The 72,089-nt window shown below is 41.7% G+C and overlaps 1 long non-coding RNA gene across 1 annotated transcript; it reads left to right on the top strand.

Annotated features, from left to right (window-relative positions):
• The first annotated feature begins 50,144 nt into the window (after positions 1–50,144).
• On the top strand, positions 50,145–61,568 carry LOC116042187. Its single transcript, XR_004103140.2, has 3 exons — positions 50,145–50,335; positions 50,850–50,851; positions 61,557–61,568. It is a non-coding gene; the product is annotated as an uncharacterized LOC116042187 (long non-coding RNA).
• The last annotated feature ends 10,521 nt before the right edge of the window (positions 61,569–72,089 follow it).

The raw sequence follows: 72,089 nt of genomic DNA, 5'->3' as shown, positions 1-72,089 counted from the left end.
TCTGGATTTACCCTGCAGAGATCTGAGGAGCAGTTAACCATAGTCCTCATAAATCAACCGGAGTTTAGAACGCCAACACAAAGAAAGTGAACGGTAACGGACATCCGGCCGAAAATGAGGGATATCCAGCGGAGTTCTGGCAGCACTTGAGCAATCCTGGAAATGAAACGTCATCGATATAGACTATTAACATACTAACATGAAAGAGAAAATAAAGGCGGATGGTAAAATGATTACCCAAACTGTTGTTGTAAACCTCCATCACAGTTTACAGACCCACTTTCAGCTTCAACTTTGATCAATTGTAGGCCAACCAGCTATAGGCTACATACAGGTTTCCAAATAATCTGGATAAACCTTTGCTTTGTTTCCAACATGTCTGATTGTCTGACCGCTATTATTTTTTGGCCTGTTGGACCTATTTATTCTAGTCCAGTAAATAAGTAAAGTTTATTTCTAGAGCACTTATAAACATAACATAAGCTGACCAAAGTGTTGTACAAAAAGCAGTAAGGTGCTGTATAAAAGAACATTAAAATGTTAAATAAAAATCAGAAAGAAAACAAAGTGAACATACCAATGACAACAATAAACAGCAATTCTCAAATACAGAATTATAGACAAGATATTGAGGGATTAGTGGGCTAAAAAAGCCAGTGAATCAGAATGTCTTTAGCCTAGATTTAAAATCAGAGATGGAAGGAGCACATCTGATATCTATCGGCAGCTGGTTCCACAGTTGTAGAGCAGCAACTGCAAAGGCTCTGTTACTTTTCAGTTTTAGACTTATGGGTGGGACACACAGGGGAGATTTGTTATCAGATCTAAGAGACCTCGGGGCTATACGATCTGTGTTATAAGACAAGGTCTGACCATTAACAGCCTTGAAAGTGATCAGCAGGGTCTTAAATTGGATTCTAAAGTGAATGAAGAGCCAATAAAGAGAGATGCTAGTACTGGGGTGATGTGCTCACACTTTTTTAATCCAAATCAACATGGATGTGCATAGTGAAGGATGCTGGGCGGATCATTGGTGTCTCACTCCCCTCACTCCTGGATATTTACGAAACCCACCTCTCACCCGCAAAGCAACCAGCATTGTGGGTGATCCCACATTTTCAATATTTTTAGTTTTCTATACTGTTTGGTTTTGCCTTACATTTTCACGATTTAGAATGTATCACTGTATTACATATATAACTTATATTTTTATCTTTATTTGTATATATATTATCTTTTATATTATACTTGTACGTATCTTTATTGCATCGTGGGTTGGAGAGAAATGTATTTTGGATTGCTCTGTATGTCTGGCACATATTGCAGAATATAGACTTTACAGACAATAAAGGTGACTTGATTTAATGTAATGAAGGCATGAATTACTCTTTCCATATCCTTTTTCCATATTCTATGGTCACGTCAGATGGCCGCGCAGCAAGACCCAGGTTCTGTCCGAGGTTTCTGCCTGTTAAAAGGACATTTTCATCGCTACTGTCGCACCAAATGCTTGCTCTTGTGGGAATTGTTGAGTCTCTGTTTGAGTTTGGAAATGGTTCTCAACTGACAGTGACTATTTTAACAACAGAACAGATTTGCATGTCAAGACAGAGCTCAGGTTTTTTTTGCATGTGATATGTTGGGAAGTGGCCAAGCTTACAGGGGAGATGACTTCTTCACTTCTGGCATCGCCAGACTAATTCACAAATGTAATTACAATATACAATATTAATCTGGAACCGTTCAGTTAATTTCCAATTTTCGTGAGGCATTATAAACTGCACAGACAACAAAATACCTCTGGACGGAGTAGACCTACAACCGATCAGAGCTAAGGCTGAACGATTAATTTCATTTGCAATAAATCACGATATGTTAAAATTTGATTTTCTATTCGCAAAGGCTGCGATTAAACTCTGGTCATGTGACACGCAAGAGTAAAGCAGTCTGCAGCGGAAGCATCAATTTGCCAAGTTGCTGCGCAACGTCAGCTATTGTGCAAAACCTGCCTTCCCAACGTTGCTACCTCACAGGGCAACATTACTAACTTGTAACAACTCAAAGCCATGTACCATAGTTGCATGGCTAAAAAGCCAAACACCAGTTTGTCAAGTAAGCAAAATACCACCCGACAGGGATCACTGACCACGTAAGCGAAAGTGTGAAACGTGGAAATTACTCAAGCAGAAACAGAGTTTTTTTGCAAAAGACATGCTGCACCTCAGTATGGTGACCAAGCCTGGGATGACTCCTTCGATAAATACACTGGATAACATGCCCTCCATGTATTTTAGCCAGGTCACCATACCAGAGCTACACAAAAAAATGTAAACAGACAAGTCACACTGGAGCTGAAAAAATTAGTTTTTCCGCTGCTACAACTGACATGGTCCACCCGTAGGATTACTATGACTGGCAGTGCCATACTCATTGAGAACATGTAGCTTACATATTTAAAGACTGTCTAGTAAAGTTCACAGATGGTGTTTAAAAAGTCAATTTCTGCAATCTGCACTTTATTTTGTGTGATTTGTTACTGAATTTCATATTAATGTCTACACCAGGCTTATTTGTCAGTGCTTTATGTTGTCATGGTAATTATTACATGTTTACAAGACTGGACGTTCAACAGATCAGTCACTGTGATTGAAGTAGTTTATAAATAAATATCATTCATTCATATACATTCAGGCATCACCTAATTTACTCAATATAATAACATACATGCCTGGACTACAGGTCAAAAACCTTTATGTTTAATCTATCTAATATTGTGTTGGTCATACTATACAATGATTTATTGTTTGTCTTTGTTGAATAATAAAGCTGATGAAGAGCCAAAAAAAAAAAATCACAATATTGGTTAAAAAGAAATCGCAATTATATTTACCAAAATCGTTCAGGTAGTCGTTCAGCCTTACAACTAAGCATTGAAACATGACCTACAACCAATCACAGCAACAAAACAACGTGGCTCTGGGTGACACATGGAAGTTGAGGATGTGTTTCTGAAAACATTTTAGTTGAGAAATAGGTTGTCTCGCTTTGCCAGACCCTTCTCCAAAGCGTGCTGGAGGAGAGTCTGGCTACTCCACATAGCAGTCAGGGATGGGAGGAAAACGTGCTCTGGTTTATTGGCATTTCTTTAAACCAGTCACAATCGTCTTGGGCGGTGCTAAGCACCGGAGAAAAGCTGCGGTGCTGCTACACCGCTATATACGCTAGGCTCGGAAGAAACTTGTCTTGTCTTGTGGTACGTTTAAAAGTTGATTTAGTCATGCAACAGAAAACTCAGATTGGACAGATAGTCTAGCTAGCTGTCTGGATTTACCCTGCAGAGATCTGAGGAGCAGTTAACCATAGTCCTCATAAATCCACCAGAGTTTAAAATTACAACACAAAGTAAGCCCAAGGCAACAGATATCTGGCCTTAATGAGTGAAATCCGGCAGATTTTCTGGAGCATCGGAGCAATCCCGGAAGTGAAACGTCAAGGATATAGACTAAGAAATAAGCAACTTAGTAACAGAATCCTGATTCATATTTGATTAGAACCCACTAATATGACAGTTTTCTGAGTTTCCTGAACCTGGTGCATTGTAGTGGATCAACACGTTCTCACACCCATCTCGTAAAATATGGACGCTTGGTCAGTTGCTTTTGTCGTTCTTATTGACGCTAAAAGTCTCCTTTAGCACTTTAAGTAAACGCGCTTGGTCCGGACTATTGCCGTCCCTTTTGACGCAGTTATGTTAAGGAAAAGGTCGTGGGTGGGCTTACGGTTCCGTGACATGCGGGAACTACAGGACGGTTGGGTTTAGGAAAGGGTGGTGGGTGGGTGTACGGTTCTGTGACACGCAGAAGGAAAGAAAAAAACGACTAAAGCAAGCATGACAAGCGGGACTTTCCTGGGTGAAAGTCCTGTGTTTGACCCATCCACCACCCCAACCAACCTGCTTACGCGGAAATTCGCCCTTACATACTACTCGCTAAATCCTACCTAACTGCTGGTCTCCCGGTGCGTTACACAAACATGCTGAAAGACGCCTTTTTCGTCGCATCAGACGCTGACGGCCACTGTCCAAACGTCCTTATTTTACGAGTTCGGAATGAGAACGAGTTGAGTGGATGCAGTATGCCAGTTACATTCTTTAACCACGTTTGGTAAGCAATGACACTCCTCTGTCAGTCATCATCTTAAACCTGCGAGATTAAGTGAGATAAACGGTTGTTATTGGCCAATCCAGGCTGTGGTTATCTGGAAATCTGTCTGAATGAGAGGGGGGCCAGATATATCTGCTAGATCAAATAAAACATGAGCTTGCAGATTTGTCTGGTTTCCAGGCTTCTAGCTGCGTTCCCAGATCTCAGCAATTCTTTTGGTGAGCACAAGAGAAAAATAAAACCTGTTTTGTCACAATTGTTTTCCTTCAATGCACAGACACAAAATGCTTCCCAACATGTTGAATTATGCCTTTATGTTAAAGCCAAAGCTAAAAAATGTAACAGGCCCAACTGAAAAGTTATAAAACTGGCTGTCACAAGACAAAAAATACAACAACACACCCGACCACACACACATACACACGTTCCACAGGATGGCAAGGATTACTCATTCGGGCTCCACAGCGCAGCGAGCCAGACGGCAAAATCAATTAAGTTCAGCTTATAGCTTCACCAGTTAAAGCATCTGCAAATATTTGATAAATGTCAGCTCTCACATCGCTCAATCTCTCTTCACACCGGCCAAAATCCTCCATCATCGCAGGAAACTCCACTCACAGAAACAAACTTGAGAATGTGACAGTTATTTTATGTAAAAGTCGCCTACTGATTATTAATAGACTCCTGCTACCCCAGTGTGTTAAAGTGCTGTAGATATGGAGCGGGTACAGTGTCACTTAGCAGTTGTGGTGGTGACATGTAGATAATTATCAGCTATCCTATTACATGCTGTCTAATGTGTTATTGTGTTTGAATGAGTGCAATCTCAGCTCTATGATTAGCTGCCTTTATCCGTGTGGAGAACACTGGGACGTAAGATGCCTGAATTAAAAAAGTAAACATCAGCAACTCAATTGTCAGTGTATTTCATAGCCCTATAGGATATATATTAATAGAAGCACAGGTGATACAATGTGCTTCCTTATGAGGCCCCAGTGTTTGGCATTTTAAAGTGAAATTGTATGTATGACACAAAATCGTAAATGTATGAACCTCAGACAAATTACGTCATGGGAAACTCAAAAACATGATTAAAGGTTTGATAAGACAAAAGCAAAGTCAATTTTAAATGCATGATTGCATACAAAGTTAATGAACTTGCAGGTTAGAGACCCCCAGTGAGTATACATATATACACACACATATATATATATATATATATATACCCCACGCCACTGACCACCTGTGTGGAAAAAATCTGCCATGCCATGTTGAAAAAGGGATTTTGATTGGCTGTCAGGGTTTCTATCGTTCATCAAATCACTCTGAAAGTTATCCCAATGATATTGTTTGCCGCTGTCATTTGTGGTGTGGACTCCATCACCCACTTGAGCTATACAGGTATATTTATAGTTCATATCATTATACAAGTTATCGTTCTTGGTGTGGACGACCCTTTAGTCTGAATAATTCATACACTTCCCTGATGTTGCTGTTTTAAAGGTCCCATGGCATGGAAATTTCACTTTATGGGGTTTTTGAACATTAATATGCATTTGCCCAGCCTGCCTATGGTTACCCAGTGGCTAGAAATGGCGATAGGTGTAAACCGAGCCCTGGGTATCCTGCTCTGCCTTTGAGAAAATGAAAGCTCAGATGGGCTGATCTGGAATCTTGCTAGAAAGGTCCCCTTTCTCTGCTTTGCCCACCCAGAGAATTTGGCCCACCCATGAGAGAGAGACATCATGGCTTTCAAACAACAAAAGTGGCAGTTGGTCAAGGCCACACCCCCACCCTCCACCTTGACTTCAGATACAGTATTAGGGGACCACTAAGGCCTATATAAAAGCATCCAAAGAGCACCATGTCTTGGGACCTTTAAGTTCTAAAGGTAACTATTTACTGTCGCAAATCCATAAAAAAGCATTTCACAGTGTAATCAAACTTTAATACATCTTTATGACAAGTCCAAATTGTTTCATTTAAATATCCATGACACGGGCACCTGGGTAGCTCACCTGGTAGAGGGCGCCCATATATAGAGGTTTACTCCTCGACACAGCGGCCACAGGTTTGACTCCGACCTGCGGCCCTTTGCTGCATGTCATTACCCCCTCTCTCTCCCCTTTCATGTCTTCAGCTGTCCTGTCAAATAAAGGCCTAAAATGCCCCCCCCCCAAAAAAATAAATAATAAAATCCAGCGTTTGGCTGGAAGAGTCTCAGTAGATATTTTATCACACTTTCTCAGAAGTCTCACTACTAAAGAAATGTATACACAATTAGTAACTATATTTGGGACAAAAAATACTTTTAATTGGGACAAATTCCTTTTTGGGCTCCTACATTCAACATTAACAAATATTAAAACAAAATACTTATTTGGAATGCTGAGCGTAGCTGATAGAAAAGCAATTACAAATAAATGGCTTAAACCAGACAACTAATCTATAGAGGACTGGTATGATATCATCTGTGAAATATTTGTAATGGAAAGAATCACCTTCTACATGAGGCTTCAGGAAATTAAATTTGAGGATATTTAGGAGAAGTTTAAAATGTATATTTCCTCGAAACACCCTTCCTTTGTTTAAATTGGTTTAACACATTATTAGTTATTATTATTATTATTAGGCCTATTATTATTATCTCAAATGTAAAACAGCCCATGTTCTGTTCTATTTTTGTGTTCTATAATTACTTTGTAAAAAGCTGAAAAGACAGATCGTAAAAAAAAAAAAAAAACACATGTTGAAATGATACATTTGGGTGTTTCGTTATCAGACACAATATGTATGTTAAAATGGCTCACACAACTATTGTCTCAAAACACAACATGTGGTGTCCCTGATCACACTCGCTAGATGTGTTAAAAATTGTGTGGCATTTTTGACACATCTTTTTTTTTTTGCAGTGTAGCTTTAGCAGTTAGTCCCAAAATAATCTGCATACATTAGCATTTTATAGTAACAGTAAATTAAATAATACGTACGACATCGATCTAACCTTGGAACCTTGAAACCTTATTTCGGGGCCACTTAAATGTCTCTCTGATGCTCCAAAACGGACGATAGAGGCAACAGAAAAATTGTTGCATGTGACGCTAATTAACTAGACAGCAGGTAACCATTAGCTAGTAGCTGGATTAAACATAGTTAAAATGCTGACTGCTAAACGGTGTAAAGTGTGACTGTATTTCACTGTAGAGGATTCCAACACCGGGGACGTCCAACAGTCTGCAGCTGCTGTTGTTGGAAAAACAACACAGACCGTGCGTTCACTTGAAACTGGTAAGCCTGGTGGTGCATTCAAAGTTATTGTAAAATACCCTTTTCCCATCTAGTGCTGTTTTTGTCGTCTGAACAGTAATTTACTGGTTAAATAAGTTATTGTTATAAGTTATTGTTATTACATTTTTAATAAAACATTTCATTTTGACCATATAGCCTTAGCAATAAACAAGCAGTTCTTAAATGTCGCCTACTCTCGGTTTGTGCTCTTGCTTTTCTTTAAATAATTTTTTTTAAGTATCAGTTTAGGTTCCGGCACCATATTAGAAGTATCATTGTAGTACCAGTATTGGAAAAAACCCAAACGATACCCAACCCTAGTTATCATGGTAACAATTGTTTTACGTTTTGATTAGAAACATACATTTTCGTAAAATCTGTTAATAATGTCCACCTGTTATGTAACTGCGGTTCTCCCCTGACCACATCTCATCACTGTCGTTATATCTTCTTATTTTTTGACCGGACAAATCATTACAGTGTGGTGTGGGAGGATTTTACTCAACCATCCGAAAAAAGCTGTAATGTCACCTGCCTCCCGCTGTGTTAAAGAGCTGCTCAATGTCCTGTGATGCTGCTTCAGAGGATTTCTCACAGTGCCAGGAAGACAGTTTTGGCATGAGAATATTCACATTTAATATTACTTGGCACAGTCTATCCGCCATCCATAACAACTGGCACTTTCTTCTGAACCATCCTACTCAACACAATGTATTTTACACCAAGTAAAGGCTCATGATCAGATTCATATCCCACTCAACTCCACCAATGCACTTGGATCCTTGCAAACACTCAACGCACGCTTTGGTTTGCATCGTGGTTTGCATATTTCAGTTAATTTTCCCCATGTGAGGCCCACTGGTGTACATGGTCTTTTTTTGTATTCATCAACTCTTTAATTTATAATCACTAAATGCATTTGGTAAATTTGTGTGGGTCTTGTGTCTAGTTGGTTAAAGAAATGAAAAGAAGGTACAAGTGATCGATGATGAACTAACCTAAATTATTTGCAACAATGTATTAACTGGAAAAGAGTATGGGAATAATCTTCTCTGTCTCTGCTTATAACCATCACATGATTAATTATAAATTCATTCATAGATTTTACTGGTGCCCCAGGAAACGCTTCCATTTCCAGCTTTCTGTCACACCATTTGTTCCCTGTGTGATAATAACAAATTCATTTATGAATAAGCAATGTGGGATTGGCCAGATGTGAAGTCTTTTTGGTCCAAAGTTGCACATGTATTATTCCACAGTATTGGCAGACAGAATGTTGAAATTGAAATGTTTTGCAATGTCCAATGATTAGATATATTAAATACTGTTGTTCAATGATATCAGCACATGGCAGCTTATTAAGTTATGGGAAAATTGTATGGTTAGGATTAGTCACATAAAAAAAGATTGTGGTTTCAGTTAAAAAAGAAGACGGTCCTCCCAAGAACGACAGCTTTGTTTCAGAAAGTGCCCCAAAACAACATGTTTACATTCAAGTAGAGATGGCCAAATGTAGCTTAATAAAGCTTCGTAAAGCATTTTCTTTATTTTATGAATCCATTTGGTGGCGCTCTCAGTTTATCAAAGCATTGAAAGCAATTTCCTTGTGGCTTTTTCTTTAAACCAAGAGCGCTATTTAGTGGTCTCAGAAAATAAAGAAAATTGTTCACGAAGCATCATGAAGCTTCATTTGGCCATCACTACATTCAAGGCCCAAAACGCTCACTATTGGCTGTAGGAATTGTGATGGGGGGAAAAGGAGGAAAGGAGGAAATCGGGCTGGAAGGGTCAACAAAACATTGGACTTCAACACCAGAGACCGCTTGCCTGTTTCCTACTGAGTAGTCTCGCACTGCCAGACCTTCCTCCACAGAGCTATGGAGGAGGGTCTGGCTAGTCCACACAACATTCCAAGATGGGAGAAAAACGTGCTCTGGTTCATTGGCATTTCTTTAAACCAATCACAATCGTCTTGGGCGGTGCTAAGCTCCACACGGAGAAACAGTGCCTCTCTAAAATAGCCTCGGAAAGGAACTTGTTTTGGTGGAACGTGTACATTCAAAAGTTGTTTTAGTCCTGCAACAGAAAACTCAGATTGGACAGATAGTCTAGCTAGCTGTCTGGATTTACCCTGCAGAGATCTGAGGAGCAGTTAACCATAGTCCTCATAAATCCACCGGAGTTTAGAACGCCAACACAAAGAAAGCTGAAGAAAGGTGACGGACATCCTGCCGAAATTGAAACATAGTCGATATAGACTATTTTAACCCCAAAACACTATTTTTCCATAACCCTCACTAGTTCCATATTTCAATCCTAAATCTAATCAAGTTGTGTTTGATAACATGGACAAATGACGTATTTTGTCATTTAATTCTGGGAACTTGTTAAAACAAAAAACAAATAATGAAATAGTCCACCCAGTCAGAATCAGCTGACTCTTCACCAGTTACACTTAAACAAGTCAGCAATCATGTTCCATCAAATCAGTGTGTATTCCATGTGTCTGAGTGATACACGTCTGTTGGCCTCTGTTCTGTAGAGCCCCGAGGGCTTTATTCCATTTCCTGCTGAGCCTCCTACTGCTGCTTGGATTCAGTGGGGAGAAGGGCCTATTCTGCCATAATGTTAATATATAACTATCTATGCGATAAATGATCCTACATCCTGCGGCATATCTCTAACAGAACACCACTTGTTATTTCAATTTTCTACATATACTTTTCTTTTTATTTTCTTAAGTGAAAAGTCAATTTCCTCTCCTATGAATGTTAAGAAATCAGACAGGTTGATTTCCAATTATTATGAGTGGATGAAACCAAAGAGTCAATATTTATTTTCTCATCTAACCTGCTAAAAAAGGGAATATGATGGTTTGGGATATCTTCACAGTGCTGTGTCTTTGCTGGAGTACAGTCTGTTTACACTGCTTATCTATTCTTGGATAGGGGAAAAACGCTCTGGCTTGTTTTATTTCCTTAAACCAAACACAACTTTCCTTGGTGGTGCTAAGCCCTGGGTGCCAGTGGTGGTTCTAGACCATTTCAAGTGGAGTGGCCAGGCTGGGGCCACATGCCATTTTAGGGGTACCAAATATATTAAGCACAAATGTAACATACCACCAACCCTCAATAGATTTGGTTTTAAAAAAAGACTAACGATACACGTATAACAATAAACACAAGTACTCATTCAGTGGTAATCTACATTTTATTTATCACTGCACATGAAAAATATCCCCTATTTGGGGATAAAGGTGGGGTTAAAAATTTATGAAAATATTAGACACGGTTAGGGTGGCCAGAGGGGGGGTCGAGGCTTAATATTATGGAACCGCTCCTCTGGGTGCAGCAATGGTGCTCTTGCAAAATAGATAGTGGCGATGGCGAAAGGGGACGGACGTGCCAGATGGCTTTATCCAAGCATTGTAAATCCAGTACGCCAGACTATGAATAAGGTAACTTCACCCACCTTGATATAAGGGGGTTATGATTTTTTATTCATTTGTAACTGATAATATATACTGTATATTTTTGAACCAAACACAATCATGAACCTATATCAAATGGCCGAGATCTTGATTAATGGTAAAAGCATGCCAACCTCACAGTGATAACAAGACTACAGGAAGTCTGATGTGGCTAACTTCCTGTAAAATGGTAAATTTTTATCTTTACATTTGTTTGTGTACATATTAAGTTAACATAATACACCATGTGAACTACTACTGTCTGTCAAATAAACAAACTATTTATCAAGTGAACAAATAAATAAAACTTCATCTATTAACTTGATTCACAGTGATCATGTTGAGCAGCTAAAGAGCCAGATATTTTATATAGTTGGTGGAGACCAAAACAGAGCAGAGAAAGGAGAGTGAATAGTAGACACACACAAATTCAAATGAATGCTAATGTGGCTCTGTGTCTGAATTGTAAATAAGCAGCGGTTTGTAGCGTTAACCATAACAACATTATTTCTGCTGCCTTGAATTGGCCAAAAACTGTAGATCTCTGCCTCACAAGTTACTGCGAAGAAAACACAATGAGAGCATTGCTGCAGTGCTTAGCCACCCAGCAATGTGATTCATTTCATCCAGGTAGTAGGAGACTTTCTGTTGCCGTGCTGACGAGCCAATAAGAGTGGCTCTGGATGAATGGCAACAGTGCCTCCTTCCTGTGTTCCCATCAGCCTGACAAATGAGAGCAGAATAGAAAAATGCTGCCATTCTGATGGGCTACAATGGCTTTTTAATAGTTTTGAATGTTTGTATGTTGTGGATGTATTTTACTGCCAATAGGAGTGAACACCAACCATCAAATCTTGCAACTGTTTTAATCTACATCAGGTTCCACACTTCCTGACTAGAGGATGGATACCCGAACTGAGCCCGTCGGGACCCAACGGTACCCAAAGGGCCGGGCTGGGTTCAGACAGATATTTAGAAATGATGTTCGGGTTCGGGTCGGGCTCGGTCACATCACCAGGATAAGGCATTGAACATTTTAAATTTAAAAAAGCTTATTATGTAGGTGCACGCCTTTGTTAACGTGTGCTTGTTGCCCAGTGTGCGCTGATGCGCTCATCTGTTGACGTTTCCGAATGCCTTCCTACAGTTGCTCAATCAAAGCGGGCTTTCCACACAAACAAAACGTATGTGTCATTAGTATGAGAAAAAAACGAGATTTTAACTGTGTCGGGCTCGGGTCGGGCTCGGACATAAATATCTTAATGCCTGTCGGGCTTGGGCCGGGTTCGGTTACTGCTCTGTCGGACACTGGCTGGGCTCGGACAGAAAAATGCGGCCCGATCCGTACTCTATTCCTGACTAGTTTCACCAACTACAAACAGCACCAGCATGACAGACAGCCCTGTGACAAGAGGAAGGGGCAGAATCTCGGATCTGGGAGCTAGTACATTCCATTTACCTCGGAACTCGGAAGCTGGAGTTGGGAATGATTTCACACCCCAGTTGAATGCGTTCCATTTTTTGTGCATAAAAGCAACATAATGTAATGTCCACAGATATAATAAGCCATGTTGGATTTTTAGTTCGGGGAACAGGGGGTGGGGCGTTTTTCCGACTTTGAAATTCGACGAGTACAAATGAAACGCACTTTAATATGCAGCTCCACTGATGACCAGATGAAGTACAGGTGTGGATGGCACTCAGAAGGGGCGTTGCAGACCTGCAACACAGACACAAGGCAGATCTCTTCCAAAAAGGGGCCAGAGTAACTTTAGGGAACGTAACAGTGTGTGTGAGCCTCAACAAGTTTATCCCAAAATAGTCAAAGTTCCCGCTCTGCGGTGTTTGTCTGTTTGATGTGTGTCTCTGCTCAAGAAGAGACTCCAGGTATTCTGCTGGCTTTGACTACGGGACCCCAGCCAAGTAGGCAAAGAGAGCATGAAAATGATTAAATGCATTGTAAGTTAATTTTCTCTAATCATTTTTCACACACAGGGATGGATTTGGAGTTCCAGTCGGCTGATGTGCTCCATCAAGGGAGACACATGAAGAGACTTAAAAAACATAACTAAGCTCTGTATTTAGTCTAGGCAGAAGCCATTCAGAAGCTCAGAGAAGCAGTGATAGACTTTCACCACATGTGGAGTGGAAAGAGACAGCACAGAAATATATTTTCAAGTCCTGACAGTCAAAGAGAGAGAAAAAAAACCCCTCCTCATTCTTATGCATCCTCTTTTGTCTTTGTTTGAAGCAATAACGGCTGACAGAGGGGACACAAAATTATAAATCTACTCGAAGGAAAAAAGCTACACATGGATTTTCATAATGATCTATTTTTCACACACACATACACTCACACATACAAAATCTCTTTACTTTTTACATTTTAGAGCTCCCGCTCGGCGACTGTTAGACAAATGAAAGCAATTTTTCTGCAGTATAATTTGGATTTGTTATCACATTCTATTACGTTAATGCCTGCACGCCTCTGTGATGCATGCTCAGAGAGAGGGCAAGAGAGAAAAAGGTAGAGTAAGACAGAGTGAGAGTGGGGGAAATGTGAAAGTGTACCAACTAGAATGAGCTTCATATCCTTAAGGCAAGGCTAGTTAATATTAAAGTCAATTTATAACCTTTCATAGCGCGGGTCTTCAGAGGGAAATTAATCTTGCATGAAGGGTGATTTCTGTGACGAATCACAAGGCTTGGCAGAATGACCGTCACTAATACACAGTTCACCTCTTTTGAAATCTGGGTAAAGAATGCCAAAGTAAGCATATCCACATTTACCGGACTGCTGTTTCCCCGCACAACTATCAGCTGTGGATTATAGTCCCTTAATCTGAAATCACTGACCACCAGAATTTCAAGATTATTTACAGAATATCTAGACTGATAATTGGACCCCCAAAACCTCCAGGTTCAAGGCATGTCTGTTTGGTTTTGTTAATTTGATTAAGTACTAATTCAGTAACAAGACCACGCCTTTGTGAGGTATAAGAGGTATAGAATTAGTTTAATTAAAAATAGCAATATAGGATACAGGAAGGATATGGTGAGGGTCGTGTTCGGAGTGATGATTAGGGTTAAGGAAAGGGATGAAAAGGGGGAGGGGTCCATTGTCGAACAGAGTTTTGTATTTTGGATCGTGGGCGGCGCAGATGATGAATTGGAGTTGGGCTGAGATTAAGGTCGGTCTGCAGATGAATTTAGAGGTATAAAGTGATTGTTGATGGTTGTCTGAATGGAAGGAGGTAACTATTTGGACCACTCATACCGGGGTTTGAGTGGTTGTCAGGCCCGGTGGCAAGTGTCTTTTTTTGACAAGGGCCCGCTTGGAGCTAGTCACAGACTGATGGCAGCATCAATGTAGAGCCCAATAGTTTCTGTGAACAGAATCATGGACGGAATCGCGAAATTGAGAATTTAAAAAAAGCTATGAGAAAGATTTCATAGGGCGCCACATGTCAATGCTAAAAACTCAATGCTAAAAACTAACTGAAGATTTGAAAATATGACTACGTCTAAGTCCCAACCGAACCGCCCAACTCTAACTACTTTAAAAAACCTCTTAAAAATACATTCAATTTTTTTTTTCCACGAGTGTCTTAGGCCTGGTTAGGGGCAACTTAGGCCCTGTGGGCCACCAGGCTTGCAATACACTGGGGAAAACCCTGCATACCCCCAAAGACAGGTGGGCGATGACTATGCGGTATAGTTCATGGAGCGTGGCGGAAGGAGAGAGCGAGGACAGTTCCAGTGGCCAAGCGGAGGCGGTACATCTACCACCATAGTAACACCCGAAGTCGGTGGAGGGTGCTGCATTGGTGTACAGTTGGTACACTTATTCAGGCTGAGTTATGTGGCTGCATAGAAAAAATGAAATGCTGTGCTGAGAGGAAAGAAAAAAACTCATTTCGCAGTCTCAGTTCTATTTTACAGGCATCATCCAAGATGGTCTAATCATGGAGGGATGGGATGGCGGGAAGAGGAAGGATGGACCTTGTGGGATGATGCCGTTGGTGAAATTAAGGTGTACGAGAAGGAAGAGAAGCTGGCGCTTGGTATATCGGAGGGCGAGTAGGTAGTCGGAAGTGTACGAGGAGATACGGACATAGGTGGAGAGAATGGGCCTATCATAAAGCCGTTGAGGTATTGGTGTAGTCAGAGATCGTGCTTGAGGGGGTCACTATTAGCTTTTGCTGAGCTTTGGAATGTATTTTTGCACAGCACAAGGAATGTGGATGTTTTTTAGTACATCGCTTAAATAAGGGAACAAAATGTACATATTAGGGATGCACCGATTGTGATATTCTGGGAGGATACCTATGTTTAAAATAAAAATTTGGTCGATGGCCTATACTGATACCAATGTTTTGTTGTTGTTGTTTCCCTTTTGTGACAGGGAAACTGTCACAATCTTCATTATAAAAAAATAACTGAACTGTTCTAAAGTCATTCATCCCCCCCTTCATAACGACAATTACGTATTGTAACTCCAGATTCTATGAGTATAGGCATAGCTCTATAAGAGCTGTTGCTATTGGGTTTATCCCTCGCGCATGCGGAGTCATGAAGATTTCTTTCGCGCCCTTGTGCCCAGCACGGGCCTCTCCGCAGTTACTGTATATTACAGCCGCGAGACCAGAGATCTGCTCCCAACATCAGCATTTTTCTTCAGCCAATGTTAGTGAAGCAGCCTATACTCATAGAATTTGGAGTTACAATACGTAACTATCGTTCTATTTCGTATAGGCTTCGCCCTCTAAGAGCTGTTGCTATTGGGTTAAGGGCGAAGCTGATGTAGTCAATGCCACCCATGACTGACCTGCTTAATGTTGTGAGGCTTAAAATCATCATTAATTAATGCAAAGCACATTCCTCACGGCACTCTGGTGCTGGATGATGGAGATATGGCATACCATATCTAATAGCGCATCACATGCTGTTAAGTGTGGCTAAGACCAAGTGAATCATGGGGACACATCGCGCAATGAAAGTGGATGAAAAAAGGCACGGAGATGCCCAAGACGCCGTTGCGCAGATGTCAGCCACTGTCATACCTCTGAGGAGGGCCGTGGGTGCTGATAACGCGCTCGTGGAGTGTGCCCCAATGCCACTCCCTTTACACTAAAAGCGTGGGTGGTAACCTCACACAGCCGGTGAGACAGCCGCTGTTCCGAAAGAGCCGCATGAGTGTTATATAGTGAACGAACAGCTGCTCTGCCGTGCGTCAAACATAGGACTACTGAGATAACGTGCGCACTGTGTAGACTCAGTGAGACGTTTACTCTGCTTCTATGAGGCGGAAAAAAGAAATCTCAAGGTAAGAAATTCTCGGCCGAAAAATTTTTGTTTGGACTTTCGGCATGAATGAAGGATTTGGCTGTAAGTAGCCATGCTCCCATCCTTTCTAATAGAAAAGCAGGACGGTGGGACCGACAATGCGCATAAGTCACTCACTCTCCTAGCCGGCGTCAAGGCTATGAGAAGCGCTGTTGTCAGGAGCAACATTCTGAGAGAGATTTGTGCCAGAGGCTCAAAAAGGGAACCCCTGAGCCCGAAGCACTGGGATTAAATCCCTAAAGGTGCTAGAAAACGCACAACAGGTTTATGTCGTCTGATCCCCTTCAACAACGCTTCACTAAGGGATGCGCAAAAACCCATCTCTCTCCACCGTCCTTGGGGCACGACGAAAAAGGCCGCCATAGACGCTTTAAAACTTAGCCAAATCATTATCCAGCAGTGTCTGAGGGTAGGAATACAAGAACCAGAGGACACGAGGTGGTGTATGAGCCTTCCTCCACACACCAGCGCCGGAAAGCAGACCGCCGTCAAGCGCAACTCAACTCGTGTGTTCTAGTGCCACTAGAATGGCCACCGGGCTCTCTTACTGAATGCGAGCCAGGAGACGAGAAGCCAGGAGGACAGGGGAAAAAACAAGACCATCATAGAGAAAAAAACACCGTTTTTCAGCACTTTCAGCACCGTGGACAGCTCCAGGCAATTTATGTGAGGAGGTGGAGAATCTGGCCACCTCCCCACCACAACCTGCGATTCGCACATGCCCCCCCAGCCAATGAGAGAAGTGCCTGTGTACACTGTTATAAGTGACGTCACTCTCCCCAGGGGAAAACCCCGCCGACAGGGTCCGGGTTTTTTTCCAGTAGGCCAGGTCTGCAGAGAAGGTTAGCATGCACCCCTTGTGCCGTATTGGATCGCGGTGCAGGCGGCCAAACCATCTCTGAATTTTCCTCATGTGGAGGAGTCCCAGAGGGACCACCATGTGACTCGTGGACATCAAGCCCCGTAGACGCATCACTGACAGTGCTGATACTGTTTTGTGAGGCGTGATGCATGACAGCAGAGAGCTTAGTGCGTCCAGCCTTGGTGCTGACAGTTTAGCTCTCATAGTGGTTGAGTTTAAGTCCACGCCCAGATAAACTATTGCCTGTGAAGGGACCAGCGAGCTTTATGGCAAAACCCAGCGTCTGCCCAGCAAAAACCCAGCTGCACAACCTCCACTGTGTGGAGTGCAGCACTCCCCTGGGAAGGTGCCATAATGATTAAGTCGTCCAAGTAAAAGTAAAACAGGACTTTGATCCCCTTCCTGCGTAACGGCTGTAAGGCCGTCTCCATGCATTTGGAGAACGTGCGGGGGGCTAGAGAGTAGCCAAATGGCAGCCGATTGTATTGAGCTCCCTGGAAGGAGAAGCACAGAAATGTCCAGCGTTTGGGGATGATGGATATGTGGAGTGTGCATCTCTCAAATCCACGGAGGTGAAACCACTTGCGGGGGCGCACACATTCCAGCACGTGTCTGATAGTCAGCATGTGGAATGGGCGCTTCATTATGCACCTGTTGAATTGAGACCGCCCGTCTTTTCAGTGTGGGAAAATAGCAGGAGTAGAAAACGTGGAGCGTATAGCCTTTTGTGATTAGCTTTGACATCCATGCATTCATGGGTAACAAGCTTTCCCACACTGCGCTGCGCTCCGAGAGCGGACGCGCGCACATCTGTGTGTTGCCTGTTGCCATAACAACAGAGAGCACTGAGCCCTTTCCGCCACTGTGAGAAGTGAGTGCTTGTTCCTCACAGCCCATGGTAGGGCGTAACCAAAACAGGGTGGCTGCTAGTTGCCGCTATGCTGGGGGTGCATGGCGGGCAGTAATCGAGTCAGAGCTCTTCCCATCTAGCTCAGATGGCCAGGGGCTGAGGAGTGACTGTGTAGCACTGCACATTTTGAGTGGGCGCTCGCTCCTGCTGTTTATACAGTGAGGGAGTGACCAGGCTCCGCCTGCGGCACCACATGTGTGCAAGGCGTCAGAGCCGTTATCTGAACTTGAGATAGCATGTTGTGGTTAGGGGCCGCTCTCCAGGAGGTGTGTTTCCGCATCCCCCTCCACTGCCTAAGAGCACACATCTGCCACTGGCTGGGTGTTATGACCTGTGCAGGTAGATGTTCCGCTGTGACATGTGCAGCCAGATGTTGATATAACTCCGGGGGACAGCCAAGGCAGAGACAGCAGAGCAATGTTGTTCTGCGCAGCGGTCACCTAGGCGGTACACAGGTACGCGCGGTCAGTGAAGCGAGCATGGACCTGGTTCGGGGAGATGGCAGTGTGAGCTTCCGTCGGCTGTAAAAAGGGGCCTTCAGAGGCAGGATGGAGGCCAAGCTCTACCACAGTGGCGGGACCGCTAGGAACTCGTTTCCGTGTCACCTTGAGCCCTGGTGAACGGTGCATAGCAAGACATTGGAGCCGCCCGTCTCCTGGGTTCGGCTAGCATTCACACAGGTCAAGGACAAAACCCTTAGCGGTGGGCAGGGAGCCTGCCCGCTGCTGAGGAGAAAAAGCAGCTGGTGGCTCCCCTTCTGGAAAGGAGACAGCCGAGTGGTGGGCTCCGTAATCCTCTGCTGTTTCGAGCTCCAGTTCCCCCAACGGGGAGGAAGACAGAGCCGACAAGAGAACCGTCTTCAGGGGGATTGAGTCAGCGGACTCGTGCCCGCCAAAGAGGTCCCCTTACGGGATGTCTGGGTGTCGCCGCAGGTGTTATCCTTACCTTACCCGACTGCCATCGTCTGCCGCTTCTGTTCCTCCTTCGGTAAGCGGGCGCAGAACTGCTGGCTGCAGCTCGGGTGGAGATTTGGCGGCAGGATGCAGCTGGTCCGTAGTCTGTACACCAGCGGACACCGCTGTTCTTCGAAGTCTTCAAACTAGTTGTCGCTGAAGAAAAATAGGGAGCAGATCTCTGGTCTCGCAGCTGTAATATACAGAAGTGCTGGGCACTAGGGCTCGAAAGAAATCTTCACGACGGCGCATGCGTGAGGGATAAACCCAATAGCAACAGTGAAGCCTATACGAAATAGAACACTATCTTTGAATGAGCACAACTCAATCATACAAATTTATAAAACAACCTTCTTTAAAAATAACTGCTTCAAAAACCCCTTTAACCTACTATACAACTAACATTTCAAAATCAACTTATAAAATGCTCTCTCCAGCCCAGGCTGCACAAAGACAGTAACGACACAGACAATGTAAATCAGAGATACATATTTTGGGTGTTGTACATTATTTTGGCAAGTTGGTTGTGTATGGATTGAAGATGTAGTAGAAATGTTGACTTTGCTGCAGTTTTGTGCTCGCTTCATTTACGGTATGTTCACACAATTGTTATGAGCAAACCAGAGCTTGTAAACAAATGGACTCACAGGTGGCTTGTGTTTCCGGTAGAGGTCATTCTGCCTGATTGCTATTTCATGGATAGATGGGCAAATTAAACATATTATAGTCAAAAAAAAATAATTTGAAAATTAAACCACGTAAACCTATTCTGGTACAACTTCTAAATACAATTATGAACCTGAAAATGAGCATAATGTGAGCACTTTAAGTACACAAACTGCAAAAGCAAAAGAAACGTCGCTGCAGGCTCACGGTGCAGAATTAGCCATTAGTATGTAGCGATCTGGTTTAATAAGGTGCTGTATATGTAATGTCACTGTGTAAACGTGTAACAACACCAAGGCCACAAGGCAGACCTTTTAGAATTCTATAAAATCAAGTCTCAGTTTGTTAACACATTCCTATAAACCCGCTGTATATTGAGAATTCTATCAATAGTATTTATGTTGTCAACAATGCAGATAAAATCTCTAAATGCTGTTTAAGTAGGTTACAACTAGACTAAACTGGAGGCCCTCACCTGGTTTGGAGATTTAACTGCTACTGCAAAGTTAATTGTGTTCTGATTGATGATGACATACCAAAAATTGTGAGGTACTTTGACCTAAGTAGACAAAACAAGAAGTCAGTGACAAAAACACAGAGTCAGTGGCCCACCATGACTGAATGAATAAGTCTGATAGTGAAAACACACACAACATTGATGAAGAAGCTGTACTTGATGTGAATTGTTACATCTGACCGATACTTGATCCGCTTAATCAGGACGGTATTGGCCCATGTCCCAATATGGCAGATCAGACTGGTATACCTCTAGTATAAAGGGTACATCTCAGCTAGCTAAGTACAGGATTATAGCCCCTGACACCTGCACTCCCGTACCATACTTTAGTTAATTTCCAAATGTGCACAGGACAGTGTTTCATCATATATTGCCATGTTAGCGGTATAGCTCTGGGAATGGCAATGTCAGTGGTGACCCACTTTGGTCCAGACTAAAATAGGTTTGAAAACAATTGGATGAATAGCCATGATATTTGGTATAGATAATAATGGTGTCTATACAATGAATCCTAATAACTTTGGTGATCTTTCCCATAGCTCTCCCCTGACTTTTTGTTTAGCAGCACCTTGAGGTTGACATTTGTGAATTTGAGTGAAATTTCTCAACAATTGGATGATGGATTGCCATGACATTTAGACCAGACATTCATGCCCCCAAGACTGCCCAACTCCAAACCAGCTGAAGAAACCTGACCTCTGCTGCCCAAAGAACAAAATGGTTTAAATAATTCATGCTCCCCCTCAGGTTGAATTATAATCACTTTGGTGATCCCTAAATATTTCATCTAACACCATCATCAAGTCAGGGTTTTTTTAATCTGTCCAGTGCTTTGGTATATGACCAAATACCTGCTAATGTTAGTGTGCTAACAAGATAGCTCCCAGCATAAGTACGAGTGCTTAACAGTTATTAGGCTGAAGATTCTAAGGGCCCTATCTTGCACCCGGCGCATCGCAAAGCAAGTGTCTTTGCTAGTTTAAGACCGACGTAGTTGTCAATTTCCCATCCAGCACCTGCGTCGTTTAAATAGCAAATGCACCTGCGCCCATCTTTGCGCCCATGGGCGTGCTGGTCTTACAGGGAGGTGTGTTCAGGTGAATTCTTGGCGTATTGCTATTTTGAGGCAGCGGGAAGCGATCGCGCCATTGACCAACAAAAACCTGGTCTAAAGTCAATAACGCAGCATGTCATTGTTATTTTAACAGCAAATTAGTAAAATGCGCCTAGGCTTATGCACAGCGTGCACACTATGCTTGTTACACACACACAGGGAAGTGCAGCAGCACACAAACATGCAAAAGATTACAAATAAAAATATTACAGTGCAAATACGGCATCATAATAGCAATGCACCAAGGTACAAACGCGCCTGGCTTTTAAAGGGAATGGGAGATGACACTCTGATTGGTTTATTGCATGTTACGCCCAAAACACAGCTTATGAATTAATGAAGACACTAAGTACAACCCTTTTGAACCATGCGCCCGGCGCACGGACCCTTTTTTCCGCTGTCAAACTAGCAAAAGTGGATTTGGACACGCCCTAAACGCACCTGCGCCAGGCGCTTCACGCGTGCGCTTAGATCGTTAAAATAGGGCCCTTAGTCTTGTAGTTGGAGTTATTGTGTGGAGTTATTGATGGTCTTGTGTCAAAGTATGTTTCCCGTGGCTCTGTCCTGTGTTTGGGGTTAGGGCTCAATTTACGTTAACATAAATGTATGGTTAGGCATTGAAAAGATGTCTGGTTGACGTACAGGCTAATGTTGAGATGAAGTTAAGCATCAAAGAAAATGACAGCTTGGGGCTAGGGGCAGGTTATACTCCAGAATAGATGTGCATGCAGTTCTGTTCATGCTACATTGGATGTCTGCATAGGTGGACATCACACATGCGTATATGCTCTACGCAGTTACACATTTTTGGCTTGCATGTAGACGTCTAACTTGACCCTCACAGACATGGACAGAAAAAGAAATTGACGTGACTTAGACCCTGCAGATGTGAAAGTATAATTTTAGCTTTAGATTTAACTTTGGGTCCAGGTTAAGTTAAAAGGAAACACAAATAGACTGGGACACAAACCTTGACACAACACCTATGAGACTACATGCCTCTTCTTTGACTAAGCAAGGAAACACTGTTCGGGGAAAACCGAAGGGGAAATTTCATATTAAAAATACATGATAACCACTTGTCACTTTGTCTAACTCAGACTGTTTGAAGCATTATTAGCTTTAGTTGAACTTGAATATGTTGCTTACAGAAGGATGGTGGATTTTGTACTATTTCTTTGAGTGATAGTCAGTCTACAAAGCGATCACGCCAGCAAGGACAGGAGGAACGATTACAGTCACCAATAATAAAAATATAAAAAATCAAGACCTATCCAAAAAAGGCTCTGTTCGTGGGTGTTTCTCAGCTGTTGGGTGATGTTCTGAGCATCAGTCCAGTTTGCAGTGTGCCCTCAGTTTATTTTGTGATGCCTAACCCCCCTGCATGAACAACTACCGGCTACCAGATGTAAACATCCATCTCCTTGTCCCCATGAACCCTTGTGATTTTGTGTTATTTGATTTAGTTTGTTCAGATGCCATTTTCACTTTAGCACACAACAGTTCTGTCAGGCTGAAACAATCATTTCCAGGCATCGCAGTGTGGCTATTTCATGCTATCTTAAGGCATCCCTCTCAGCAGTCCAGCTGATGGAACTAGACATGCCTGGTATGAGCTCACCTTTACTGAAAGACATTCAGGTCCAGCTCTGATCTGATGAAAGATCCTCCCAGTCCACAGCCAGTCAACGAATATCTGTAGAAACTTGAACGATAATCCATTCAATAGTTATTATAATTCAGTCTGGAGTCATTTGGCTTGGATTGCAAGACAGAAACTCATTGACTTTTTCAGTGCTTAACATAAACCTCCGTCTTTGTCTAACTTTAACCTTAAGTGTTTGTTAGCCTAAACAACATGGGACACAGAATGTGATCCTCAGTTATTAAGCATTGTGTTTATCTTCACTTCCTCTCTATGACTTCTAATTGGAAAACCATTGCCAGTAAGCATAAAGTAGGCAGTAATTACTCCAAAACATATTTGACAGACCAAATGAGTTGTATATCAATGTATTTTGTTGGGGACAGGGATGCAGACTCAGTATTCAAGGAGCAGCATCAGTTAGGTTAGCTCCTGAACATTAGCATGCATGTCCACAGTCCCTCACACACCTTTCCTGGTAACAGACTCTGACCCTCACTGTGATCCAAAGGCCTTCTCCTCTATCCCTCCATGCTCTATCTACTACTCCTCATCCTCTCTGTCTATCTTTCCCATTTCTGCTCCTCTATACCCAAACATGCTCTGCTGAGTCAAGCTGAGAGCTTTGCAATTCACTGCCTTTCTGTCTCTTATATTATCTCTTTCAAAAACACACCTAAATACCCAGAAAGTTTTCTGTAACCTCTCCTAAAATTCTTTTCACTTGTGTCCTTCCCTGCCTCTCCCCATTCTTTCTCTTTCATCTTCTCCCTGCTATTATTCAATTTTGCAGTTTCTTTGCTCGTTTCCATTGCACTTTATATTTCTACTTTGGGCATTCAGATGGGTAACTTACAAGGAGTGCAATATCAGAATGAACTTACATTCTTTGACATAGTATACACAGCAGGAGTGCAAAGGTTCAGGGACAAAGTGCCTGTACAATATTTAAGCAACCTCACTAAGACAGAAGAAAAACACAAATAGGAGAGCTATATTTTTGGAGAAAACAGAGTGAGTCAAAAGGGAAGAATCATTCAGTAGGATGGGGAACATAGAGGAAATAAGATATTTTAGTCCACAGAGGAGGGAGCAGAGTGACGATTCTGCTTTTAAAGGTTGAAGGTCCTTTGACTGGACTGTATTGTCACCGCTTGATATTTGTGTGGTTTTATTTGACTCAGTAAGGGGATATGTGAATTAAGGGTTTATGGGGACATGAAAGGATAATTACAGTTTCATGCGACTTGTTATATTCTTCACTGCTTCATGTTACTAGATATAACAATGATAACCCAGGCTACGATAGAATATTAACCGTTTTTTAGCCCAACAGCATGTCTTTACAGCAGCATTGCTAACACCAACAACGGAAGCTAAAGTTACCCACAAACCATCAGGTGTATCTCACTACGGAATAGCTCAACAAACACGACACAACTTTTCTCTAGGAATGGCACCACTTTGGTACGAGATTGTCCTCCCCTGAAAAACGCTTTTCTTCAAGCAGCAATTACGACTCATATTTCTGTTTATAGTGACGGCGCTTTCTAGTGGCCGTAGTATTTATAAGGGGAGCAAAACAGGAAGTAAGTTGACGAAGTATAAGAGTTTCGACATAAGGCAGTGGATTTGGATGGTGAATGGGTCGAATATAGTCCCGTTTGCGGCATTTTTATTTTATTTTTTTTACTTTAGGGAACAAACAGAGGTACGTCACGTTCTGCACCACATGCTTAACCCAAAGTGAAGTAGTGGCTGATTATAACCCAAACCACCATCTTTTTCTAAACTTAACCAAGTAGTGTTTGTGCTTAAACCTAACCAAACTGAGACTAAAACAGTTTCACAACGTTGGCGACGTGAACCACACTGTTCTCTAGTTTACAGCTAGGGGCGCTAATTTATGAAATGCCCCCATGGGTTGTAATAGGGGGTAGAAATAAATGACCGATATATCGTATGGTTTGGAGGACTTGTTGTTCGGGCCGGATGTCAGTACCCGATCCGTACCGCCTGTAAGATCCGTTCTGCGCATGCGCTGAATTATGAATTATAAACTCAACGTGTTTTACGACACTGCCTGATCAGTTCTATGCTTGCGCACAGCTCTATGGTTACCAGAAGAAAACATTAGACAGTGACAGTAGACCGTTATGATGGCAGAGATGAAGTTTACAAGGTGTTTGCTGGAGTTTCCTAAAGTATCTGTTAATGATATACGGAGCGTCGTCTGGCCAGCCAGTACAACACCATGTAGCAAATTAAATAAAGGCTTCAAATTTTACGTTTCATCATTTCTTTGCAACTTTGAAGGTAATTTGCTTACGCTAGCTAGCCTGAGCTAGAAGCCTTCCTTTGGTGTGTTAAGTCATGACTCCGTCCTGCTTCAGGTTAATCATGCTTGAAATAAAGTTTAAGCATGTGTATACCTTTCACTTTATGTGTTTGTACTTTTATGAAAGTATCAGGTAAAAACAGGGCTACAAATGAGATCTATGTGAGAGACCAGCATACTCCTAGCAAACTATTATGTAGCTCAATGCTGGACATTTCACCCCAAATTCCGATCACTTTACTTTATTTGTATTTGTTTAGTATTTGTTTTAGAAGCCTTTATTGGTGATTTTTTACGGTACAAAGTCCTGCTACATACGTACATATATAGCCAGCTATATATGCTCCGCTATGTCGCGTTAGCACGCAGCTACAATAGTTAGCTATGAGTATGCTAACGTTAGATTGTAGTGGAACGAAGCAGCACTTTCTAACGTCAAAAATCGCAGATAAAGGCTTCTGAACCAAACACTACACAATCGGACATGTTTCAGCAGGAATGTGACCCGGAATTGGGGAGAATTTAACAACATTGCCAGCTAAGATGACATGTTTACTGCCGTTAGCATGTAGCTACTATAGTGGTATACAGCAGTGGTGGCTGGAAGAGCTGTCATCCCGTCTTCGAAAGGACACTTAGCTATGTACGTTTACACTTCATCGCATTAATAATATACAGTCTATAGTTTTTAGTCAAAAAAGTAAAACATTAACATAAACAACACAACAACGACATCGCTACACAGTTTTGGATCAGTGACAACAAGTCTTGATTGTTTGTATGACTATTGTATAATAAAGATTTAATACAAAAGTTGTGATGTTTGGTCGTAAAGTGTTTCAACTGTTAGTTTTCTACTACGTAATCATGCGCATGCGCAGAACGGATCTTGCAGGCGGTACGGATCGGGTACTGACACCGGATTGAAGAATCTTGACAACCGGGTAACATTTGTGGTTTCGATTGAAATGTCCCTGATGGCTATTGAATGGATTGCTATGAAACTTACAGACATTCATGTTCCCCTCAGGATGAATAATAATCACCTTGGTAATCCCTTGAACCTGGAATAACCGTTTTTTTTTGGCACTTGGGGCCAACAAACAACAATGACATTATCATCACTTTCTAAGACGATATGGTGAACTTGTTAGCAAAAAGTTGCTTGTTTATACATCCAGCTGTTACGGAGCAACATTACCCTTAATTTGGCATTGTGTTTGTGTTCACGTGATTACGTCTAATATTCTCTCTCTTTTACCTCTGTTTTTGTTCTCTACCAACTCCTGAGAAAAAAATATTAACTGCTAAATGCTCCACTATGTTCACCAGCTAGTCTGTAACTGTGTCTGTGTGTTTGGTGCTGAGCAGGTTGTGTACAGTGGGTTTATCAGAGCATGTGGTAGGCAGTGAGTTTGATATGTGATTTCGAACACAGCCCTGGGCTGTGTGAGGTGATTTGGAAGTAGTGGCCACATTTGGAATTGCAGGTCACGTAACGTCCACAGGGCCAAAAACACTCAATAATTACAAAAGAAACAGCTGTTAACAAATGTCCTTGCAGGACAATACAGTATATCATATCTATCTGTAAAACAATGGTTCTCTTGAAGCCTCACTACTCATATGGCTGCATGCCTGCTGCCATACCGCTAACCTGAAAAGCTATGCTAACATTTCTGCCAACGTTTCCCTAGAAGGAAACACCCGCACAGCACAGCAGGAAATGACAAGTTCAGAGCCTAGACAACAAACATATATGCTGTTGTTTGAAACCTTTCTAATTGTCAAACTTCTTTTAAGGGATGTCGCCATTTTACCAGATTCCAGCAATTACCTTTGTGAGCACAATAGTATTGCTGATTGGAATAATTACCTATAACTATCAGCATAACACAATAATTATTTAAGAATGACGCTGGTTACAGCATCCTGCCCTCATAATTTGTATCTTTACTTGTCTTTCCTCTCTGTTACTCTCTGTGGATGTTAAATCTGGTTGACATGACCTCTCTCACAGCTCCCTCTCTAAAAGGATGAGTGCTGGAACATTGGGGCAGAAAGGGGATGATATTCTCACCTCTTCTTCCTGCATCAGTCATTTCTGGTTTGGGAAATGTTCCTGTGCTAAAATATATATTGGAGGATAACTGGCCAGAAGATTGGATCCAATCTTTGTTTCCTCCTCTTTTCCGCAAGCCACTCAGGCAGAGGGAGTTCACATCAGCTCTGATTTTTCCATTGAGCATAGCAAGATGTCATCTGACTGTTTGCATTTCATTATAATACAAATTTTATGCCTTTATTGAAGCTTTACTTTAGTGCAAGAGGGCTCCGGAGAGGTGTGACCATACTTTTAATCGAGGCATGTCACTGCAACATCTTCAAGTAATGATCTAATTATTTCATCTTTATAGATGAGGACTGCAACCAGGTGGACACCACTATATTTCAGCTAAAACTGATCGCCATAGTGGTTAGAAACACTGACGCCACACAGCAAGAAGGTCTAGGGTTGTATCCATTGGCTGTGTTCTTTCTGAGTGGAGTCAACATGGTCTTCTTCCCAAAATCCAAAGACAGGCATGACAGCTGCCTTGGAAACACCATATTGCTCATAGGCATGAATGTGTTAGTCTGCTGTGTACTCTAACTCTAACTTCCATCTGATGCATGCTGGGATAGACAAGAGGTTTAGAGGAAGAATTATTGTTCCTTGAGCCATCTCAGCACCTTCTATAATGTTTTCTTAATTTTCTTTCCTGAAAGTTAGCCTGGTTCCAATTTTTTCTAAATCGTTGCCCCAATATCTGGTTTGTTTAGATCGCTGGTTCTGGAAGTGTTTTTCTTTAATTTTGTATTTTCCATTTCAATATTTCTTTTAATAACATCCTCAATGTCACTTTACACTAGTGTTGGCCAAATGAAGCTTCGTGAAGCTCCGTGACGCATTTTCTAGATGGCGCTCTCTGTTCAACAAAGGGTTGAAAGCACGCTGAATTGCAATTCCTTGAGCCTTTTAATTAAACCAAGAACGCCATCTAGTGGGCTCAGAAAATAAAGAATATGGTTCACGAAGCTTCATGAAGCTTCATTTGGCCATCACTACTTCATATAAATGGGGTATCATAAAACAACAATGACTTAGGGTCCATTTCACAGAAGCCTGGTACTAAACTAGTAAGAAAGTGAGTACATTTAATATAAATGGTTTAAGAAGCTTTATGAAGCTTCATTTGGTCATCGCTTCTTAACATACACTGAACAAAATTATAAACGCAACACTTTTGTTTTTGTTTTTTTCACTTTTGTCCATTTTTCATAAGCTGAACTCAAAGATGTAAGACTTTTTCTATGTACACAAAAGGCCTATTTCTCTCAAATATATAACATATATAACAACAATATAACGACTCATCTGTCACAGGTGTGGCATATCAAGATGCTGATTAGACAGCATGATTATTGCACAGGTGTGCCTTAGGCTGGCCACAATAAAAGGACACTCTAAAATGTGCAGTTTTACTGTATTGGAGTCTTGCATTGCATCTTTGAGTTCAGCTCATGAAAAACGGGGAAAAAAACAAATGTGTTGTATTTATAATTTTGTTCAGTATAGAAAGATGGGACTTTCACAGATAATGTAAAGATTTTGTCAACACTCCCTCATACCTAAACAACAGAATAAGGCGAATTCCAATCACTCCTAAAACAACAAATATGAGCGTTATATTAACGGTTTGATCCAGTGTAAAATAAAATGCTGTTACTCTGTTACTGTGTGTAACTTTACATCCCGGCACTAATCACAGGTATTGTAGCTTCAGCAAGACGTCACTTATGCAACTTTCGGGTGACTAGTCTTATTACGTATTTTCAGTCTTATACTTCAACAGTTGCAGTACGACAAACTGCGCCTCATGACTTGCAAAATGATCTTTTAAATTGACAAACATATGTGTAAGAGGGGAAAGGACACAGCCAGCATGACATAATTATTACATCTCCTTGGTTGTCTAAATACATCCATCGTTTATTTAGATAAGCATGTAAACGATCAGGAACAACGAAAACACAATGTTTATGTTAGTGAATATTTTATACAATGAAATGGTGAGTTCATGAGTTCGCCACGTATATCATGGATGTATTAAGAGAACGAACTATACTTGTAAGAGACAGGAGAGAGAAGCTCATGAACGCACATGTTGCTACCGGTTGCTACGACAACACAAACAAATAGTTGCTAGTGCGCATGTCCATCATGACGTCATGGGCCAGTCAACGCGGAAAATCCAAGCTCCATGATTGCTTTATGCACTTTTGAGCACTCTCATTGGAATGTACGGGGCTTCCCACCGAACGCTGTATCCAGTTCTCTTAATACATCCATGGTGGAGTCAGGCACGTGCAGCTTGGAGAGCTTGTTCTGAAGCAGAGCCGGGAGGATAGAGCTGTAAGAATTCAAAATGTTGCATTACAATCAATTCTCAATAGGAATTCAACAGGATAATATAAATCCTATTGTTTTGTGACCAAGAGTTAGCAGTGGGAGGGGTAATGGCTATTTACACTGAATATGCAAAAGGATGTTCACAGCTAAGCCCAGGTAAATGTGACTGCACAAAGCTTACAGCAGGGCTATTCATCTATATTGTTTGGGGGACACATTTTCAGACAGCTAAGTGCCCGGGGGGCTTGACATTTCTCTTAGGGTTGCATGATATGAGGAAAATATACGATATGTGATAACATTGTTGAATATCACAATAATGATATTACTTAAATATATTAAAGTGTACTCAGTTCTGGGTAACACTTTATAATAATGGTACATGAATTATCATGAATCCATGCATGACTTCATAAATGAAAAAGCATGACTTCATTCATGTAGTACTTCATGAACTATTAGTAATATACAATGATTAATAGTATCTCAGGCATGACTTAATGCAGGAACAATACGTTAAGTAAAGCTGTAAGCAGCGTTGGACGGGCCCTCGCGCCTCTGCGTGCATCGGGGTTACTGGCGGACACCGCTTCTTGCAACTGTGCATTTGCCTGAGTACATGGGTGTGGTTAAAGTATAGGCTGCGGCTCAGTATCACAAGTAGACTACACATTCTAAGTTTCATGTAAATCGGATGATGTTTGTCATATAAGGCTGATTTCCTGTTGCCAGCGGGGGGTGCTATGACCAAAAGTCAATATTGGCCGGTATTTGTCCTCAGGCCTGGACTTTGGTTGATTGTGGGGAATTTCAAGCAGATATGACAATGTACACTGTAGTTACAGCCACTTTCTCGTTCATCGCTAAACACTCAAAATGGCCGCCACGCCCACACCGTTAGAGGAAAAGTTTTTTTTTTAATAACTTTTCATCTTTAAGGTGTTGAGATGGTACAGACCAAATTTGAAGTCCATCGGATGAAATCTCTAGGAGGAATTCGTTAAAGTCTAGCACCTTGACTTTTAGGCATACTTCCTGTTGCCACTAGGGGGCGCTTTGACTTTGAGCCAATATTGGCCTGTAGATTTCGTCAGGGTTGGACTCATATGAATCCTGAAAAGTTTCGAGCCAATTGGACAATGTACACTGAAGTTACACCCACTTCCTGTTTCGATGGCGAAACACACAAAATGGCCGCGCCGCCACGGCCATGCCCTATGACGAAAAGTTTTTATTTTATTATCTTTTCATCTTTAACGTCTTAAGATGGCACAGACTAAATTTGAAGTTGATCAGATGAAATCTCTAGGAGGAGTTTGTTAAAGTACAATACGTGGAAATGGCCAAAATCACACTGATTTGGAACTTTCAATTAAAAATCGCGGACTTCCTGTTGGGTTTACGGTATGGCTCCCATGACGGTTTTTGTACGTCTTGACATGCTACATATGTCTACCCAGTTTCGTGAGTCTACGTTAAACGTACTGCAAGGGCTCAATTGTTTTTATTTTGTGGGGGGGCGCTAGCAAGCCATTTTTGTGCGTCTAAATATTCCCGAAACCCTTAAAATACGTACATTTTCACCAGAATTGATGCGACCGAAATTCTGGTGAATTTTTGAGTATGTTAAGCCCTTCAAAAAGGCAATTCATTTGCCGACGAAGGAAGAATAATAATTCCTTCAGTTCCAATAGGGCCTTCGGCGCTCGGGCCCTGATTAATGCATCAATTAAAGTATTTCAATCATCATGATTTCTGATTTATTAATGATGCACTTTTTGATATTAATCAACGTCCATTACATTCAAGCCATTGCCAAATGAGTTGATAAAAAGCTAATTGCTGTCAGGAGTTTCAGGGGATGTAGGACCCAAATGCAAGATGGCAGAAAACAAGAGTAATCTGAAGGATTTATTAAAATGAAATCCAATGAACAAAAGGTGTCCTGGAACAGCAGGCAAAATTCCAACAAAAAACAGAAACAGGCAGAATCCAAAAACAGGAACAGGCAAAACATCAGGAACACCGAGACCAACAGGGTAGATGACACACAGACACTCCAAACAACATACAATGATCTGACAACAGACAAGGGAAAGACAGAGACTAAATACAAGAGGAAACAAGGACTAACAAGGGACAGGTGATACAACAGGTGGAACACATCAGGGCGGGGCAGAACAATCAGACAGGCGGGAAAACAGAAAACAGGAAGTAAACTGGACAAGACAAGTGAGAACAAACAGATTACAAAATAAAACAGGAAACACAAAGTCACAAGCGTGACAGAACCCCCCCTCTTAAGGGACGGCTCCCAGACGGCCCAAAAACCAAAACATTTTTATCAATGTCCACAAAGGATCAAAGAGCCCAGAAAGGACGAACAAAAACGGGAGCGGGACTTGGGGCCCGGGGAACAGAGAGTCACAGGGGCACAGGGAACAGAGAGTCACTGGGGCTCAGGGAACAGAGAGTCACTGGGGCACAACGCCCTGGGTCACAGGGAAGAGAGAGAGACCGTCAACAGGGGCAGAGAGGCCTCGGCAACAGGGGGCAGAGAGGCCTCGGCAACAGGGGGCAGAGAGCAGAAACGAAGGTAGAATCCCTCTGGCGGCCTGCGACGGAGGCAGAAACCTTCAGGCCACCGGCGACGAAGGCAGAATCTCTCAGGTGGCCGTACAGGTTTGCGAAGGTAGAACCCCTCAGGTGGCCAAGCAGGACGGCGAGGACTCCGAGGCGGCCGTCGACTAAGGTAAAACCACTCTGGAGGGCAGCGGTGAAGGCCAATCCCCTCAGGCGGCCGTCCGCGAAGGCGAAACCCCTCTGGAGGCCGTCCGCGAAGGCGAAACCCATCAGAAGGCCGGCGGCGAAGGCGAATCCCTTCTGAAGACTGGCGGCGAAGGCGAATCCCTTCTGGTGGCCAGGCAGGCTCAGCAGATGAAGGGGCAGCTGGGCTGAAGACAGACGATGGATCAGCTGGGCTGGAGACAGGCGACGGGTCAGCTGGGCTGGAGACAGGCGACGGGTCAGCTGGGCCAGTGTCTGCCAACAAGGTAACAGGATCAGTAACAGACAACAAGGCAACAGGGTCAGGAGTCGGCAACTCCGCCGACAGGGTAACTGGAGCATTAGTCGGCCGGACCACCGACAAAACACGGGGGGCAGGAGTCGGCCTGACCGCCGACAAGACACGGGGGGCAGGAGTCGGCCTGACCGCCGACAGGACACGGGGGGCAGGAGTCGGCCTGACCGCCGACAGGACACGGGGGGCAGGAGTCGGCCTGACCGCCGCAGGCAAAGTCTCATGGGGGCAGAACAAAGGCAAAGTCACTAGGGAGGTCTCTGGGACTCCGGAGACCAACAATGCCTCAGGGGCAGTCTCTGGGACGCCGGAGACCGGCAAGGCCTCTGGCTTGCCCGTAGACGTGGACTCTGGGAGGTCTGTCGACGTAGACTCTGGGAGGTCTGTCGACGTAGACTCTGGGAGAGTGGTCATCGAAGACTCTGGACGACTGGAAGGCTGCACGTCAGCAGCGGTTCTGGGCGGCTGCATGTCAGCGGCGGTTCTGGAAGGCTGCACGTCAGCGGCGGTTCTGGAAGGCTGCACGTCAGCGGAGATTCTGGGAGGCTGCACGTCAGCGGAGATTCTGGGAGGCTGCACGTCAGCGGAGATTCTGGGAAGCTGCTAGCCAGCCAGGGATCTGTGAGGCTGCTAGCCAGCCGGGAATCAGGGATGCTGCGAACCAGCTGGGGATCTAAGAGGCTGCTAGCCCGCCGGGGTTCAGAGAAGCTGCTAGCCAGCTGAAGCTCAGGGCGGCTGCTAGCCAGCCGGGATTCTGGGATCAAGGACAACCTGGGGACACGAGGGAACACAGGAACACTAGGAAGCTTGGGGAAGCTAGGAAGCTCGGGGAAGCTGGGCAGTGCTGGGAAACTGGGCAGCTTGGGGACACTAGGAAGGCTGCTAGCAAGCCTGGATTCAGAAGAGCTGCTAACTAGCCTGGACTCAGGGAGGTTGCTAGCTAGCTTGAATTCAGGAGGGCTGCTAGCTAGCCTGGATTCAGAAGAACTGCTAACTAGCCTGGGCTCAGGAAGGCTACTAGCTAGCCGGGGCTCAGAGAGGCTGCTAGCTAGCCTTGTTTCAGGGGGGTTGCTAGCTAGCCTGAATTTAGGGGGCCTGCTAGCTAGCCTGGGCTCAGGAAGGCTACTAGCTAGCCGGGACTCAAGAAAGTTGCTAGCTAGCCTGGATTCAGGGGGTTTGCTAGCTAGCCTGGATTTAGGAAGGTTACTAGCTAGCCGGGGCTCAGGGAGGTTGCTAGCTAGCTTGAATTCAGGAGAGCTGCACGTCAGCCCGGAGTCAGGAGAGCTGCACGTCAGCCCGGAGTCAGGAGAGCTGCACGCCAGCTCAGGAGAGCTGCACGCCAGCCCGGGAACAGAAGGGTTGCACGTCAGCTCGGGAACAGAAGGGTTGCACGTCAGCTCAGGCTCAGAAACACCGGTTTGCTCAGGCACACAGGTCAGCTCAGGCTCAGGAACACAGGTCAGCTCAGGAACATACGTCAGCTCAGGCTCTGGCTCGCTGGACAGCACGGGCTCGAGGCCGCTGGACAGCGAGGACTCTGGGCTGAAGAGAGGGTGAAGCAGGGCATGGCGTCGGAAGCCATGTTGTCTTCTACCCCGTCTCCGGCCTCCACGGTTCCCAGGGAATATGGCTAGGCGAGTTCCCTCAAAGGATTGCTTGTAGTTGAGGGTGCCCGCAGAGTGGGTTGCCGTAGAGCCGATAGTAAAGCTTCCAGGGGAGCTGCTAGTGGGCAAACTGGACTGTTGTCTTCCAGCTTGAAGGCTGGCAGCTTTGGCCTCCTCAGTCTTTTTAACAGACATGGCAAAATATTGAAACAAAGTCATATGAGTCTCTGGCTCTCCTCCAGGTAGAGAGACAGGACTGGGCGAAGCGGGCAAAGGAGCAAGCGGGGTCAAAAACAAAGAACCAGTAGCCACACTGCTAGCAGGCCGAAAAGCAGGCAGGCTAGTGGGTGCTAGCTGGCACTGGAGTAGGCCGAAAACTTGAGGAGCCTTGGTGGAGCTAACAGGCTTAGACAAACACAACTTATTTGCAGGTGGAGGAGTTGGAGTGGAAAGAAAACGTTTAGCCCATGCAGGAATAGAGTCATTAAGCCAGGGTTTCTTTGACACCTTCTCACGAGCTTCCAACAAAATTGACTCCTTAAGGTACTCACTGGTAGCCTCCTTCCACAAGGTCTTCAGCTCAACTAGGTCAAAAAGTAAGTCACATAGTTCTTCTGACATAGCGTGTGCAGGCTCCATGTCCAGATCGGTTTGGAGTGGCAAAACAGTAGGACAGAAAAAACAAAAACTGGGAACCCACCGGAAAATAAGCCTCTTTGCTGGGTCCAATGTGGTCAGATCATTCTGTCAGGAGTTTCAGGGGATGTAGGACCCAAATGCAAGATGGCAGAAAACAAGAGTAATCTGAAGGATTTATTAAAATGAAATCCAATGAACAAAAGGTGTCCTGGAACAGCAGGCAAAATTCCAACAAAAAACAGAAACAGGCAGAATCCAAAACAGGAACAGGCAAAACATCAGGAACACCGAGACCAACAGGGTAGATGACACACAGACACTCCAAACAACATACAATGATCTGACAACAGACAAGGGAAAGACAGAGACTAAATACAAGAGGAAACAAGGACTAACAAGGGACAGGTGATACAACAGGTGGAACACATCAGGGCGGGGCAGAACAATCAGACAGGCGGGAAAACCGAAAACAGGAAGTAAACTGGACAAGACAAGTGAGAACAAACAGATTACAAAATAAAACAGGAAACACAAAGTCACAAGCGTGACAAATTGCGCCTATCAGCTCCACAGAACTCTCTCTGTATTTCTCAGTATGGCTATGTTCAGAAACTGGTGTCGTCCGGCGACTTTCGCACCAGAAAATCAAGTGAAGATTATTACCTCTTCTGAAGATTCCATCATGTTTTTTTAATCCTCCGTGTCCTCCTTGGTTACTAGTAACTGCGTGGAGGAGGGAGGGTGTGCGGTCACGTAAGGCTTGTATCATGAGGATGCGACAGTGTTGTTGTCATTACTTAGACTTCCTCATGGGGGAGACAGAAACTACACACTATAGCTTTAAACAGTGTGGGCAAAAATACAATTGACAACTAATGGGGCCGGACCTGTAAAAATATGGACCAATTAAAAGAAAAATCCTGAAACAGGATTGGTCGATCAGTCGACGATAGACAAGACTTGACCAGTCAGATGTGAATGTATGTAAATTCTTAGTTGGGAAAATATTTTAAAATAGATTTGAGGTGAATGTGGATGCTACTCTAGTAGTAGCAGAGTACTCTCCAATGAATAATAGCTACTTTCAGTGTTGGGAAGGATACTTTGAAAACGTATTCCATTACAGAATACATGCCCAAAAATGTACTTTGTAACGTATTCCATTACATTACTCAATCTGAGTAACGTGTTCTGAATACTTGGATTACTTCCACATTGAATTGCATTTTATAAGTGTAGGAATGTGGCCATCAAATCCGGCTTACTACAACAACAGGCCTATTCTGGTGTGTTCTTCTGTTCCAACTGGCTGAATGTGTTAGGCCCAAGTCTCCCTGAAAGTGAAATATATTATAATTTGCTGTAGAGGAACAAAGACTATAAGGGTATGTTTATGCAAAAGATGTTTTACTTGGTTAAAAAAGAATTGACCAATTTTAAATTTAAGCTACCACAAGCAAATTTTAGCTAGTGTTAGCTAGCATGTCAAACAGGGCTAGTCAGTCTTTCAACAGCTCTGGGGCTAGTAAATCAGCACATAGGAGAATGTAAAGTCGCACATCAACTAAGCTACCTGATACAACAATAAAATAGCAAGGTGACCAGTAAAACTACAGCCGACAACTACCCCTGGCTAATTAAAAAATACAACTTACTTTAAGATGCTTCTTCAGGTTGGAGGTGGAGTCTTTGGATGCTGAAAGGAGGTTGGTTGCTGGCAAGCAGAGGTTGCACTGCACAGTTATATTTTGTTCTCCCTTCTCTTTTTTTAAAGATGGGGTGTTATTTTGTGTCTCTGGTGCTTCCACATGCATACAAACTTTGAAAAAAAAACCCATCCATGCTGTTTTGAGTGAGATACAGGTTTCTGAATGTATCCTGCCTTCAGTCTCTGGGTGAGCTGTTCAAAATTGGCAGGGCTTTTTATGTCACTAGCCGAAACGAGGTGGCTAACCGTAGCATGCTAGCGCTAGCATGCTAGCTCGTTCTGAATGGCAAAACACTGCTACAACACACACTAGTTCACCATAATCTACAAAAGAACTACTTACATGTCCCTATTCTGCAGGTATTCCACGCAAAGTTGGAAGTGTGCCCTCATTTAGAAGAAGTCTCCCGGCTAATCCTGCCTTGTACTACTGAAGTTGTAGAAACAAACAGCTAGCTAGATGATGTGATCTTATCTAGCTACTGCGCATGTGCGACTGCCAACAAAGATGTTACAGCAGTGAGAGGTCCCACTCTGTAGCTAAAACAGAGACCTGAACACAGGGTGAAAAGAGGAGCTGCAGCAATGTGCAGTACAACAAAAAGATGGTGTTTTTTGAAAACTAAACCTGTAAACCTATTCTGGTACAACCTCAAAATACAATTATGAACCTGAAAATGAGCATAATATGGCCACTTTAATGTGAAATGCTGTTTGAATTTCCAAGAGAGATTTTTCCTTTTCATATTGGGGCTTCTGGGAAATACATGCATTAATTTATTTAGAGAGTGAATCAACTCGTGAAGCAGAGAAGTATCGTCATGTAATCCATTGATTTCAACAATGTAACAATATTCTAAATACCAACTATTTAAATTGTAACTGTAACGGAATACAGTTACTCATAGTTTGTATTCTGAATACCTAACGCCGGTACATGTATTCCGTTACTCCCCAACACTGGCTACTTCTTATAGAGGCTCAGGCTTCGGGGTCCCCTGGACCTGCGCCTGGTTGGCCCATTCCGTAATCCAACTATGTGTATATTGATGATAAAGACTAGTATAATTAATGCATTAAGCTTAGTAACTCTCTCAGGACTCAGTGCTCTCACCTGTGTACAAGCGCACACACACACACACACACACAGCCGTCTCCTTATTGTCTCTTAAAAGTAGCTCCCTTTCTGACCCCTCATTGATCTCCACTCATCATATTGTTCCATGCAGAGCCAAGAAGTCACTGTAGTTGAACTTTCTAAATGGGAGTGCTAATCAATACCTTTCTTTTCTTGTCTCTCTCCCCATACCCTCAGCCCTAAACCTTTCCTCTTGTGCCCTCCACCAACCCAAATCATGGACTTATCAATATGTATCTACCCGGGGGCTCCAAAATGTCTGTCGACGTAGCTGCTTTGGAGGCCCGGCCTGATGGGACGGGGCCGAGATAAAATGCTCTCTTGACAGCAGTAGACAGGTATATTTAGCATTTAGCCATTAGCAACGCTCATTGATTTGAACCTGGGAGGAGATGGATAAAGGTGATAACATACCTCTGATTTTTTCCCCTTTCTCTTTTATTTGCTTTTTTTTCCATCTCTGGATGTATCATTGTATTGCCTGCAGCTGCACTAAATCCTGCTGGCCGACGGTAATGACTGGAAAATGAAATGGAGGTCGAGGGTTGAGACTGAGCCTGAGAACATTAAGCGGTTGATCAATACGGCGCTTGGATTTGCCTGGTCACATTAAGTAGTACATCTTATATACCCTGTGCTCGTCGATGCTTGGCCCGTATCATTTAATTACGCTGTGATGTGTTACAAGCAACTCGCCTAATTCATTAACATTAAGGAGAGGCGGCCTTCCCTCTGTTCTCTGTCGGCTTCTCTTCCATTTTTGATTACACTGATATATAGTCCCCTTGGAAACTTGATGTTCAATTAAAAGAAGGTCTGCCACGCTATTGATCATTGCAATTGATTAACAAGATGAAACAGGCAGAAATAGAAACAGGATATACCACAGTTTGTGTAGTTTAAGAAGGCAGGATGCAACAGATTTGTCTGACTTCCTGGCATGGAAGATGATATTTTTTCCTCTTCATGCTTTTTTTTTGTCTGGATCTAGTACCACAGTGATGTATCAGTAAGTTCAGAGAAACACAAACAGTACTTATCCTTACCAATAGAGCATGACTGATCCGTGGGCTGGGCCATTGTTATTGGCTGATTTTAGCTAATGGATATATCGTTATCCTACTAGTTTGTCAAACTAAACGACTGTTGTGACCATTGTTACATTCCACATTCCGTTCCGAACTCTGAGGAAAGTCGTTCTCACCCGTTTATTTGTCATAAATTGTAACTCTGTTTTCCTCCCTAAAGATTGATCTGTGTACTTCTGCCCACCCTGACTTTCTTTGTTATGTTACAACATGCAACTAAATTAATGTAGCGATTGTTAGAAAATATGTACATGCTTGTGTGTCTCATTAAACCTTTAGAACATTGTGAACTGAACCCTGCTTCGTGTCGCTTTGTTCTCCAAGCTCACCATTGCTTTCAGAATCTACTCACAAAGGTCAAGCCAGCAGATGATAGGATTCAAACCACAAAACAATTGCAGTTGTATTTTTTCACAACAACGACCAAATAGAACATTTGTCGTACGGGTTGACGTTTTTTGTACAGAAAGGAAAAATAAAGAAATCTCACTATCTAGGTGTACATAATCCGAATATTTCATCTCTTTTGCACAATGGGAAACGTGTTCAGGAAGAGGTCCAATTGATGGAATTTGTACACCGTGAAAACTCCAAAAGACATACAACTGCATTCTCCAGAAGCATAACTTAGAAAGGAGATTGTCATCACAAAGAGGTCTTCCAAAAGTCATAGCTCAAAGACCCAACGATACCCAAAGTCTTGGGACTTCACCCTGTACTTCCAGCATCATCAATGCAAGACCTTATCCAGGCCCATGTCAGGAGGGGTCAGGGCGTGTGTACTATTCTATGTATTATAAATAAGGAGCAGTATTCCAATAATACTTTTCCACATAACTTTACTAATCTTTTCTAAAGTAAAGTAAGCATTCATGCAACCCCATATCCTCCTTTCCTTCTTTTTTTTTTACACACAACAGGGCTTGAGTCCACCATCTCTTGACGATGAAATCACAGACAACGAGGTAATGGAGTATGCCACAATCGTACTGCGCTTTATTGATATATTCTGTCTGTATGTGACCAGTCGTTCATATTTATCCATTTTGCCAACAACTTGAAAAGCGGGGATAACATGGACAACTTTTAGCACCAGAAATGAGTGTTCTTGATAGTACATGCCATGGCAAAGTCCTTAGTGGGTTTAAAGGTGTAAAGCTTGTGTTGTTGCTTTTGTTTTTGGTGCCATTGTTCCAACTACTCTCTTCTGTTTCCGGGTCAAAAACCACTGCAGCAGAGTGGGGATGGGCAGTTATAACCTACGGAGCATGCGCAGACGCATAACCCAAGCTTAACCCGTTTAAGATGTATGCATGCACGAATACCCCGGTTTTTAGTTATCTAGGTCTGTTAACCGAGGTATGAGAACTCCAATTTTAGCCAGAGTAAGGTTTTTACATGGCGCTTTGAGAAACTATGGTATTGCCTTAACCTGGATATAATCAGGTTTTTAAACTAAATGTAAATGTTGAGTGTCAATGTGTTTGGAACAAGACAATTTGTTGTCAAGGGTGATGCCCAATAGCTTAGTTTGCTTTTCTTGCTGGATGGGTGTTTAATTTATAAAAAGTTAAAGCTCTCGCTCTCACATTAGAGAATAAACAATACTATTTGTTGATGTTTATTTTCTTGATAGTAACTATTTTCTTATTCAAGATGGCATTCAGATCAGCAGATGTTATTGCTGATGTATATACAGTAGTGTCATCTGCGTACATAATTAATTTAGCATTTTCTAGTACAACAGGTAAGTCGTTGGTAAAAATAGAATACATAAAGTTGAATGCTGCCGTTAAATCGAATAGGACTGCTCCACAGAAAATGTACTGTACAAGTCATCTGTCATTTGCACTGTGTTCCTTTTTATGAGCAGGTAAAGTTACGTTGACACCAAAATGACCATTATGATTCACAGATACACGTTACTCATTGTAATACTAGTATTAATGACACACTCGTCCGTTGCAGTTGCAGTGGAACATGAATATAAGAATACTGTCAGTAGCCGTATATATCTATCATGTAGTCTCACATTGGATTACATTCAACTATTTCTTTTATTTAATGTACATATACTTTCCCTTTCCTTATCTGAAACAAACTATTAATAATAATCTGACAATGATTACAACTCCTTCCATGAGACAGTTCAAATTTCAGCAACAAAAGACTTTTATGAGACCTAATTAATGACAGTAACAGTAAAGACAGGTCCTTTAGTTACATTAATGACTAATGCCGGTGGGGTTGTAGGTACACAGACCCCGGGGATTTGGGATGGAAGGATGGTGAGAGGGACTTTATTAAACTGATGAAGAAGTTTGACAGTAAATCCAATTGAGCTCCACAGCACAGCCAGAATTATTGGTTTCCTGCTGCCTTGCTGGCATTATCTGGGTGTGCTCTGCACCCAGGGAGCCATTTGGGTGGTTGAGAAAAATAAATCCCGGATAGCGTTCAGTATTATGGGGCAATAATGCTTAAACACGTCTATTCCTTCCTTTTCATTAATAGAATAGTATCCCAGCTCAGTCATACACATTGATATAAGTTTTTTGGAACACAGACACCCTCACGTCCCTCCCTTCCGTCTCTTACATTGTCACTGTAAAAGGCTTTAGCCATGATTAATGAATGTATTCTGAAGTGACTGGAACGCCTCTAGCTAACTGGAACTCTTTAGTTAAGATCTCCCAGATAACGGCCCCTCCCTCGCCTCCTAAATATGCCGGGGCAAATCTATCACCATTCTCACCCCCTTCCTCTATTATGGGATGCGATTGTACCGAGCCGCTTCTAAGTAGCCAAGCTGTTATTGTTATGTCTTTGGAATAGCAGAAATTGGAGGGTGCAGGTGGGAGCTGGCATTTACCTCCATGCGGCTGCTCGTTTAAAACTCAATGAAAGAGAAAAGTGCTGAGTAAAGTGTTAAGTGGAGGAGGGAACATCTGTGATGCTATTTTTCTGTGTTTAGTGGCATAGTGTGTGTGTGTGTGTGTGTGTGTGTGTGTGTGTGTGTGTGTATTGTTTCTGCACTGTTCCGTAGCACTGTTATATCAGTGTGATTACTTGGAAAGATGTCAGTACTATACATCATGTAGTCAACAGTTTTAATGGCACTACTGGTCTGTCCTTTCTTGTGTTCCAAACTTACTAAAAAGGCCTGAATCTTCATGATGTGTTGCAGAATGGGTCTTTATTTAGACGTGGTCAGTCCACTATGATGTCATTCCACTCTATATGAGCCTGATATCAGTTAACGTTATGCTATTATTGGCTAACTGAAAGGAGAAGCAGTTTTTTTTCTAAACACTATGAAGGGCAAATGTAGTTTCAGCATGATGGTTTTTAGCAGTTGTTTTATTCTCAGGAATACTGGACATTGATCAACATCACTGTTAATGTGCCAGTGTAAGCCAAAAGGAAGTGATGGCCAAATGCAGCTTCATGAAGCATCATGAACCATTTTCTTTATTTTCTGAGTCCACTAGATGGTGCTCATGTTTTTTTTTAAAAAGGCTCAAGGAATGGCAACTCTGTGTGCTTTCAACCCTTTGTTTAACAGACAGCGGCATCTAGTGGGCTCAGAAAATAAATAAAATGTTTTATGAAGCTTCATGAACAATGGACTTTTTTTTCGAAGTGGAGGTGAGTAACAGTTGATCAGGTATTTGGAAACACTTTGGATGTGAACATACACATTTCGTTTTTCTTGAGGTATAATTATTTGTAATGTAAATGAAGAGGGAGCGTCAGACAAAGTGGGAGCAACAATACTGAACTGAAACATTTTACACCTCCTTGTTTTTCTACAATTTAAAGGCAGTGGTCTTGGGCAATTGTGAATTGTACGTCAGTGGTATTGTCGCTACATTCATTAAGATGATGTGAATGTAGTAAGATACAAAAGAGTCAGGATAGGCAGAAAAATTATCCCAGGGTCTGTTCACACAGATAGGAAAACAGTGTGGCAATTTAGGATACAAATAAAACGGATGAGAACGACTTTCTTCAGACTTCTCACAGAATGGAATGTGGAATGTAACATTATTCACAACAGGAAGATTTTGATATTATTGCAATATGTAATCTACATTGACTACCTTAATTTAAAATGTGGTTGAAAGAAGTAAAAATGGATTAACATTTTATATATATATATATATATATATATATATATATATATATATATATATATATATATATTTTTTTTTTTTTAATTTATTTTATTGATAGTGTAAGGTAGGAAGGACTTTGACTGTTTTGCCAGTCAAATTCACTTTAATGAATGCATATTGAAATATTATACTGTGCAATTCTTCGATGAATTGATAAGAACCATCCTTTGGAATGAAAGAATCAAAGTGTTGGATGGATAGACTGACCATATAACCAAACAACAACATATCACCCTCCTTACACCCTGTGAGTGAGGCAAAACTTAACCCAGCAGAGAGTAGCTGGACTCCAACACAGTGCTGAGGCTGTAGCTACCACCCACAGCTACACAAACAGAACTGTAACCATGGTGAAGTCTGTAGGTAGCATCTGTCACATTTTCTGTGGTACTCGAGGCAAATAAAACCCTGGTAGCAGATGCCATCAGAACTATGACATTTCTGACGAATGTAAATAGTTGTATAAAGCCTATTGTGTCACTAGAGGGTGATGTCACTTCAGTTGGATCTGAAGACAAGTTTAATAGTCTGGATCAACAACAGTGCATTTCCAAAATAATTCCTTGCCGGGTGTCACTTCGCCTTCTGCTCTCTTTGTGTTGCCGTTCTCAAACTCTGTTCGGTTTGGGAAACAAAACCAACCTTCAAGCTAGCAAGCAACATGCTGAAAATTGCAAGTGTTGAAGAAAATTTGGATTGTGCAACAAGGCAGGCCTGCTTGCTTTTTTTCGGGGAATGATTGTAGAGATTTACAAAGAATGTTTACAGCATTTACTCTCTAACTCAAACGTTTTGGGACCGATTGGTGGGATTGCTATGGACGAAGTACACACAGCGATACACTGGTAAGAACAAATGACATTTAAAAATTACGCTTCTGTATATACACTCTTCTTGCCCCTGTTGTCGACCACGCACAGGCAGACAATTTGTGCAGCAGCAGCACCGTTTGCAGTCACAGTTTCTGATGCGTCACAGATTTCGGTGTAACGTCTATCAGCTGGACCTGTATATTATTAGAAAGCTGGAATTAACAAGGAAGGATACGACAGCCACCTCATATGCTGAAAAATAAATAATTAAATAAATAAAATAATTTTACACTGTTCCACTCCCTATCACCAGGGAGCACCCACCCTCCAGCACCCTTGCACCGAAACAAGTTCCTTCCCGAGACTATTTTACAGATCCACCATCGCTGTGGCCAAAGCTTAGCACCGCCGAACACAATTGTGATTGGTTTAAAGACATGCAAACAACCCAGAGCGTTTTTTCCTCCTACCCTGGAATATATGTGTGGTGTAGCTAGACCTTAATCCGCAGCGCTGTGGAGATAGGTCTGGCAATGTGAGACTAGAAGTTTAATAATGAAAACAATCTGGAGATGTGGAGTTAGAAGTGAGCTTGACAGGGCTGTGTACTACGAAGCAGGATTTGGGGTATGCAAGGCAACTTCAGGTTTTACCCGGGGATCGGAGATTACCTGAGTATTTTATTCTCTCTCCGATGCCGCCTACTGGCGCACGTCCGAAGAAAGAAACATCAACAGACACAGCATAGCTTACCAGCTGGTAGCATGCAGCTAAAGACACAGGGTAACGTTTGGTTACAGGTACATTTTTAAATCGAAAATTGAATGGAATCTTGACCTTAAAATCAAAAGTCAAATCGAATTGTGGATTATTATTTGTATATATATAAAGCCACAATATATTTGTATATATATATATATATATATATATATATATATATATATATATATATATATATACTGTATATATATGAGAGATATACAATAGTGATTTGAATGATTTGTGCTAAGTGCTGACTCCTTGAGACTTGAAGACACTGGTTAGACGTTCTGTGTTCTGACTGCTCCTGGTGGTCCCCACTGATTTACCGATGTCAGTCCTGGTGTTAAGTTGGGGCGGAATTCTAATCATCGAATAGGAAGAGGTCAAAGGTCCAGGACCAGGAGTCAGTAGACCGCTGGAGAAAGATCAAGGGGGACATTCATATATGATCACACCAAAGACTGTCCAAGACAGGGGTTACTATCGCTCTCATATACAACTGTTGCCACGTGACTTCCATACTTGGATCATGTGTTAACAACTAATGAAAATCCATGAAAATTAAGCATACTCAATCTAAAATGCCTTTAAAGCTCTGATATAAGATAGTAAGTTATCAGTGTGATTGCAGACTTTTAAACAGCCTGTAGATTGTTTGGTTTCTGTGCGATTTCAATGAAGAGATAAAACACATGAATTATCTAATGACTAGTGTTGAAATGTGCTGTACTGAACCATAAAATAAGCATCTGGTTAAAACAAAAAAAACAAGATTAAAAAAATATGCCTAATGGGAGAGCTTGTTGGGCAGGTTTGCTTTGAGTTAGGGACGCTGTGCTGGCACTGTAACATCCATGGCTAATACTCTCCAAACAGCTGAGCCCCTTCAGGCGACAAACACAGAGCTCATCAAATTACTGTGCAATGAGGCGTGAAAAGCCGCCACGTTTGACAATACAAAAGAAACTTTCACATCGTCTGCTTCTTTCACAAGCTGAGCCACCCAGCTTTTCTCACTGGAAGAACAAAAGCAGCCCAACGCCTTTGTCTCCTTCAATCTGTTGGAGCTGCTGGGCGAAATACTGACAGACAATCTGGCAGTGCTTCTCCTCAAGTGGAGAAGTTCATTACCACTCTCACGCAGCTGTCCATCAGGCAGGGCACGGCTCAGGGATTAGCTATGTTGCTAAGGTCCCACCTCCCCTGGAGGCGTTTCTAGAGGAGCATTTCTACATCTGGAGCACATCTGTCAATCAGTCAATACACAGAGCACCTTTTGTTTATCATACTCATCAGCACTGGGAGCAAGAGATGACTTTTATCTGACAAATAGGAGTGAGACAAATTATCAGCTTGCTCTGCTTCCAGCCTTTTATTGCAAAAGTCAAACAGTGTGCTACAATCAATACAAGTGGAGGAAAAGAAGAACAGGGCGTAGTGTGTATGTCTAACTCTTTATATATTCTTTAGGTTTCTGTCCACCTGGTTGTATATGCATTTTAAATTAATATATTGAAACATACATGGGTAGAAATGCCAGAAATTGGAAAACAAACAGAAACATTGCAAACCATTCTCACTGTCCTGTGAGAACAAAGCCAAAATTAATGTGTTTCAGATTTTGTCTTACAAAAGTATTTATTTATGTATTTGTCTATTTATTAGATTGGGATCATTTTATATGACTCATTTTACATGTAGGCTGAGGTCTTCAAAAAGACATTCAGGTCAACTGTAGACAAAGCATTCATGCCCTGTCCTGTGACTCAGTGTTTCAAGCTTAAGTGAAATCGGAACACACAGACATGATACACCTATTTTTAGGGTCTGTATGACTGACACAAACTGTGGATGTCTCCAATGTCCCTATCTAGATATAAAACGTCTGCTGAGTCTGCATTTAGGTCCTTTCCCTGCATAACCAACTGCGACAGTATACTGTACATTCATGAGTACATTTCAACAGGCAATGGCTAATTTAGAGCACTTTTAATGGTGCCAATTAGCTAAAATGTAAACAAAAATAGGCCAAAAAAATACAGCTCAAGCTGTAGCCCACATCATAACTCACTGAATCCATGCATGTTGGGCACAGTTGTCTTGATTTGTCTGAGGGGGGCCAACAGTGTCAGCCTTTGAAAACACCTGATATACTAGATCTAGCTAATAGAGCCCAACCAATACTGGAATTTTGAAGATGATATGATATTTGAGAGTTCAACCAAGATATGCTGGACAGGACCCAAAACCGCTGGCAACAAAAGTGAGTACACCCCTATGTTAAATTCCCATAGAAGCAGGCAGATTTCTATTTTTAAAGGCCAGTTATTTCATGGATCCAGGATACTATGCATCCTGATAAAGTTCCCTTGGCCTTTGGAATTAAAATAGCCCCACATCATCACATACCCTTCACCATACCTAGATATTGGCATGGTTTTATGCCGGTTAGCCTAATAGCTGGTTTGATTTGTATTGAGAGATGATTTTATGGAAAGTACCCCATGCCAATCTCTAGGTATGGTGAAGGGTATGTGATGATGTGGGGCTATTTTAATTCCAAAGGCCAAGGGAACTTTATCAGGATGCATAGTATCCTGGATCCATGAAATAACTGGCCTTTAAAAATAGAAATCTGCCTGCCTCTATGGGAATTTAACATAGGGGTGTACTCACTTTTGTTGCCAGTGGTTTAGACATTAATGGCTGTGTGTTGAATTATTTTGAGGGGACAACACATTTACACTGTTATACAAGCTGTACACTTAATACTTTACATTGTAGCAAAGTGTAATTTCTTCAGTGTTGTCGCATTAAAAGATATAATGAAATATTTACTAAAATGTGAGGGGTGTACTCACTTTTGTGAGATACTGTATATAATAAGTCAGGAAATATTTGCTTTAAAAGAACTTTACTTTGGTGTGGCAAAGATATTGTAGAACACCAAGATTACTAACATGCTCATCTGACCAACATCATTACTTGTATGTGTGTGGGTGGGTGGAAGTGGATTACTGTATATTGTTGTCACTTTAATTAAACATTGTCAAGATTCATTTTCAGATGTTTTGTGATAATTTTAGCCTCTTCTGTATTTCCAGATTGTACTGTGGATCACTCATGTTAACCCCTGATTCTCATGTATTACTGTTTGAAAGATGGTGTGGTTTTAAAATCTATTGTTATCCATTTTCTTTTTTTCAGGTGGACATGCCCCTGAACCCCCCCTGGCAAGCTTACCCTGCGTACGATCCTGGTTAGCAGATGCACTCTTAATGCTCATTGTTTCAAATTCATTTCCCAGTCTCAAATGTGAGTGAACAAGGGGCTACAGTGTTATGTTTTTTTACCACTGCAAAAGGTCTAATGTAGGAAGTTGGGTGGATTGTTGGGAGTGATGGCCAAATGAAGTTTCATCAACCATTTTCTTTATTTTCCAAGCCAACTACAGGGCACTTTTGGTTTAAAGAAAAAGTGCGCTTTAAAGCCTTTGTTAAACAGAGAGCGCCATCTATTGGGCTCAGCAAATCAAGAAAATGGTTCATTAAGCTTAATTTGGCCATCACTAATTGTTGGACATGCAAAGTGTTAGACATCAACGCTGGAGAGACTGCTGGTTTGCGTCTTGTCCTTGAACGGACTCGCTCCACAATATATCACGCAGTGTTGCCACAGTTACTTTGAAAAAGTAACTTAGTTACTTTACAGATTACTTGATTTTAAAAGTAATTTAGTTACTTTACAGATTACTTGATTTTAAAAGTAACTAAGTTAGATTACAAGTTACTTTATTAGTTACATTCAGCAGCTGCTGACAACACCCCCACAGCCTCAACATAAAAATGACAACCGGTTTACTGTGAGGCAGCTCAGCATTGACAGTAGTAGGGATCTTTTGTCTATTATGGCACGAAACGAAGGCGAGTCAACCGTGTTTAAGGGCAGCATTTCCTCTACAACATACTGCCCGATCAAATACTTCAACTCTCCCCCACTTACTGGTTTTGCACCGAAGTCCAGCTTTTGTTGTTTGGGTGGTGGGGGACCTTCTGCTCTCTGCTTCGCACCACCTGGTGGGACTTGCTCTGTAAGTTTGACTGCAGTGCTGCGACTCCAAATGTTTCTTCAAATTTGACGTAGTGTTTTTGTAGCTAGATAGCACTTTGTCGCCACCAGCAGAGTGTACAACGAACCTTAATATTGCCATCTTTAGCTGACACAAGCTCAAAATAGTGACTGTATTTTCAGCTAGAAAACGCGCATCTCTCTCCTCCCTCCATTGTTGTTTACGTTTGTGTTAGGGATGGGCGTATCGATCCTGTGGTATCGATAGATCGATATACTCACGCTGCTCATTTGGCATTGATTTCCTTAAAAAAATATCGATATGAACTAAAAAATAATAATTGGGGGTGTATGCATCACTTTCAGCTGTTTTAGATTACTTACTTAAATTACTATTACACCCCCGTTCCTGGCGGCGTATTGAGCTGGCCCATGTCACGTGACAGGAGACAAGTGAATGAGCGTCAACGTGCGACACAGCCGACAGCGACACAGCCAAGGGCCTGAAAATTTGTATGTTTTTGTTCATATTTAATTTATTTCATTCATATTTATGTTATTTATTTTAATTTTAAATTTATTATGTATTGACCATAATACATTTTGTATAAATGGTCTGTATTTGTCTTGTGATTTGTCTTAAATGTAATAATATTTTTACTGACAAAAATTGGCAATAAGAAATTAACGGTATCGGTATCGATGAAAATGCAAGAAAAAGTATCGGTATCGTATCGAATCCTAAAAGTGTGGTATCGCCCATCCCTAGTTTGTGTCGCTGCGTGGTACACGTGACCTGTCCACATGCTGAAAACGTGACTTGTCTTCGCATACGTGACTTCACTCCCCGAGATGCAAGAAGAAAGCAAAAACAATATTTTTACTAAGGAAAATGACAAAAATAGTAACGCACAGTGACTTGGATAAGTAACTTTAATCTGATTACTGGTTTGGAAATAGTAACGCGTTAGATTACTAGTTACTGAAAAAAGTGGTCAGATTAGAGTATCTGATGTCGGCATCACTGATATCACGGACCTGCTAACTCCATATTCTGCCCCCAGATCACTCAGGTCATCATCACAACAGCTCCTCCTCGCCCCTCACTCATGCTGCAAAACTAAAGGGGACCAAGCTTTCTCCGTGTCTGCTCCCAGGCTTTGAAACAGCCTCCTGTCACATATTAAGGCATGTTCTGCGACTGTAAACGTCAAATCTAATTTTTTTTCCCTTGCTTTTTAGCTTCCGTCCAGCCCCCTCCTGATCTGTATTTTTATTTCCTATACTGCTTTTTAAGCTATTGCTGATTGAATTCACTATTCTAACGTCCTTCTTTTTTGACGTTGGTTTTACCATTCAAGTTGTTTTGTGATGTTGTGTTTGTTATGTACTTTTTTATTCATGTAGCCTGCTGTTGTTTCATTTATGTTACGAAGCATACTTCACCCCATCTGCCCTGGTTGTAAAGCACTTTGGGTCAGCTTATGCTGTTTTAAATGTGATATATAAATAGAGATGACTTGACTTGACTTGTCCCTACAGCCAACACTGATTTCTTTTTAGCATGAAGGCAAATATTCCCTATCCTTAACCAAGTAGTTTTAGTTGCCACAATTTAAACATTAACCTTAACTTTAACATGAACACTTGTACGACTGGAAGAGAATAATCATGGCCAGTGTTGGGCAAGTTACTTCCAAAATGTAATACATTATAGATTACTAGTTACTGTCATTTGAGAGTAATTAGTTATATTACAATATTACTGTCTCTGAATTGTAATGCGTTACACTACTTTTGCATTACTTTTAGTTACTTTCACCAAAATAACAGCGGAAGTTTGACTTGGCAGCTAACTTGTGAATTTCACCACCGGATCAATAAAGTCTCATCTTTATCCACTTTAATACATCATAGATTATTCATAATATTTTGTATAATTAATATGAATATGCAAAGTAACTAAAGCTATAAAAACAGATCAGTAAAACATACAATAGGCAAGTTAGGAGAAAATGAAAATACTCAATTATAAGTACCTTACAGTTGTATTGAAGTACGGCATTGTTGTAAAATGTTTGTTTAAAGCACTTGAATAAGAAATTCATGTTGTTTAGTTTAAAACAGTCTAAAGGAAATGGTCAATTATAGGGTGATTAAAACTAATTATTTACATTATTTACAGTACTTGATTTAAAGCTGATATGTGAAAAGGTACACAACCTTATTTGTTTAACAGAAATTTAGTTTTACTGCAAACCGTCACAGGAAGTGCTTTTATTTTGAAGTAGCCTACACAGAAGTTGTCTGTTGTGTACTCTTGCTAGCTTACTGAGATGAATGTGAGACGCTAGATGCAAAACGTGTCCGTCAAGCTTAAGTTGTTCACTTTCTTGTTTGTAAAACTGCAACATATTGAACAGTAAATGGTCACAGTAAAAGACAAGCGTTCTTGGTCGTCATTCGAAGCCATTCCACTACAGGCATAGTTACTTTCCATGGTTGATAAATGCAATGATGCAATGATATTACGTGCAGCAAGCCTAAACATTAATTCCCGACATGTTTCTATCTGTCAGCAGCTTGGTCACACTGCCGTCACCTGTTGGGACACAGACGTTGTTTGTACCATCTCTGGTTCTGGCTCTGACCACGGGAACAGTGACGGGACAGCTCACTTCAACGCAGTGTAATAACTCCTGAAAATAATGTCCATCTCACAAATGTATCTGTCTCTGCAGTCATCTCAACCATCGAATACAGCAACAGGAAATAATATGTTGTAATTCAGTGTATAATGCTTTAAGCACAAAGTAGGCCCAGCTGACTCAGAGACGAGGCACTTCTCTCGGTGTAAGGGAGACAGGAAGTGCAGGTTCAAAGCTAGTCTATATCATTGACTTTTCATTTTCGGGATTGCTCCGGTGCCGCTGGAAATTCTGCCAGATGTCCCTCATTTTGGCCGGATGTTCGTTACCTTCCGCTTTCTTTGTGTTGGCGTTCTAAACTCCGGTGGATTTATGAGGACTATGGTTAACTGCTCCTCAGATCTCTGCAGGGTAAATCCAGACAGCTAGCTAGACTATTTGTCCTTCCTCCGCGAATATCTGTCCTTCCTCCGCGGCGTTGCGGAGGAAGGTCTGGCAAAGCGAGACTACCAACAACGTGGTCTTCACCTGTTCAACCAACTTTACAAGATAGTACATGACTGTCCTGCTATTTTTACAGATGTGTGAACTCACCACAGACAGTTCTCTTGTTCATGGACTCACAGTGTGCGCTGCTTAGAATGAATAGGGAAAACTCCGGAATGGATATTTGGAGTTATTTTAAAATAATGGAAAACTGATGTTTGAAACTGACAATTAGATAAATTTACTTGTTAATGGAAGGTGCCAAAACACTGTTCCGGATCGTTCCGGCCCACTTTAACCCCTGGTTTTAACAAACGATATCAATGATGAGAGAATTTATAACGAGGATCATACTCCCACAATTCACTTACAGTGAGAGAACAACGTTCCCCTGAGACAGTTTCCTTACAGCTTAGCTTTAGGAAGCCTGAGCTGCTAAACAGTGTCAGGACAAAGGCACAGTGTGTACTTTGTTTGTCCGGCGGAGGTATCCTGGTTGGTCCGTAATGGTATCAGTGGCAGTGCAGGAACAAGTTCCTGTGTGTCTCTTCTCTCGGCAAATGAAGCAGAAATACAAGCTTTCCGTCATTGTTATTCCAGTCAAAGCAGGTGACAAACAAGCATCTCTAGAAAAGGCCTGCCACATAATGAGATGTGAAATATAATAAGCTGGGTTGGCACGAGGCAATTTCAAAATCCGCCGTCTGTTTTTCCACCCCCTCCCTCTCTGTTTTTCATCAATTTTTTTGGTTTATCCATTGTACCCCTCCACCTCCCTGTGTGTCTGTTTCCATGGCATGGGCATCTCTCAGATCTTCAGGGATTGAGAGATGCTCTCTCCTCAAATTATTTCTCACTCACCAGAAGAAAATAAGATTAGAATGCACGGAGGGCAATTAGCTTTTTGTCAGGCTTCTACCAAGATATGATTTTGTTATGCACTGCCAAGATAAGGGTCAGCACATCTGATTGTCTGATAAGCAGTGATCTCTGAGAGACAGGGCTCTCAAAACAAAAGCATACCTCAACAGCCTATGTACAGACTACATGTACAGACACACACTCTGTTTAAAGAGCAAGCAGTAGGAGAATAAAAGCCAAGCTTACTTCCACTGCCCTTCCACTATTGCTGCAGGGTTTAAGGTCTGCTCACTTGGCATTTGGAGGGAAGTGAAAATTGGAAACTTCTTTGCTTAGTTTGATATGAAAAAAACTACTACCAGAAACCCATACTTTGCATATTGCATCTGCAGTATAACATTATTAGTAAATGATTTATAACAACCTGTTGTCACTCCCAACTCATACTGACGCTTGGTCAGTGTCTCTCAGCGTCAGATACCAATGCAAAAATCCCCCTTTAGCATCTGTATGGAACACACCGGGCAGAGCAGCAGCTCGACCGCGGCGCTGTAAGATGGCGTAGTATTAAGAGAGACAACACTAGAGAGTAGTATGAAAGACCGAAAATCCTTGTAAGGAGGTTAGTTGGGGTGGGGGATGGGTCAAACAAGGACCTTCAACCAGGAGATCGGGGTTCGTGTCCTGTTCTTGTCACTAAAATGTACATTTTGTAACCCCACCCATGATCATTTCCTAAACCTGAGCATCAAAAAAGTGAGGGCCATAGTCCCGACCAAGCACGTTTAAATATGATGCCAGAGGGCTAGACGAGAGTCCCATGAGCGTCAAAAAGTGACGCCAAGAGTCCCGACCAAGCGTGTTTAAAGGAGACTTTTTGCGTCAATAAAAAACACCAAAAGCACCTGACCAAGCGTTGCTTTTGGATGCGATGGGAGTGAGAATGTGTTGTTTATGATACCACACCATAAGATAATGTAAGCAAATGTTAAGCTTAGATTAATGAACTTGTCATTTTTACTATAGCATTTATCAACTACGAATTATTCACAGGGAGGTTGGAAATGAAGCATCACAGTTCATTCTTGAACATGGGAACAGTAGTTTGACCAAACAATCCCAACTCAAGGTCTATTTCCCTGCATTTTCCTGGTGGCTTTCAACCGTATTACATGGTCTTCATGAGCAGGAGGAGTTTGTTCATTTGTCATGGAGATGACACGTGAGCGCACGCTCACTTTCAACTAATCTTCCACACCCCTGCACCACTTAGCCTATTCAATAAGAAGCTACTCTTTTTATGTCTGTGTCTTATTCGGTTGTATGTTTTTATACAAAAAGGAGCTTTACACACATAATCAGAGCTGAATATTTGATGACTGCAGTTTTATACATTTTCTGTAGTCTTGATTTGGGTGTTTACAGTGCTCATTTACATTTAAACGAACCAACCTCTTTACGCGTACTTCTTTCGTACTACTTGCTACCGTTATCGCTCTTAATACTACGTCATCTTACAGCGCCATGGTCAAGCTGCTGCTATATCCGGTTAGTTCCATACAGATGCTAAAGGGGGATTTTTGAACCGGTATCTGACACTGAGAGACACTGACAAAGCGTCAGTTTTTTACGGGTTGGGAGTGAAAACGGGTTGATGAAACAGGACTGAGACTCTCAGTTATCGTCTCACAGAAGATAGAAAGGGAGTTGAAGGAACTGTCAGTGTTGGTTGTGAACATCCATTCCAGTGTGATGTTCTGGTTCTCCTCTGCCTGATAGGAGGTCTGTGTCACATTCACTACAAAGTTTCCACAGACACAGGGTGTTAGGTTGATGAGCAGCAGGATGCTGCAGATCATCTTTGTGAGCGTGTGGTGGCTCCAGGAAGTTGGCGAACACAAGTCCACTGGAGGCTCCAGCTGTCTCGACAGTTCATAGCAGGATGTTTTTGTACATGTTGATGTTTGTCCCGGGGATAGATAAGTCATGGACACAGAGCTCTTGTTGGGGGGTTTTGGTTGGAGTGGGGGTGTCTAGAAATGAGACTAGAGGAAGAGCAGGACACAAAGAAAATGAAGGCCTTAGACACATTGTTGCAAGAACTGTGAAAGGACTTTGATCTGTGAGCAGCTTGTGTCCCTGCAGCCAGGCAGCAATTCTGGGGTAATGGGGCAGGAAATACTGGGAGCAGGATGCCTGAAACACACAAATCTGTGACAGAACCTCAAACTCTCAGTAGCCTCAACGTCTCTTTTCAGCTGCCTTGTCTCCATTTTCTGAATGAAATCCTTTTGTGTAGGACTCCATAACTGTTAGGGGCTAGTTCTAGTTGACCCAGAACGCAGAGATATCCCACAGACAATGTAGAGCAGTTTTAAAAGGTTTAATTAAGCAACGTGTACTCAGAGAAACACAGTTGATAGTTTCAGGGCAGGGAAACTCCTGGCTGGTCCGAGGTGGAGGCGAGCCGACGAGGAAGGGTCCAGGCAGTTTCAGGACACGAGGGGAGACAGGCTGAGACGAGATCATTGGTGGTTTTCCTGAAGTGGAGACTGAGGCTGGTAGGTGAGGCTGGGAGCACACAGACACCGTGGAGATAGCAGCAGGACTGAGCGGGAACTAGAGAGAGACACAGGGTAAGTATCAGCATAGAGATCTAAGGCAAAACTAGAATTCTTCTGGGACTTGGAGCCAAGTTACCACATGGGCTGTAGTTAACGAACTGGCGCCGACAGGAAGATCAGCCCGGGTTTAAATATTGCTGGTTGATTCTGGATGATTCGCTGCAGCTGTGAAGATCGGCTGAGCAGGGTTGAAGCGGCCACGCCCCTTGACCTACATATCTCCCGACCACGCCTCCAGCACTCCAAACAGAAAAACACAGACAAAACACAAACAAACACAGACACACAGGAACAGGACATCCCAAGCAGGGCGGAGAGAGAGCTGCCCATAACAATAACTTAGTCTATTCGCTGTTCCAACAAACTTTCCGCTGTTCCAACAATCACCAACTCTGGGAAAGTTCAATCTCTAGAGGTGTGCGGTTGATACTGAAGCCCCGAAGCCTTTGTGTGTATCAGCATTCACTCGTGCTCTATGACAAGCCACTTTTTCCTTGCCTGAAAGTGGCGTCTATTGTGTCACTCTGATGGCAGGTCACTAGGGGCGGATCGATCCAAATATCGATAATATCGATACCAACGCTGGTATTGATATTGATCAATACCAGTGTAATGAGAATGATACTTTAGTTTCAGTTTCTCTCCAGGATGCACTGCTGCGGTGCCGCTCCTGTCAGATCGCGGAGCAGGTACACTTTGCTCCTCCTCCTCTTGTGTTTTGATGTTGTACCGTCACGTGTCTCAGCGGCGCCAAGCAAACAAGCAAGCAAGCAGCCAGGCCGGCAGCGGCCAGCAGCACACCCACGGAAGCAGCACAGAGACGGAGCAGAATCCTGGGTTTTTAACTTATTAATAAGCCAAATGTAAAATCACAAAAACTTCAAAAAAAAATTCATTCAGATTTAGCTATTTGATGTTGCATCCACCTGAATTATAAAAAAAAAATATTGCAGTATCACACACCACTACAGGTCACTAAACTATCATTTTGGGAGAGGCTTCATTTATTCCCAAATGTTCTTCTGAAGTGATCTTTTACATGTCTTCTAATCATATCTCTGATGTTTTATTTCTTTACTCTATTATAATGAGTAAACAAAGATGGATATTGCCTTAAATGGATATCTGTCCTGTGACCTTCCAAGCACAGAATGGTTCCTCCAACCGATATCTCCCCCACCATCCTCTAATGATTGCAGGGCTCATCATGACTGTTGGCTCCCAGCTGCAAGGCTATTATCTTTCATAGAAACTGATGTCCCTTCAAATAACATCTAGCAGCACATCCATGCCTCTGTGTGTGTGTGTGTGTGTGTGTGTGTGTGTGTATGTGAATTGGGGTAAATAAGAGTATGTGTAAGGGAGGTTGTCGGGGTGACAGAATCACGTTACCACCCTGCTATCGACCGCCCCAGGGCTTGTCTTCCTGCAGTCGACGCAACATTAATAAAGGTTTCGCACATCTTCTCTGAGATTGGGATCTCGGAGGGAAACCGCGAAAGATAGAGACAGAGCGGAGGAAAGCTTTCCTGGCTTGTCGTATGGAGGTAGCCCATATCTGTGCATCATCACCCCCACCCCCCACCCAAAATATAAAAAAGCCATTTTTCATAAACAGAAGCTTTTCAGAAGCATCCACCATGTCTTCTTTGACCAGATTCAACTGATATGTCAGTGTGGTGTCATCCACTTCTGATATACAGTAATGAGCATAGCCAAGCTTGTTTATTAACATATTTGTATGGGAGACCTTTAGTTGAGATAATAATTAATGCGAAGAAATGGAAAAGTGAGAATATGGAAATGAGCTTAAAAATATAAAATTAACCTCAGAGAATGATATTTTCAAAGTAGAAAATTAAAGTCTGAGAATGTGGAATGAGGCCCCATTCACACCTGGCATTGATAATGTGATGTATCTGGATACATTCTTCAGCTAATGACATCTGATCAGCCAAGGCCACCTTAATGCACGGGCTTACCGGGGCTTAAGCCCAGGGGCCTATGAAGACGAGGAGCCTATCATGAGCCAATAAAAATCACATTGTTTTGAAATTTGTCGAATTTTCTGTCCATCACTTGATATTCATGATTTTTTTTTGGCTGCTGATTGATACAATTTTCACATGACCAACGACGCTACCATACCATTACCATACCCATACCATGACAACAGCTTATGATGCTATTGACAGAAGTTTGTGGCTAGTCAGGTCAAAATTTCCGAAAGGAAAAAGTTTGAGATCAGTGCTCAAAAAATTAAAACGTAATAATTATTACGTTTTAATTTTAAAGCACATTCCATAGCAAACAGGATTTTTTTAAACGTGCTAAAAATGAAGAGGAAGCCAGCTCGTTAACGAGCAGAGGGCAGAAAATTTATGGCGCGGACGACGAGCAGATAATATTACTGCCAACGTTACCGGGAGAAGCTGAAGAGGGCGAGGACTGGCTGAGCAGAGAGCCAACCGGAGATGGCCTGTGATCGATCAGCGCGTCTTACATTTACACCTGGACGGGTGTTTTTGCCAGCAATGAGTTGCTAGCTGCTGCTGCTTCTACTGATAGCCACACTTGCTTAAGATAGCAGTGAGATGTGGAGTTAGGTGACCTTTCATCTTGCTGGGTGTACGGATTGTATTTACACCTGCTGAGATCTGATCACAATGCGAGTCTGACCACCTATAAACGTTGTCTGGCTGAAACAATCCCATTTCAATCTCAATGAGTTCTGCGTGCATTTACACCTGGGTCTAAAAGTGTGAGAATATGAGAAATATGAAAGAAATATGAAGACTGAGAATACAGAATGAAAGACCACTCCCTCTTTACTATATAGTGCCTTACATTAACTGTCTGCCATTTCATTTGAGTGGCCAAATTCTGAGTGTGTAAATGCCTTCTGATGACAATCCCAAAAATGCATTTTATAGATTCATAAAATGCTATTGTGCAACATGGCACCTCGTGACGGAAAACTATGATGTTTAGTAAGTGTCTGAAATCTCACTGCTCATGATTGAGTGCTATTGAGTGAAATATTGAGTGTCAATTACAGTATATAGGGAGGAATGGATGATTAAATAAGGGAGTGACTTTGAAAAAACAGCCTGAGAATATGAAATAAAACATGGAATTAAAGTTTTAGAATATGAAATGAAATGTACGTGTATGCAATAAAATTATAAGCTGAGAAATATCCAAAATACAAGAGACTAACACATGGATTGTTTTTACAGAATTTGAAAAAAGAAATTGGTCACTGACACCATCAAAGGAGATCTATCAGTGCCTACTTTCAATGAATTAAAATGAAGTGAAAACTATTTAATTAAACTGGGAAGGTTTCCGTTACTGCTTAAGGGTAAGTCATCAAATGATGTAGGAATGTAAAATGATATATTGTATAACTTAAGCTGTTGTATGACCAGTTGTATAATCAACGAAATACCATCTGCTATCCAGAACCTCTATCAATCCAAGCCTGTGCTTTGTTCCAGTTTCCCAGAGTAAACAGCCTTGTTCCCTCCCTTAACATTTATTACACGCCGTCTGCTCGTGACAAACCTCAACATGCAAGGCTGCAGAGGCTAATGGGATTTCACCATATGGGCCTATATATTGCACACATTCATCTTGCGTGGAGGTGTATTTCTTTCTTTTTTTGTTTTGTTTTTAGATGAAATGCATTGACGTTTCCACTGGGCAAACATCTCCCCTAAGCTCCCTAACCCTTTCTATCCACCAGACAAACGAATGAAATATGTTTTTGTTTGTTTGTTGTCTTTTTCCAAACCCAGAGGCCGGCCTGGGTTTGAAGGGAGGCTGTCTCAGACCTTTCCGGAGAAAAGCTAATGTCGAAGATAGTGTTATCGCCCTCCCCTAGGGCAACATACCGACAACTGACAACTGCATCCGAGGCTTAAGTAAAAACACTGAGGTCTAATAGTAGCTGTTTTACTGACTGCAAACATCTATCATCCCACTTGTCCGACACTTTCAGAGCTGGAAGACTGCCACGCTACAGGCTATAGTGGTTTGATGTGAGAAAAATAGCAGTTCATAGGTAAGAAGATTGCATTGATTTCCCTCAGAGGCCAGAGGGAGGGAGAGATATAGATAGAGACAGACAGAGAGAGACAGATAGGCAGCCCTGTTCTTTGTATATAATTTTTCACCTCTCAACATGAAGTGGGAGTTTGGGTGGCAATGGAAAAAAGAGGAGTGAAGACCCTCCTGATTTCTCTCATGCTCCCTTGTTCCTTCTAGTGCAACACATGGGGTAGTCGTAATGGGTCCAAAAATCTGGCCATGATCCTAAAAGATAAATAAGCACAAATTGACTTTCAGAAAAAATGGACCCAATCTGAAAGGGACCCAAGAAAACTCCAAACCACAACCCTGGATAATTAGACCACAGGCTGCGACGCGTTATGTACGGTTGAACGATTTGGATCAAACAAACATAATGATCCTCGCTTGTCGCCCTAATCATAGAACACTGTCTATAGCATTACATTAGCAACAGCAAGTGCCAAGTCATTGTAGATATGTAGGGTTGCCAGGTCAGACAGACAATTCAGTAAATGATTGCATGAGTTTGGGGGACCACTGGTTGCTGCAGGGCCATGAGCATCCACTTAGTTGGCTTATAGGGATGCATGATGTGCAAGGGGGTGACGTACCATTACTAGTACTGTGATCAGGAATGTGTTACCAGATTTACTAAAGTGATTGTATTTGTATGATAATTTAGCCCTTTGGAAATTATCTTTGAACGTTTATTTGGTTTTCTTTGAACAAATCTCATTCCTCATATTTCAAATCATTCACAAAAGGAAAAAACAGACAAGATATGCAAAAAAAACAACCAACAAACAGATTAAACAACACAAATGCAATCAGATAACAGTGTTATACTGTCATAGTCCCTAACATTGATGTAAAAGTTCATCAAGTCTTATTCTCTATGGAACTGACATATCCTCAAAAAGTTGGCGGTTCTGTCTTTGCTCTTATAATAAATGCTGTCCATAACAAAGTAGCTTGAGAGTTCATTGCACCAGTGGACTATTGCTAGGGGTTTGGATGTCTTCCAATTTAGCTATGCATTTTTTTTAGTTGCCATCAAAGCAAGATCTATGTACATACTTTCATATTTATTAAGACATGGACAGATATTAATTCCCAAAAGACATGGAGTGAAACGGAGTGAAAGGGGGAACAGATACATTTAAACACTGAGATATCAGCTTGGTAACACATTTCCAGAATAACGAAAGTTGATCACATGACCAAAACATATGATAAAAATATATATATAATTATATCTTTAAATCTTATTTGTATATTATATATAGTCTATAGGACCTGGAAACTTACTGGTCTTTTTGTAAGGGCCTTGAGAGTGGTCTACAGAAGATAAAACGATGCCTGATGCTCATTTATGCACCAACGTCTGTTTATTCAGTTGATAGAGCAGTCTGATCAGAACATAAGTTTGCTCATTCCATCTCTGACCCGCAGGTGGTTTTGGTCACATCACCAGGATTTAACGGTCAGGTTTCTCTTTACCTTCGTCCAGTCCCATCCCTCAGGATTCATTGCAACACAAAGTGGAAAGTGGGTCAGTGTCTTAATGTCCCTTGTTGTTGATGAGTGTGACAGGCTTGGCGTCTCTGAGTCCCTCCTCTTCCGCCTGTGTGCTGTGGCAGGCTGGTAATGATGGTAATGGAGGTGGAGGTAATGAATGGGAGCCTTCTCCATCTGCAGCACCTGCCTCCCTTCTCACACAGAGATAATTCAGAGCAGGGAGGCTTCCATTGTTCACACGCAACAATTGATGAGAGTGTCAGCCTGCCTGTCGAGACAATGGGAGGTAAATAAACACCCACACCTTTTATAAACGTGCACACACACACCATACCGAAATTCATTCCATGTACCAATTTACAAATCACACACACACACCCATCATACACACAAAGGATATGCTTTGCCCAACCCGTTCTCACTCTGAACTCGTAAAATACGGACGTTTGGACAGTGGCCCTTCAGTGTGTTTGTATAACGTACCGGGGAGAGCAGCAGCTACACGAGGTTTAGCGAGTAGTATGTAAGGCCAAAATTCCGAGTGGGGAGGTTGGTTGGGGTGGTGGATGGGTCAAACACAGGACTTTCACCTAGGAGACCGGGGTTCATGTCCCGCGTGGCACGTTTCCTAAAGTCGCTTTTAACCATCCCGTTATTGCCGCATGTCATGGAAACATAAGCCCACCCACGACTTTTCCTTGTATATCAAAAATGTTATACCCAGATACAACATAATCAACATGGTGTATCATCGACTATGAAAGGCCTACAGCCTCTAAGCAACATACAAATGAGGTACTTCACTTCACATTGTTTTTATTGCGCTCATAGAAACAGACACATTTTTATAATCAAACAATAAATTAATTGAGGTATCACATGACATATCCATGATGGGAAAGGAGCTGGATGAAGACACATTTTACCAGCCCCTTTCTTAAATCATACAACAAACAGAAATAGACTGTCGGTCAGTTTTTATTTTATTTATTTTACAGATAAAAGAGAGAGAGGAAGGAGACCAAAAAGGAAAGAAAAAATAGAGACCACACTATAATTTACAAAGACCCAACAATTCCAGTAATTCCCCCAAGAGCAAGCATTTAGTGGCAATTAGAGTCACAATAAAGATAATGGAATTATGACTAGAAATAGTAGTTGTAGTTCATGGCGTAGCAGGGCGTAGCAAGGCACTGCAGGGCGTAGCAGGGCACTGCAGGGCGTACAGGGCATAGCAGGGCACAGAGCAGGACCACGGCGACAGCTGCAACCATGATTTAGGTGCCACCCTAATCCAAGGAAAACTGCGGGGCGAGAAAACATAAGGGCTCCGGGGAATAAGTCAGTAACAAGCATTTCTGGGACATGAATGCACACAGATGGAAAGATAGAGGAGAGAGGAGCTCAGTGTGTCAAAGGAAGTCCCCCAGCAGTCTAAAACTATAACAGCATAACTAAGAGCTGGTCCAAGGCATACCTGAGCCAGCTCAATAAGGGTTGGTAGATGAATCTGACTATGAAGAGAAGCAAAGAAGAAAGCATTATCCAAGGAGTTCCATCGTTTGACACCACATACTGAAATACACATTTGCTTTAAAGTTGTTCGTGCCTACTGGTGTTTAAAATTAAATTTTCTTCTATGACCTCAGTTTCTGAACTAAAAGCATTGTTTGTATATTTTCTGGTAACTCTCTACTTTTTGCCTGAAACATCACCAACAGTCTTTAATTCAACAAGGTCTTTGTGTTTCATTAATCCTGATTGATAGACAGTCCATTTGTGTGTTCTCTGAAATCCTTTTTATATAGAATTCGTACTGCTCTTTTCTGTAAAATTAACAATGTATGTTAGTTGCATATGTGTTCCCCACACTTCCACACAGTAACTAAAGTAAGGCAAAATAAGTGAACAGTACAGAATTTGAATTGCCTTGTGATCTAACACATATTCTATCACACATTCTTGGACACCTTTGTTTTATGTTCTATTATACCATAGTCTGGGTGAATACTCAATTCTGATTGGCTGCAGGGTGTCCATAAAAAAGTGTAGGACACCTACTAGATGTAAGACACCTACTAAAGGAGTTCTGGTGAAACTGACTGTTTACTGTTCTAAATTAATGTGCTACATTAAATCAAAAAGGAAATGTGGATCTGTTATTTCCAACTCGTCCTTTGAACACCACAGGATGGCGCTAACACACAAGCTGCAAGAAGTAAGTTATACTTCCCCTCTGGACTGACTTGCCGATGCGGCCGACAGTAATGTTACACATCGCGGATCAAATTGTTCGTACAAGTCATTATATTGTTTTGGGGACAACGACATGGCTGGATAGCTAGCTTGTCTTTTGTTCAACATACTATCAAATTATTTTTAACTGATTGGCAACACACAATGTTATTGACTTTGGATCTTGCTAGCATAGCATTAGCTTTCTGGCTCGTAGCTAAACTGAAGGGTTCTATCAGCTGAGCGGACTATAAATATCTCCGGTTGCTAAGGGTGGCAAGTCGTATCTAAGGTCCTTCCTATTTCCTGGGGGAGTGAACAACGTTTGCGTTGCATAAGAACCTTATGGATGGGAATGATTGTTCCAGGTATTAGTCAAACCGTCAGGCGTAACCAGGGAAACGGAGTTACTGTTTGGATAAACTTTAGATTTCGATTGCAAAACAAATTAAAATATAAACTAATGGTTTAAAAATATGTTATTTGGCAAGTGGCCATAGTATAAGCGGGTTAATGCCCTTCGAGATGTCCATTGTCAGATATTAATGGACTTCGGCGGAGGCCACCTCGCCGTCGTCCATTAATATCTGACAATGGACACCTTGTCGGGCATTAACCTTTACTTATGTGATTTCCATGTCAATTTGTCATCCATTATCACACCCACAAATCTAAACTCAAACAATCTTTCAATAGGAGTTCCATCAATCATAGAAAAAAACATAAACTTTGGTTTTTTTTTAAGTTCAGTGATAACTTGTTTGCAAACCATTTTTTTCAGTTTAACCTTTTCTTTTTCAATAATTTCTGCTTAGGTTTTCAGATCATCTCCTGAACTAAAAAAAAGTGTCATCTGCAAACAGCACAAATTGCAATAATTGTGACACCTCACAAATGTCATTAATGTACAAAGTAAGTAATTTAGGCCCCAAAACTGAACCTTGGGGGACTCCACATTCAATCTTCCTGCATTCAGATGTATTACCAGCAAACTATACATACTGTTGTCTATTCTCTAAGTAGCTGCTTAACCATTTTAAAACTACACCTCTCATCCCAATTGTTTGCAATTTAGAAATAAAAATGTTGTGATCTATAGTGTCAAATGCTTTTGATAAATCTATAAATTGTGTATTTCTTATATTCAACAATACAAGCCCCAGTAGATGAAGGAGAATAGGTGCTGCAAAACTCACAGTAACATGTTCCACCTGACATAAGTGCCACAAGGTTGCAGGTGCATGAAGTAACAAATAAGTTAATGTCTCTTTTTTTGAGAGACAGATAGGGAAGTATAGACAGATAGGGAGAGACAGAAAGAGCATATTAGGTGAGTAAGTATTCTCAGAAGAGGATATTGCAGACCGAATGAAGTTCGGTAAGTCTTCCACCCCCAAGGGAACACACAGTAGAATATTTGGGATTGAGATTTTCTGGCTCACAGACCGAGTGTGAGTGCAACATGCTCAGTGAATGTTAGTTGGTCATCAATCAGAATGCTCAGATTTCTTGCAGACTTTGTTGGAGAGAGTGAGGCAGAGCAGAGCTGGATACTAATGTGCTGAACACAGTATATATAACTGGAGGTGTATATTAAGAACAGAAGGGGACCAAACACTGAGTATGTTTACATGCACACCAATATTCCACTATTATTTTGAATATGACCATATTCAGAATTTGATACAGGTCATGTAAACAGCATATTCCGTTTGGATATTCCGAATAAAACATGTGTGTTATGCCGGTATTATTCAGGTTTTAGAGGCATTTTTTGGACGTTTATACAACGCATTCAGAATCTGCGTCTCAATCTGGGTTTTTACCACAGTTTACGACCAATTTATGGCCTCTCGCCTGTTTACGGCTTACGGTCATCTCTGTGCATTGCTATGGTGGTTGTACACAAACCAACCAGCCAACAGTTTGCAAGCAAGGCTGCGGTAGAGACGCATGGCCAAGAAAAACACAGCTACTTTTAAACATTATGATATACTTGGATATCAACAGGTTTTTGGATATGAGCAAACATCGCAAGAGCGGTTGTCTACTAATCTGAAGGTTGGTGGTTCGATCCCTGGCCCCTGCTCAACATGACAAAGTTTCTCCACCATCGGTGTGTGAATGTGTGTGAATGTTTATCTGATGAGCAGGCCTGATGAATGTGTGTGTGAATGGTACCTGTTCTGTGTAAAGAGCTGAGTTTCGACTGTCAAATACACAGCTGTGTTATCTCTGACTTAAACAGGATAACAGACTGGTCCTGTTCATTTGAATTAATAATTTACGCTAATTCTAAAATCAAAGAAACAAATTTAGCTATTTGAAAGTACAAATGATGAGCCTGAGGGTATGAATTGCTAATTTGTATTTATAAATTATAAAAACGTCCCCCTCATGATACCATTCTCTGTAGGAATGCTGTTGCCCGTTTAAGTATTTTGATTTGGAGTCATGCTTTTGTGTATGTGGTATTTGTGTGGTGATATAACATAATTTATGGATAGACGTTTTAAGAAACAGATGGATGGGCGAAGGAAGAGGTAGATGTTGGATACAAGAGTGGAGGGATGACTTTGTCAGTCTCGGTCAGTCTAACAAGAACAGACAGACACAAACAACATTTTGCAGCCTGTTTTTTATCTGTGCGGCCCCATTTCTTGGTAAATGTCAGTGACTGAGAGATCCAGATTGGGATGAGCTGCCCACGCAGCTCATTTTGTAATTAGAGAGGAAGAACAGGATGAGTGTGTGGAGGAGAGAAGAAACTGTGTGCTGTGTTTTGGACATTTGCATCTGTATGTGTATTGCTCCAATTAAACGGAGCCAGCACAACAACCCTCTTTAAAAAAAAAAAACACACACACACACACACCCACCCACCCAATCACACACCCACCCACACACACACACACACAAACACACACACACACACACACACACACACACACACACACACACACACACACACACACACACACACACTTCTCATTACCTGAATCTGGAGCTTTTTTCCGGCAGCTTTTTAGGGACAGTTTAAAATTGACACACACCATACAAAACAAACACACAGTATATACATGTACCTATTCAGAAGGCACTCAAACTCCCATACTTTACTGCAGCTAGATTCATAAAGACAGAAACACACCACCTTTGTTTTCTGGGCTTTGCTGTCTCTATTGGAACCTGTTTTTGACACTGTTTAGTAACTAAGCACAGACTAATGCTAACCACTGCGAGGCCATATCAAGTACACAGGTCAAGAGTCACCAAAAACTTTGTTTCAATTCAATTCTGTTCATTACTCAAGGCAACCTGCTGGTGGCGCTACAGTGTCAAAATGTCAGGGGACCACCACGGACTGTACGATTTATATAAGGGCACCACTAATGTCCAAATATATCCAACAGATGAGCTATTTGGTGCTAGCATTGCAAAAAAAAAAGTTAAAAGCTCAGTATAAAAGCAGACTGATGAAGGCTTGACAAGAAAATTATCCACTCTCATGTTGTAATTTCACATTGAACAAGATCAGATTTTGAAGAAAAGAGTAGAAAAGAGTTCTGGTCGTGGTTGGGAGACCTTTGGTTTTAAGCTCTTACATTCTTAGCTTGTAGCTGGTAACATTAGTGAGTCTTGGCCAAGGGGGTAAGCTTCTCCTCAGACTGCGAACCTCCTATGGCTCCATTACCTTGTACCTCACGTTATGGCTCCGTAGCAGACGTTTTTGTAAAAATAGGCTAACGATTGTGTCATAACCACGTGACTTACTGTCGCATAGTAGAGGAATTACCGTACAGTACAGGAGAAGCATGCAGGCAGTTTCGTCTCACATCAGCTGTTTAAGTGTAATTACTAATGTTAACTAGCATTTTAGTTAGCAATAATTAGCCTGTGCCTATGTTATCTCCTTACATATACCTACGCTCTCCATCTCTGCAAGATTGGGAATGATTGAGATTTCTCTTGGCACAGCTACCAGAAGACTTCCAACTTTCAGACAGGTTGCTCGGGGCACATTTAAAGTGCTTCTAACGGCCTTCACTGGTCTCCGTCCAGAGCAGCGGGGTCTGTTGGTCCATTCTTATATACAGTCTATGGTCTTGGCAGAGAGAGAAGCCGTTATGCAAGAGATTTGTTTCTCTTCTGTGGCAGTAAACTCAACACAGTGCCAACCAGTAACTGTGTTGCATTCTTTTTGCGCTCCTCAAACATCAGTATCGGCCTCAAAAATCCAGTGTTAGCTGAGCTTTATTTTAAACAAACATCCGAGTTTTGTCAAAATGATTTGGAAGACAAAACAAAGGCTAACAGTAAAATGATTACCCATACTGTTCATCATCAACATCGATTGCAGTTTACAGGATTTAAGTTTAAAGGTTCATCTATTGCCATTCTACAACACAGGGTTGCACAGGAAAATGCAAGTTGTAGTCCCTTTATGCTACACAAGAAAAGACTAAACAAAACTATTTTTATGGTGTAGTACGGAGGATGAGTTGAGGAGGCTTTCAGCCTGAGGAAAAAAGCTGCTCTGTAGTCTGGTGGTACAGCAGCGGATACTTTGATATCACTTTCCAGCAGCAGGGTGAACAGGCTGTGCCTGGGTGGGTGTTGTCTTTTAGTATCTTTTGGGCTCTCACCGATTTCACTGATGCTCAGTAGATGGCTACCAATGATGTTCTATTGATCCTCTGTAAAAGTTAAGAACTTGGCAGGGGAATGTTGAGCTATAGAGCTATAGTGCGTAGTTTCTGTCGCCCTCATGAGGAATCTAAGTAATGACAACAACATTGTTGGCGCGTCCACATGATGCAAGCCTTCCGTGATCGTGCACCACCCCCACCCCTCCTCCACGCAGGTACTAGTAGCCAAGGAGGACACGGAGGATTAGAAAAACAAGACGGAGGGCGCCCGGGTAACTCAGGGTAATTAGCTTTGTAGCCACTCATTTGGCAATGGCTTGAATGTAACGGACGTTCATTAATATCAAAAAGTTACGCACTAAGGCTTTACGTTTCCTTTACTTGAGAAATACAGCCATTTCTGAGCTGTGTAGTAATCCTGGCCTCAGTTAGGACCAGTAGTGGAATGTAACTAAGTACTGAACTTAAAGGTCTAGTGTGTAGGATTTGGGGCGATCTATTGGCAGAAATAAAATATAATATGAATAACTATGTTTTCATCAGTGTATAATCACCTGAAAATATGAATCTTGATTTTGTTACCTTACAATGAGCCGTTCATATATACATACAGAGCGGCTCCTCTTCTTCCACTCTTCTTCTTCCCACTAAGTCTGCCATGTTGCAACGCCATGTTTCTACAGTAGCCCAGAACGGACAAACCAAACACTGGCTCTAGAGATCATCTAGAGCCATTCATGTTTTTGCGTCGGCCACCGTAGTTATCCTACACGCTTGGCACATAACCTGTGGTATTGAAAATAAAAATTTGCATTGAAACAATAAATATTGGTACTGAAAAATGTTGAACTGAATCTACTAACTAACTAATCTCACAATCCTATTATATCATTTCAATTTGAATTTTTTTTTTTTTTGCATTATGATAGGTTTTTCAATTTCAATCGAGATTTTTTTCTTGTCTTTTTTCAGTTACAATGTCACTGGTTTTCAGTTTCAACTTTCTGTCACCGTTTTGGCCTAGAAAAAAAAAACTGTCACTGAAAAAAGACAGACCTCAAGAACAAAAGTAGACTGACATTGAAAAACCCATCATAATGCAAACAAATTTAAAAGTGAAAATAAAATAATAGCATTGTGAGATTATAACTTTTTGAGATTTGTGTTTTATTTATCAGTTGAACATTTTTCATTATCATTTTCATTATCAATGCCAATTTTTATTTTCAATACCACAGGTTACTGTCACTGTTCTAGATTTCATACAGCCCGCAGCCTCGATTTGTAAAAGACAAGAGCGAGAGTCATATGATGTAAGCTTAAACTTTGCATTACGCATAATAAGTCATGTTTAAAATGAACATGAGGTTAAGATTTTTAATAAACTTCAAGTTTAAGGTATTCCATAGAGTATGTTTGGTTATCTGACTACAGATGTAAAAGTAAGGCAGAATTGTTGTTTTTTGTTTTTTTTTAGATTTGTTCACATCTGAGTGGCGTAGATTTGGTTCCATTACCATTTTTTTTTTTTAAAAGAAGGTAATTGTGACAGTGAAAATAAAACTTGTTATGTATCACTGCATTTGTATGTAACTTTTATTTTTTAAAGAAATGTCAGAAGGGACCATTGGCACCCGGGCATCTTCATATCAAATCTGGCACTCTTTACAAAAAGTTTGGACACCCTTGTTATAGAATATGATGCATTGCTGGAGTTCAAATGAGCACAACCTTAAACATCTACAGCAGTAAAATGTAACAGACACATTAATGCAGCAGGAATATTAATGCAGAAAGATCAGATATAATATAAAACACTGACAGGGAACATTTACTGCACTACACAAAATTTTACTTTAAGTACTTTAATTACATTCGGCTGATTAAACTTACATACTTTTACGATTCAGTAAATCATTTGTAAAACAGGGTTCTTTGGGCCACAGTGCTCTGATAACATCATTATGGAGACAACAATCTGGAGCGTATTGAGAAAACTGATGTTGTTGCGTGGGAGGTGTGGAATCACCAGCAGCAAATCTACAGCACCTTCAATTCAATTAGCTGATGAGGAGAAAACACATTTGCTTATTGTGTTAATCTTAGGAGATCCACTGGCAAGCCATAGTTCATAAACTGTAAAAAACCCTTAATTTGGTATAAAGTAGAACCAGTTATAGACTGCAGCAACAGTTTGGCTGTGAGAAGTGGCATCCACCAGTCCAGAGAGTCAGTCAAACCAAAAGAAAATGTTACGCCTTTTTTTTCTCCTACTTGAAGGATTTATTTTTCATTCATCAACAGAAAGATACTTAACAGTTTGGAAAGAGTGTTATCATGTGGTGAAGCCATGAGAATAGAGAGGATGTGACTGCACATTTAGCAAGCATCAACAAGCATCATTGACCTGGTCTGAGCAGGCAGGGGCGAAGCAAACGCAAATCCAAGTGGTCCTTTACAGTCAAACAGCACTGAGCCATTTAATGACTGGCACAATGTCTGGTCGCAGTTCAGCACAGTCAATATCACAGCCAGTCACACAAGTACCATGCAAGAGTTTCTGCAGGCTTTACCAAGTCAAATTTAAGACCTTTTTAAGACCATTATGAATGAAATTTAAGACCGTTATCACATCAACCAAGCCCTAAATTCACTTTTTTTCAAGCCAAGTATAGCTAAACTCGCACTTCCCCATAGCTGAAGATAAAATCAGTTTTATGTCTGTGGTACAACCTGAAAAAGACTTACGCCAATAACACAAAAGCTGATTGGCTGCAATATAAGTTGCATGTTTGTATCATTTATAGTCGTAATACAGCAAAATTATATTTGGACTAGTGAAAGAAGTATTAGAGCTAGCGTTGCATGGATGTAGGAAAATTATGACCTGTTTAAAATTATTGAAGACCTACAACACAATACTTAAGCGAATTTAAGACTTTTTAAGGCCTAAAATTTGGATTTTTTTAATTTTAGACTTTTTAAGACCATGCGGAAACCCTGCAAAGGGAGCAGGTGTGTTTAAAAAAAAACAACCTTTGTGAATAATAAAAAAAATCTGTTTAAATGATGGTGACAACACTGAGAAATCTTACTCTTTCACTTAGAAATCCCAGTACTGCATCTTAGTCTGAACCACTATAGGCAGAGATAGGTCTTCTTCTGTGGGTTTATGTTAATGTTAATGTATTTCACAATTGCGATCCCAAGCCAAGGAAACTTCTGTTGAATTAATAATCCCAGTAAGCAGAGACCAATTGAAGTTTTCAAAGAGCCCGGGAAGCTACAGTGATGTATTAGCAGATAGATGAGTGAGCAGGAGGTTGGATTTTAGGATTTCAATCAAAGAACTAGCTTCCTTGAAGCACTGTGCTGAATGTGTCAAGGGTAATACTTTTGTTGATCGACTGACGAGGTCACACACTAGGTTGTGTCAAAGTTTAAAGAAAAGATGTGTAACACTTTATTTGAAGGGGTGTGCATAAGAATGACGTGACACCGTCATAATTATCACATGACTATCATGAACATGAAGGAGTCATTCTGAGTGTTCATGACTGTTGTCATTAGGTGTCATTCGGTAAATTATGACACTTTTAAGGCAAAGTTAGCAGTGTCCGAGATGTCTTTGTCATGACAACTTGACATTAACCTAGACAACATAACCTGTCATAAATTTGTCATGACAGGCCCAATTATCAAACTTGAAAAGAAACTATTAGCTTCATGTTTTAACATTGGCTGTCATGAGAGAATTACAATTGTGTCATGAATAATATCCTTGACCTCAAGTAAAGTGAAACCATTTGGACTTGTCATTAAGATGTCTTAAAAGTTATAAGACCAGTTTGACAACAGTGAATGCAGTACCTAGGTGATTTATTGAGTTTTGGACTTGTTGCTAAAGTAACTGCTAACTGTAGTTAGCTGCCGTTAGCTCGGCCCTAGGCTGCAAAGAGCTACACCCGGAAAGAAAACCATCTCAGTAACGTTAGTGCATTACCTGTTTTAAAACTGGCCTCCTCCGTAAGTCTCGGAGGCTGTTTTTAGTCCCGGTCTGGCGACACCGACTCAGCTAGCTAAACTGTTGGCATGGCGGAATTAATTGAATCCCATTGAAATGCTAATCAATATCCGTGACACGACAAGTCCCTCCCTACTCGTTGCCTTCCTTGGTTTGATTGGTTGATT

This window comes from Sander lucioperca, chromosome 1 (genome assembly GCF_008315115.2).
Source record: "Sander lucioperca isolate FBNREF2018 chromosome 1, SLUC_FBN_1.2, whole genome shotgun sequence".
Lineage (NCBI taxonomy): Eukaryota > Metazoa > Chordata > Actinopteri > Perciformes > Percidae > Sander > Sander lucioperca.
Note: the sequence above shows the minus strand (reverse complement) of the source record. Positions and strands in the feature narration are given on the sequence as shown.